Raw genomic sequence first — 72,089 nt, forward strand, 5'->3', positions numbered from 1 at the left:
TTTGTTGGTTTCTTACCAATATAATTTTGAGATCTCCAATGAACCTCTTAGGTTTTGTTTGTTTCTACCTGAAGTGAAAATTTTTCCAGCTACTTCTCACATATTTCCACAGATTCTTCCCATGGAAGTTCCATAAAATTGATTTTCTCCCACTCAAGATTAATCAAGCAGACATGCCCTACTAGGTGCTGAGTAAAATCAAGGCACTTATGTTAGCCTATGTATTTCAATTAGTAGCAACTTTCAAAAATCGTGTTGTGAAATCAGTAATGAAAATATTAAAGATTAATTTTATGTTTGGAGTCCTGTTTAAATTTTTTTTAAGATCATGCAAATGAAATATTGTTCAGGCTTGCACAGTATAGGATGTCTTGCTTCCTCCTGCTCAGGTCCAGAAACTGTGGTCTCTGTCTGACTTTCTCTTTTCCAAACTGTATGGCATACATTACAATAACTTTGCTCTTGTTATGCTCTGTAATATGAAATTTGCATCATCTGCTCCTACAGTTTATACCATGAGAACTCTTTTTCAGTTTAATTTCCACACAAGCCACGTAACCCTGATGTTGATGATTGACTTGGAAAATGGGTTATGTTGCTTTCTCCTTTCTTGAAATTTGGACCCCTGTTTGTCTACTTCTCAAGTAGCTACATTAATTATGTCTGCTAATCCTGACAATTGTAAAATCAACTGTCTACATACTATTAGCATATATTATGCTAATATGTGATATTTGATATCACAAATATCTGACTTCATTTTGAGTGTTCAAGAGAAAAACCCCACAAAGTAAGAAAATGAAGACTTTAAACTGGTCGATCCTTTCATCAAATAGGCTTCAAACTCCAACTGCAGATTCATGCCTAGAACTGCTCTTGCTTCAAAGCTTTTATTAAACTTTGCCTCACTTTGCCTCTGTTTGAAAAGTGGCTCCAGCTATAACCATTACTTCCAAACTAGCCTTCAAATGTCACGAGGCCCTCAGTAGAAAATAATGTAAACTTCTGTGAGCAAAGATAGTCTTTTGTGACCAGCAAACACTCTTGCAGAATGTTACAGCAGGGACTATTAACACTGTGCTTATTCCTTCTTTCAGTGACGATAGATTATTATCATTATTACACAGATTTTTATTGCAGTGCTATGAATGTCACTCCATCATTTAGATGCAGCCCAGAGAGCCAAGTGTGTCCTGGGCTGCACCCAGAGCTCCGTGGGCAGCAGGGGAGGGAGGGGATTCTGCCCCTCTATCCCACTCTGGTGAGACCCCACCTGCAGAGCTGCCTCCAGCCCTGGGCTCCCAGCACAGCAAGGACACCGAGCTGCTGGAGAGAGTCCAGAGGAGGCCACCAAGGTGATCAGAGGGATGGAGCACCTCTGCTATGAGGGAAGGCTGAGAGAATGGGGATTTTTCAGCCTGCAGAAGTCTTTGAAGCTACCTAATTGTGGCCTTCCAGTTCCTGAAGGGAGCTCACAAGGATAGAGAGGGACTATTCACAATGGCACAGAGTGACAGGACAAGGGCGAATGCCTCCAAACTGAAAGAGAATATAATGGATATTAAGAAGACATTTTTTGTGACAGTGGTGAGGCCCTGGCACAGGTTGCCCAGGGAAGATGTGGATGCCCCAGCCCTGGAAGTGTTCAAGGCCAGGCTGGACAGAGCTCTGAGCAACCTAGTCTAGTGGAAGGTCCCTGCCCACAGCAGAGGGGTTGGGAGCAGATGATCTCTAAGGTCCCTTCCAACCTTCTGTGATTTTAGCAAAACAAGTCAATGATTAAGAAGACCAATACATAATAAAGTGAATGATCAGTTCACAGAAATGGAAATAAACCATGCAAGTCTTGGTTTATTTCATCATTTCCTATTGCACAAGTATGGCTATTCTATGGCTACCTGGTCAAAAAAACCCACTATAATCTCAGCCTTGCATTGTGCCTATCCTAGTAAGCATCCCAAAAAGTGACATTGCACTGCTGTTTCTAGAAGGTTGCTAGAAGTGTGCATGGAGTCCCACAGCTTTGCATGAGGTTGGCTTTCTGGTTTTCACTTCCAATAACTTGGAGGCTTGCACATCAAATACCCATGCAAGCAGCAGAGTAAACATAGCTGCTTGGCAATACACAGTCATACCCATTGCAGTGTTGTTCTCCGCATCAGGCACTCATCTCAGAAGTACCCTTTTCAAAAGTACTCATTTCCTTCCTATGTGGTTTAAACAGCAGCAGCTGCCAAGTGTTGAAGCGCTCAAAATTTGAAAAAAAACTAGAGTGTCAAGTAGTTCTTCAGTAGTTTTGGACTTCTGAGCAGAGTGTTATTGAAGCTCAAGAATACTTTATGTTTTAAGAATGTTTTCTCACAGTTAAAAAAAAAAATTAAAAATTGTTTGCCTGCATTATTCTACTTTACACAGTTTTTTCATATTTTTGCTTTTTTTTTTTCATTTTCATCAGCCACATCTCTGCTCTTTCTTAGCATGTTCCTCTCTCTGTTGTAGTTGAGTGGGCAGTACTGCAGTCCTTATGTTAGTCCTCTCCTGTTCAGGCATAGGATTTTAATCCACTGGGATTTGCTATTATCGATATGAAATACCTCTCTCTAGTGTGTTTCTCTAACATGATGGAGAGTAACTTCTCCAAGAATTTGTGCTGTCTACAAGCTCTGAGCAGCCTAAGACCTATCTTAATGATTTCATGATGTTTCATCCACTTCTCACTCAGATTCTCTGAGATCTTTGTAACCTCTTCTAAAACTACACACTGATTCACTGAAAAGATAGCTAAGACATTTCATTGTAGACAAAGACTAAGTCTTTCTCATATTTTTGAGAAAATGCTCTAGCAATGGGATACTCCATTTGTTCCCGTGCCACCTGATGAACAATGAAAATATCACATCAGATTATGATACAGGGACTGAAATTTTAGATACTGTATGATATTACCTCTTGAATGAACTTGTCAGAGAGCTGGCAAGAAGAAAACCAAAGTTAGATTAGCTGTAGAAAATCCAAGCAACCTGCCTCAATCAATAAGCCTCAGACACCTTTAGAACTTGCTGGAAGGTGCTCAGGAGCAGTATTCTTACAAAAGGGGAAGAAAACCACTGATGAATTAATATTTTATTTAAATGGGATGGGTATGGGTGCACTGATCAACATAAAAATAGTGAAACTTGTTAGAGGGAGCTTGGGAAGAATAGGTCAATATATAAATAATTTGCAAGCATTGTGGATATGTTATTTACTAAACCAAGTAAATATTTATTTACAGATCAATGTGGACTGTAAAGACAACACATGCACACACACACAAAAAGTAACTGGGTTCCACAGCAGAATTATGGTTATCCAGTTGTAAGAAAAGGCATTTTTTAATACAGGAGTCAAGCACAAATGAAATGTAGAGACAACAACAAATTTTTAAGAAACTGGACATAAAACCACTATAGGGGACACAAACAGAAGAACTACCTAGAGATATAAAACAAAATAATGAGTGTATTTTCATTTCTTCTGGAAGCTGACACCATGCCAAGGAAGCTGTGGACTTAACAGACAAAAAAAAGTAAAGGAATGCTCTAGGAAAATACTTATAGCTGTAAAGCATTACATTGCTCCATTTTTGGCACATGAAAGTCAAAAGAGTTGGCTGAGAATAAAATTTTGGTTTTCTCAGAAAACTGATTTGAATGAGAGCTTGAACAGTGAAAAACCTTCAGGCTGAGCTTGAAAAGAACAAGGCATGAAATAGCTGAGATGGCAGCAACAGTGTGGAACTTCTGGTCAAAAATGTTCTGGCAGAGAAGGACTGGATGGTGTCAAATGTGGCCCCAGAGTCTCCGTGAGTGTCCAGGAGTGGACCAGATATCTAACTACCACTAAGTCTGTTTGCAGTGCTGGGTAAATGTATGACTACAGCAATATAAGAGAGAATCTGCAGACAGCAGAGACATACTCAGGAAGAAACAGCTCTGGTTTTGTAGGAAACTGTGCATCACCAGCATTACTGGTTTACTCTGAAGCAATTACATGCGTAAGGTGAGTCAGTTGTACATCACAGTTGGAATTATGAAAAGCTTTTTGCGAGATCTCCTGAGAAAGTCTCTTAAAGAAACTAAATTGTCATGGGAGTGTAAATATTACTAACAACTATCTAAATGTTGAGAAATAAATTGTAGGAATAAATTGTGATGTTTCATCATGAAAGGACATTGTCAGCAGGTTTTCTCAAGAATTAATATTGACCCTCTCGTATGTGAGCTAGAAGAGAGTTGGACAGTGAGATGACAACTTTTGCAAACCTTATATAAAATAATAGACATTTTTCAGAGCAACTTCTGGCAGCTAGTCTTATTCTAAAATTTGCACAGTATGAAGTGACAGAGTGCTGAAATGGCATTCAATAGTGACAAAAGAAATATAGAGTGAAACATAGAATATGTGAATGAACATAATGTGGATTTATATGTGAAGAAATTGTCCTACCAGTGTTTTATAAGTTAGGTATAATTGTTCAGATCATAGATGTTAGAGCCACTAATTCCATATGCAGAAGCATCCAAAATAGGCAAATAAAATACCATAACCCATTAAGAGTACAATATTTATGGAAAATGTCTTTCAACAGAACATGTGGTTTTAATCTAAAGCTTTTCTTTGGTGTTGTGGCTGCAATATTATTCCTACAGTTACATGAATTGGAAAAGAGATGAAAACAAAGATGATTCTGCAAATGTGTAGATTCACATATTTAATTATGAAAAATAAGTCCAGTTCTGGTTCTTTTATATGACTAAAAAGACAAATCGGAAAAGGAAAAAGGGTGGAATCTCTGTGACAAGAGACTTAGCAGCTCTTTTACCAGGGAGACATAATTGGCGATGGGGATTTGTAAAATTTCCAATGGACAGGAAAAGGAGTGACTAGGGAATGAATTTGCACTGTTTCTTAGGGCAAAAGGCATGTGAAACTCTTACACATCACATTTAAACCAGACAATGGAAGCATTTTCCTACAGAATTCATCATCAGTCTGTGATGCAAATCACTGTAGGAGCCATGGAAACAAAATATTTGAACGAAATCAGGCAGAGCTTAGACCAGCCCATGCTGGGTACGTCCACTGAGGGCCACTGAATGTCACTGGTGGAAAGCTGCCGCCAGCTGAGAAAATCCTTGAACCACTGACATCAGAAACTGTATTAGTAAGCCTAGTAAGCCATTTCCTACATGACTGGCTTCTAGTACGCTTTTCCAAAGTATTAATTACTTGACATAGGACAATAGAATAATTGCAGCATAATGGGTCTTGATCTTGATTTTCTGTTCTCCTAGGTCTGTTTCAGTCCTGTGCTGGTCAAAAGAAGAGATTAAGTTTAGTCTTGGCCTCCTTTCTGCCACTCATCTAATGTGGGATGCTGGTACTGAGTCTTTTGACAAGACCATAGTTTAGCTCATGATGGATGCAGTGGGGTAATTTCTGGGTGTCTCATTGCTGTCCTTTCACCTCCACAACTTCTCTGAAGCTCATCTTATTACTGGAATTTGCTCTCCCCAGCATCCTCAGTTTTGCACGTATGTGGTTCTGCTGAGTCAAGACCAGGCCACCCACTCCCTCCAAATGTCCAGGAATCCCAGGACTTTTCCACCAGGAAGCACAAAACCTTGAAGGCCCTGTACTCAGAAGGGTGTACAACCCAAGAAGCCCCTTCCTGGAATGGGGATTTCCCTGCTACACCAAATGAGCTCTCAAAGCAGCAACAGGCACAAGGACACACAAAAGGGTCAATCCAAGTGAGAAGCAAGCCACGTGTTGGGAGTAAGAAATTCAGATATGGCCATATAAATTCAATCCATTCCCTGAGCATGCTATATGCAATAATTTAACAGTGTATAATCATAACTTGGAAAAGGAGTGTTGGCATCATAGAGCATCATCTTGACACAGAATTTCTCTTGGACATTCTACTTCACTCCTACTCTTTGGGTCTTGCTATACTAAACATCTTCCTGCTCAGACTGTTTGAGGACATTTATAAACATGTGTTGTCAATTCTTCTTAAACTTCCATTTTAATGATGGAATTGTTTTCAGTTTGAAGATGAACATACCAAATCAATCACCTGTTCTGAAAATCAAAGAACAATTTAATTTGGAAAAGACCTCTAGGATCACTGAGTCCAGCCATTAACCTAACAGTGTCAAGTCCACTACTAAACTGTGTCCCTGAGTATCACATCTACAAGCCTTTCAAACAATTTCATAGTTGGTGATTCCAGCACTTCCTTGGACAGCCTGTTTCAGTGCTTTACAACCCTTTCAGGGAAGAAATTTTTCATGATCTAAACCTCCCCTGGTGCAACTTGAGGCCATTTCCTCTTGTCCTATTTCTTATTCCCTGGGAGAAGAGGCAAATCCCCACCTGGCTATGAGTCCTCTCAGGGAGTTGTCAAGGGAAATAAGGTCCACCCGAGCCTCCTTTCCTCCACGATAGACACCCCCAGCTCCCTCAGCTGTTCCTCATCAGACTTGCTCTCCAGCCCCTTCTCCAGCTCTGCTGCCCTTCTTTGTCATGCTTCAGAGCAAAACACAACAAAACAGAAAACAAACAAAGATTCAGATGGGTAAGATGTGGATCTTTTCTAAAGCAAAGAGAAAAATGTTTATGAAATTTGTGAAATCCCCAATAATTATTTCTTTTTTTTCTAGGGAATTGTAACAACTCTCCTGTAGCATCCTTGACACTGGGGGGAAGGAAAGTGATTAAATACTCCTATTTTTAAAATCCTGTAAATTAAATATCTAGTCACAGTTTAACTTTCTGTTACTAGGATTAAAGCAAAAGATGCTATTAAAATTGAGCATGATTCACCAATTTAAGAAAAGGAAAATTGTAGTATTACAAATACTACAATTTGTAATTTACCATGTCATTTTCAACACGACTCATAATCTTGCAGCTGCAAAGTTGAGTCTAGTTTCTCATGAAAAAGAAACGTTGACTGTGAATTGTGAGAAGTCTGACCTTTAAAAGTAGTTTGAACAAATTTTGGTTGTTCATTTCAAGTACAAGTACTCTGAAGAAAGGTAACATCTCTCAAAAGTAAAGAAAACAAATGCAAAGAGCACAGTGTTGTCTCCTCTTTCCACCAGGTAGGAAAGATATTGATCAACGACCTTAAACTATGGTATGGCACAGACATGAGTAAACATTGTTTGAATAGAAGCACTTCAGAAATTTGTCTAGAACAGTCATATTTTCATAGCTTGGTGTGATCAAGTACATGCTGACAGGTCCTCTGTCAGAAATAGTGTAGATATAGATGATTATGCCTTGAGGAAGGGTGTAAATTATCATCTCTTGACAGCTGTTCTAACTCTATGTATTTTTATGAACAAAAAAGAATTGCCATTGTTTATATTGCCGTTTGAAGTATCAGCTGTTTCCTTCCCTCAATCACTAACTGCTAATATGTTTTAAAAATAGTTCCATTTGCCTGTCATAATCCCTGCCAGTTGTAATTTAATTAGAACCTTACCCACTATGATTTAATTTTTTAAAATAGTTTTATTCCTTTATACTTGCCCTTAGTTATGATAATCACTGGCTTCAGAGAGGCCAAGGCAGAGTTCTCTCTGTTAAGTATCACCATCAAAAGAGGGAAGAAAACCACAGTACTGTCTTTACTCACCATTGGCTTTTCCAAGCCAAACAGCTTCTATCTCAGCTTCTATGTTGAAATCTTCCTTCACAAAAGTATTTTTTCTGGGTAAATATTTTTTGCTCTACCAGAGTTCAGTAATGAATGAAATACTTTCTCAGAACGGGATAGCAGTCCCCCACAGTCTCAAGGAATTTCCCTGAAAATAACTCTTCTAATAGGATAAATATTTGCAGAGGGAGAATATCATGAGCCAACTCTGTAATACCTTTTTGGGTTTTTTGGTTTTTTATTTTGTTTTTTTTTTTTTTTTGATGATGAAGGTCACATTGGTTTAATCAGAGACTTACAAGTAACTCATGTTGATGCTGTGTTAAATACAGTTTTGGCTCCTGCTCTGTCCATGTATTTCCTCTGTTCCCCACAAACATGGTCACGCCCCCACCAAAAAATAGGATTCTCCACTGGTGAACTGGTGTTGTCTTGAGGAGGTACATAAGATGATGTTTATTGGAAGATCTGTGTGATTGAGTTTGTGATTTTCATTTTGTTGCTCATCTTTTCTAACATGTCGTCAATAATGACCTCAGAGGCTTGTGGGGTAAACTGCCTTCTTTCCTTTTGGTCCTCATCCAGTACTACATCAAATATTGGGAGGTTAGAATAGAATAGAATAGAATAGAATTATAGAATAAAAAATTATAGAATTATATAATAAAAAATTATAGAATTATAGAATAAATAAATAATTATAGAATAAAAATTCTATTTTAATAGAATAAAAACCTGAGAATGTGCTTGTATGACATTTCTGTTTCTGGCTAAAACTGAGGTACAGAAGTTTGCCTTTGGTTAAATAACGGAACACTACCTGCCCCAGAACAATGATCTGAAGTGTTACATAGGTATACATTAGACATTACACATACAGGTGTCTTCCAGAAGATGTTATGATGGTTCAAGTCTCCCATGAGAACCAGGACATGCAAATTTGAAGCTTCTTCCAGCTGTTTGTGGAAGGTTGCATCCAACAGTACTTCTAGGAAGGGTAGTCTATAAAGGACACCCATCGTGGTGTCCATCCCTCTGGTTCTGCCTTCCAAGCCACCCTGTAGTAAAGCTGCATCTATTTGAGCCATTTCCTCTTCACAGGGTACATATCCATCCATATATGCTGTGTATAATAATGTAGTGTTCAGATGATTAGTCAAACATGGCTAAAAATTAACATATTTAGCACAGAAAACAATAAATGCATTATGAGGGAGTGGAAACAGCTTGTACAGACTTCTTTATGCTACTACTTCTGTTGATTTCCACCGGAAAATAGCTTTATTCTGTCACTTTCTAAAATGTAATACCTATTATTAGGATTAGAACAGGACATTTGCCAGTCATGTCATTCAATCCTTGCTTAGGAGAGACTGTACTGAGTATCCATAACTTTAGCCCATGTATGGAATATGCTCTTTCAAAATTGGAAAGGCATGGCAAATTCACATAGAATTAAAGATAAAAAGGAAAACAATGAAATGTAGAACCTTTTCAATTATATGTTCCTTATGTTGAAAGCAACTTTTTGAAGAAATTAGTGGGTAGCTTTCTCTTTAGGACAGGCAATATGAACTATTTTGTAACCTCAGTAATTTTAGAAGCCATGTAGTTCCCACTCCTAAAAATAATGGAGTTCAAATGGCTTGCTTTGTAGGGATTTTTCCAATTTCTCTGCAATAAGTTTTGGAATATCTATAATCTGAGTACCAGAACCTAGACTTATTAGGGGCTGGTTTTGTTTCTGTTGCTAAAAAATGACACTTTAGGAATTATATTCTTTCCTTTGCAATACCTTATCTAGACTGACATATCTGCTGTGTGGTGTTAGCAAGTGGAGTTGGACATATTTATTGAGGGATTCAGTGTCTGGGCTGGAAAATACCGTGTGATTTCTTTATGTATGGTACTATGAATTTTTTCTTTCTCCTTCTGTGCAACTACCAAGTAAAAACATCCTGAAAATCTTATCTGAAGTTAACTGTAAAAATGTAATGAAGTTCTCATCACTGAAGTAGATTAACTCTCTACTAGACTTGATCCTTACAAGAGAGAAAATACAAGCCTTCTTCAGAAACTGAAAGAAACTGTTAACACAACACATGGGATACAGAATACAACCATTAGATGCAGGAGGTTTCAACTTCGCATCTCAATTACTTTGAAAAACTGCTTGAAGCAACATTGTGTCATAGACTTCCCAAACTCACGAGTGAGCTGTCTGCTTCAGATGGAAGAGTTGTGATACTCATAATTTCATTTCTCATAAAAGCAACCATATGTGGAAAGTGGTAAAAGGCAATGTCCAGACTTTTTAAACTCATTGTTTATTTCTAGTTTCTGGCATTATATACTTGTATGTCTATCTCAGTGTAAGAATGGGAGAATGAAAGTTTTCTCTGTGTGCTTTCTGCCCCAAATAGCTGCATTCAGGCCAGGACTTTTTCCTTCAAAGTTAAAAGTCATAGGAATGTTCAGAAATTTTAATTTCTGTTAACTGCATTTACTTCTAAAATCTAAGTAAAAAAAATTATCCTGGAAAATAGTTTTTCATCCTATCCAATTTATCTAAAACATTTTTGTGGTCAGTTATACACAAAAAATAGTGTATTTATCTACTTTTTCATATACAGTAGTCAGTGTTTCAATGTCTAAACATAATCTACATACATTTAAAGTGGTTTTGTCAAGTTCTATCAGATTTAACAAAGCATCTGCCAAAACCAAAACAAATACTTGCTCTGTCAGAAAGCTATAACCTCTTAGAGAATCCTTTTAAGAGACCAATGAAGATTTTTAACCATTGTAAACAGGTCCAGCCCTTGGATTATTATCCACTACTGATTTTCTGTGCAGGAAGGAATGAAGTTACAATAAGGAGTCCAAGGGCAATCAAGAGAGGTTTCAGGGCTTTGGGGTGACTGGTTAAGGGATTAGGAGTGCAAGCACTATTCTCTCTATCTTTCCAGTTAGAGGAAATGATGAGGAAAGAAACACAAAGACCGAGCGATCAATACATGGCTCCATGACTGGTAGGGGTTTTGACCATGGGTTGGGCTACAGGACATCAGACCTGCAGGCAGCAGATGGGGCACACCTGTCTCAAAGTGTGAAAAGGATTGTTGCAGTTAGACAGCTTCATTGCAACAGCTTTAAATGAGGTTTTAAGGGGAAAGGGAGAAAAACAGGCTCGACAGAGATAAGCCTGAGGGTGACCCAGATGGGGGTCAGACTCTTTTCCCAGATGACAAGATGAGAGAAAATGATCACAAGTTACACCAGCAGAGGTTTAAATTGGAGACAAGGGAGAACTTCTCCATGGAAAGGGTCATCAGGCATTGGAACAGGCTGCCCAGGGCAGTGGTACAATCACCATCCCTGGAGGTATCTAAAAGATGGGTAGATGCAGCACTTAGGGACATGATGTAGTGGTGGACTAGACATTGTTAGAGTCAGATTCAATGTTCTTGAGGGCCTTTTTCAACCAAAATTATGAAATTCTATGAAATTTCAAATAATATATAGTAATTTTTAGCACGGAGATGGTTTTTAGTGCAAAACCAGGAGATGTGCTTGAACACCTTTCTCTGAGATTTAAGAGAAAAAAGGAAGTTCTGAAACAAATGAAAACTAGGCTTATATTCTGACCCCTAACATGAGACAAGAGCACTGGCATAAGCATTTATTTCCTTCATTCCACACCACGTTTTCACAGCCTCAGGAAAAAGATACTGTATGTACATTCCTTGCAATTAACTAGAACTGCACAAAAGAGTAATTCATTCATGCCGCCTGTGTTTCTTCTCCTAAGAGAAGCAACTCTTACCATTCAGGTAATTGTAATTATACAAATGACAAGAATTGAATTTCAATATGCAAAAATCTGCTTTAAACATTTCTTGGCAATGAGTATCTAGATATTTTCATCTAAAGAGGAATTAAATGGAGTTCTGAGCAACCTGGTCTAGTGAAATGTGCCCTTGCCCACAGCAGTGGGGTAGCTAAATGATCTTTAAGGTCCCTTTTAACCCAGGCCATTCTATGATTCTATGATGATTCTATATACTGTTCAGCTCCAGTACAATGACCAAAGCTCATAAACTGGGAAATTAGAAAATACTCACAGATAATGATGGTTTGTCTTTCAAAGAAATTTTAAGCTTTTAAGAAATGAATTTATCTGAGAAGGTTGTTACATATAAACTGCCTTATATATCCTAGGTTTTTGGGTTTTTTCTCAAAATTATATATATCATTGTGTGCTTATATTTATATCCTGCACTCTATTTTTCCCAGCAAAATATGTTACTTTCCGAACAATATTTGTTAACACTTCTAATTTCTCTTGCTTTTAAGTAATATGATTAAATTTATGTGCTGTACTTCTATTTATGAATTTCAGTTATTTCACCCTATACAACATGATGCTAAACTTTGTATTAATGTTTCCAAAGACCATTGTCACAAATATTTTTGCCAGTTTTTCAATAGCTCTCTATTTTGACCTATACATGTGCATATAAAATATAACAGGATCATAATGAATTTAAGTTTCTATGATCTTTCTTTTACCTTTTTTTAATTTATTTTTCCTTTTTTATTTTTCATTTTTACCAGCTTCTTAAAAAAAAAAAAAAAACAAAAAAAAAAAACCAAAAACAAAAACAAGGAAAATAGTATTTTGAAGTGAAAAAGCAAAAGACCTGTTCTCAGTCAATCTCTGATCAAGGTATTTTTGTGTGAATGCTTGTGTGGCATACACTGAAAACTGGCATACCATATGTGAAGAACTTGCTTAATGTGGAGTCTCAGGCAGCAGGGTCTCTGTTTCACAAATCCTGGCCCTGCTGCTCCTCTGTCTTCTTGCCACAATTAGAAAATCAGTGTGTGTCTCTTCCACTAAAACAATGCTGAAAGCAACAGCTTTTATTTCTTTCACACTGCATAACACTCAGTGAATCAAGACCCAAAAACCAGGAAATGGATTAGCAACCTCACGCAATACATAAGCCACTGTAATGTCTGGTTTTACATAAACACCAGTCCCAGAGGGTTTTTAAATTCTTTATGCAACAGTCCTCAAAAGCATGGGTAAGACATTGGTTTCCAACACACAAACAGTCATAATACCAAAATGCCAAAGTGAGTTACCTCCAGCTGCTCAGAATTTTCATCAAGTGATATTAAAGGGAGATACACTTGTGTAAGTGAGAAGGCATTTCCCGGTCACAGCCTCATTTGAACCTGGTCATCTAGGCTGTGAAATCCCAGTTTAGTTTAACCTACTAGACCTCACTTCCATTTGCAGCGGGGACTGGCTCCCAGTTTCCTCTAAGTCCCCACTGCCTTTGAGTGCATACAGAGCAGCTGCAGCTGAAAAAATATTTGACTTTTAATCCTCTGCAGGTCATGACCTTACTGTCCAAGGACAATTCCCAATAAGGCATCCCTCATCTCCTGTGCCAGGGGAGGAACACATTAAAAACCCCATGAGTTTTATTTTTTTTCTCCCTGTGACCTCCCCCTCTTTTGTTAAATTTTTGACTGTCTTGCTGTGACATCAGAGGATGCAGGTTTACTCACTGGTATGTTTTTGTTACGTGGCCACTTGTCAGGCTGTGTGCAGCCAGCCAGCACCATGCTGGCACGTGGCTCCTGCCTGTACTTCACGTGGGTCGCCAGGGAAAAGGTTTCTGTCTCTCTGTGGTGGAAAACCTCCTCCCTAGCACTGCTTAAGCACAGATCTAAATCTTAAGTCACATTTTCCTCTCCACCCCATTTACTTCACTTTGAAAGTCAGATATGTCCTCCTTGCAGCTATCAGGACTATGCACAAACCTGAGTTCTTCACTGCCTGAGCTCAACCCTCTGCTAAATTAAACTTGTCTTGGGTTCACACTCTGTGTTGTTGCCTCTTCTAAGAACTACATTTCCTGATCACACAGAACTTGTGGAAATTGTTTCATTCCAGTCAAGCTATGACTGCAACTAACCAACACCAGCAGCATGTCTGGACTGGTGGTTCCTGCTGGGAATGGGTGCAAAATACACAGCATTCCCCATCTTTTGTCCTTCACCCAAACTGGCTCTTGCTAGTGGATATGCTAGGCAAGCACATGCAAGAGGAAAGTTGAAGACAGAGCACTGCACAGCATTTGTGTTATCTGGAAGCAGACTTCTGGAGAGAGCAGGCAGGAGTGGCAGCAAGGTTGAGAGAGCAGGCAGGTGCCTGCAGCCAGCCTGGGGCACAGGATGTAACTCAGGACTTGCAGGCAGGGACTATACAGGGATATGGTTTGTGCCCAGGTCTTGGAAGGGACAGGTAACTCCGAAGAGTCATAGTATAATATGTGAATAAGGTGAAATGGATATGCACATTTTACCTGAATTCCAGCTTTCTTAGCCTCACTCATTCTGCAGGTTACCTTATCCAATGGGATACCCCAATAGCTTTTGGGATTGTTTTATCTTGAAGCACACATCAGGTTAGCTAGTGAAAAAATTCCAGCAGGATGGAGGGCAGTTCTGGCAGGATGCAAAACTTCCATTCACAGGCTTAAGTCCCACCAGGAGTGATGCCAAAGGAGCTGACACTTTTGGAGAGGAGGCAGCAGCTCCTTGCATTGCTGGTCAGGGCCCTAGAGTGAGTGGGACAGGCTGCTGTCCTCTCCATGTGCAGGACAGGCAGCCTGCCTGTCTTTGCTGTTGGGCTGGCAAGCAAGGAAGCCACAAACACAGTACCAAAGAGTGAACTCCAGTGCTTTCAGTGCAGATATTCCTACAGCTCTCACAGGCTTTCAACTAGGGTCGATCAAAGCAGTGATGTGTAAGGTTCTGCCATGGGCTGTAGCTTCCCTGACCTGTAGCCTTCCCCTTCCCTTGTCCTCAGACCCTGGATCATTGCAATTACATAAATTGATGAGATGGGCCCTTTAGGGGCCTCTTTTGGGACTGGTGCTATTATCTGCACTAATGACACAGATTAAAAGATTGAGTGCATGCAGCAAATCTGAAGATAACACCAAGGTGAGAGTGCAACAGACCCTCCTGAAGGACAGGATGCCATCAGAAGAAACTTGAGCAGTGGCCTGTGGGAATCTCATGAGGTTTCACAAGGCCAAATGCTGGTGCTACTCCTGGGTCAGGGCAATCCCTGGTGCCAGCCCAGGCTGGGCATGAACAGATTGAGAGCAGCCCTGCCCAGAAGGGCTTGGGGGTGCTGTGGGTGAGAGCTGGACATGAGCCAGCCATGGGCACTCCCAGCCCAGAGAGCCAAGTGTGTCCTGGGCTGCACCCAGAGCCCCGTGGGCAGCAGGGGAGGGAGGGGATTCTGCCCCTCTGTCCCGCTCTGGTGAGACCCCACCTGCAGAGCTGCCTCCAGCCCTGGGCTCCCAGCACAGCAAGGACAAAGAGCTGCTGGAGAGAGTCCAGAGCAGGCACCAGGGTGATCAGAGGGATGGAGCACCTCTGCTATGAGGGAAGGCTGAAAGAATGGCGATTGTTCAGCCTGCAGAAAAGAAGCCTTTGAGGTGACCTTCCAGTTCCTGAAGGGACTGCACAAGAAAGAAGGAGAGGGACTTTTTACAAGAGCTTGGCATGACAGGACAAGGGTGAATGTCTTCAAACTGAAAGGAGATAGGTTTAGATTAGATATTAGAAAGAAATTCTTTACTGTGACAGTGATGAGGCCCTGGCACAGGTTGCTCAGAGGAGTTGTGGATGCCCCATCCCTAGAAGTGCTCAAGGCCAGACTGGATGGGGCTTGGAGCAACCTCACCTGGTGGAAGATGTCCCTGTCCATGGCAGGGAGTTTGAAACCAGATGATCTCTAAGGTCTCTTCCAAACCAAGCCATTCTTTGATACTATAATTATTTGATATGCTATTAAAAAAAGAAATCTGAGTAGAGGGCTTCCTGTAGTGAGTGAATATTGCTGGGATATGCAATAGCTGAGCAGCAGCATTGAGAATTGCAGTTCTGTATATACTGTATATACTTTCAATCATAAGTGCAGTGAGAGTTGGACATCCTCTTTGTTCCAGTTACCAGGAATTTCCATTTGCTTTCCCTGGGGCTGCACTACATCTGTGTCTTACTCTACTTGGCAGACTTTCTTGGCAAAATACAATTTAGCATTATTTACATACAGAATATTTCTGGCATATTGCTCTTTCTGAGAGTAGAGAGAAAAAACACAGCTAGCTTCCCTATTTCTTTAACATATTATAAAGCATATTGTAGTTGGATGAGTGACATAGATATGGTGATTTTGAAGAAGCTTAATTCTGATTGTTTTGCAGCCCTTGAAATACAACAGCTTGATCCCATTTTTATCTAAACTTTCCAGTATATTTCCAGTCTAGACTCACTTCAAATTTTTACTGAAATAGCACAAAGGCACAAGTTTGTCAATGCTGTGCTTCAATTAGAAATGGCAAGATAAGAAACCATTCGGTAGCAAGTTGTTTGTAATATTAAGGTTAGGTTGCTCTCCTTAGTGAGTGTGGTATCTCAGTGTTGTTAACATTTAATTTAGATCTAATTCTTTCATTCAGCCACATGACAATTAAATAATGTACTTATTTTACTAAAATCTGTGAGAAAAAAAATCTATTTTGCTTTTCACTGCCCTTTCATTACATTGATAATGTCAAAGTCATAGCAACATTATTCTTGTATAAATGTTAAAAATTATAATGTTAAAACTTCCTGTTAAAAAGTGTGCAACTGAAATGTTCGGAAGCGTTTTATAAAGTCATCATTACTCAAAGTCAAAGTAAGCAACAAGGTGCATAGAAGAGCAAACAGAAGAGAAGGGACAGACTATTTGTTGATTTTTAAAAGTTATCAGTTACTTATCATAAAAATGAAATGTTATTAAGCAATCAACATTTCTAGTTGTATATATATATATATATACATATATCATACTTCCACTTCTCCAGAAGTTGTGGATCCCGTGGTTGATCAGGGTAAGAATGTCCTTTCAGTTTCACTCCTTTCAAAAACATGGAGATTGACTTTCTCAAGAATTCAGAGTTTTTAATACACCTTGCTGAGTAAGTGCCTCAGGGTATCTACCTTGACAAAACACATCAATAGTTCAACTGGATTTCTACTGAAATATTTCTTGGATGAGACAAAACTCATGTATTTGGTGAAATATTTCAAATGTAGGAAACTGGTTTTTCCTCATCTTTTCTAGCCAGAAAATTCTTGATCTCCCTTGCTAAATGTGGTGACTTCAAAGTGAGGATCTGAAGGAAAAGTTATTGTGTTGAGCTTCCTCACCCTGCTTTAGTGGTTTAAAACATGTTTCTTGTACAGTTAAGAATATCCAGTTGCAATGACAGCCAGTGGATACCCAATTCTAACTCAAAGATCATTTTACTTCAGCAGTGTGTAGAGAGTTGTTTAAAGTTTGAAGTGATCCTTTTGTTCAGATTTTGCACAGTGTACATGGCCAAGTACTTCCATATATTCCTTTCAATTTATCCTTAAATACTACATTTCAAATCATAGAAAAACAAGTTTCAGTGTAAGTATATTAATTTTGAGAGAGAAGAATGCTGGAGTTATATTGGAGTACTAATGAAAAAAAGGATAAAAACAATGGCAGCACTATTGTAATGCTTATTCATTAACTCAGGAAGTGCAAGACACAATTCAAAGAAAGTTAAATGTGTTAGTAAGTTATGGTCACACAAAACTAAACTATCTGAACAGCCTTAACTCAGATGAGCCAAGAATACCCAGAACCATGACACAGTACAATTCTGATACTTTGGGATTTGTGAACCAGAATAGATGAAACTACTATTTTTTCAATTGCTTCTCATGGGATTTCAGAAGAGAAGTGAGAAAAAGCAAGGGAAGAGTTTGAAGGCAGGTAAACTCTCCTCTACCCAAGAAAAATGAAAGTTTAAAATAAGTATTTGATAATGAACTTGGAAAATGATTGGGACTGGATAAGAATAGAAGGGTAAAAGACTCAGAAGTTGACATTAGCAATGTGGTAGCAGAAGATGCTTGGACAGATAAAGATGACAAGGGAACAAGGAACAGCAGAGACAACAGTGTTTAACTCACAGACTACAATTCCTCAAAAGGGCCCTAATGTTAACCACAAGAGTGATGAGTCTTTGAAGCTTTTTCTGGCAATGAATCACTGTGACACCTCTAGGTAATATGTATTTTATACCTTCTAGCAGCTGATATGAGCATAGAATAACAGCTCCCCACTGTCATGATTGGTCAGCCTGGCTGGAAGGGATCTCACCTAAGAGCATGGCCCCCAAAGAGCATGGCCAGAGCAAGGTGGCCATTGGTTTGACTCCTGGTGCTGAAACTTGTCATTTGGATGGGTGCTCAATTTCCTAAAGAGGCAGGAAATTAATGCTAGAAACAAATAGTACAGAGAAAAATGTGGTTACAAAGCTTTTACAAGAGAGTGTGTGTCAGCAGTTATGTTGTGGGACTTAGACAACCAGTTTGTTCAAATTTAGGGGGTTTTTATGTGCCCATGTAGAAGCCATCAGTATGGGGAGGATTGTGAGAAAGGTATTCTGTGCTCACCTCAGGACTCACATGCCCAAGTCCTGCAGATGTGCTGATGGTCTAGACAGCTGCTACCCAAAAAAAATACCATCATGTACCATGACCATATTAGATAAAAATGGTTAGATTTTTGTCCAGTAATGTGGACATGCTCCTTTGCTTTGCCAACATGTCTTTTGATCTCTGGCGGAAGCTGAAGAATACCAAAGGCAAGAGCTGCTAGACCCTCTTAGTGCTGTTTTTTTCATTGCCAGCCACCAGCTACCCTCAGGTTCTCCTGGTGGGGATATATACACCTTTTACAAGTGGCATGTGGAGTTAATCACTGGCATTCACCTGCTGCTTTTGTCCAAGAAGGTAAGCTCCTAAGGGACAGCCAGCCAGCCTTGTGTGTCCATGACCAGGAGCAGGCTCCAAGCATTGTATAGGAATGTGGAAAAAAATTGTGGGCACCATTTAGAATTTCCATTGTGATGGAAATTATTATGCTTCAAAGGAAAAATATTTGCATCATTTTCTCAAATAAAATTATTTTAATGAAAACTCATGAAAAAATATGAGGCCATTGAGCTTTTGTCCCCATGATCTGTGTATGAAAGTTATCTCTAACATCATTTTCATGTTTGCTGAGGTTTCCTGATGGTGGCATTCACACCCCCAAGCTGCAAAAGGCAGGGAATTTTTTGATTAGCTGTTTGGGTGCTGAATTTTAAAAATTTCCAAATCCTATATATCCAAAGTATAAATATGTTAAGCATCCTGGATATAATGGCATTTCTGTAGTGGTGAGAGCTTTTAGGAAAGAATATATTACTCATGTTTACAAAAAAGAAACGAAGCATAAGGTTTGCCTTCCAGCTACATGTACCAAGATGTAAGAGTCAAAATTGGCTCAGCAAATACAAGCCAAAATAATAAATTATAATACCATAAATATAATAATATTGATTAGAAATGTATATTAAAGTCAATGACTTCATATTGTCTTTCTTCTTCTCCTGATGAGTGCTGGAAGCAGTCCCACCCACAGATACCATCTTGACCTGCAGAAAAATTTCAACTGCTATTTCTCAATCGCATTTTCCCATTGCTCAAGCACCACCACAAATATGAGATCTTCAATTCAACCAGGAAACAGGGATTAAGGAGGAAAGTAGTTGTGTTGTAAGTATAAAGATCCTTAAGAAAAATACCTCTTGTCACTTATTTTTTTTTATGGAAACCACTTCCAAATCCCTTGAATTTGGCCAATTGCTCCGGTCAAAAATTGGTGTCACGAGTGAGGCTGCAGCACCCTTGGCTGTAGCAAGTAAAAGTTTTGAATTGCTAGAGCTGCAAAAATGAACAGATTTTTGTAAAGTCCTCTTTTGCCCCCTGCCTCTCTGGCACATATATCAGTAAATGGACTTTTCTCTCTGAACAATTTAAAATAGAAAACAAACTTGAACACATATTCATCATAACTTGACATTTCAGAGGTTACTGCTGCATGCAAATGAAGAGATTAGCAAAGTTTTTGAGAGATACTATTTATTTGCAGAAGTTTTCCATATAAAAAAAAAAAAGAAAAAGTGGTTAAAGAAGAAGCTAATTCCCTTTTTCCTAATAGACTTTCATTTGAACTTACTTACAAGCATGTTTTCAATGTCAAATTGTCTTTTATAGCCACATATATTTCTGCTCTCCTTAAAAATCACATATTTTAAAATTTGCTAATCTGAGTACATTGCCAGTGTCTTTTGCACTTTGTTATATCTTTGGAGACACAACTTCAAAAATAAAAACATGTGCCTACTACCAGCGATGGAAAAGAATTTCAACCTGTTGTTATTGCATTAAAATATACTTGTTCCCTTTATCTACACACAAGTTTACTATGTCCTGTGAGGTAGGGGCAAATAAATACCTTTATTTAGTTATTCACAGGGGTTTGTGTGCTGTTCAGTAAACACAAATGAACAATGAAAAGTAAAAAATAGCACATTCCTGGTCCTTAGATTAGTATTTTACTGAATTCACGGCACAAATAGGCTTTCATCAGTTATGATGCTGGTTCTCTGGTATACAATAAAACTCACCTAAGGTGACCTTTGTGCTATGGTGCACCTCCAATTATGCAGAGAAACACAAAACTAATTTAACAGATTCATCTTTTTATCAACTTAATAACTTCCATGAAGCCCATTAGCAACTTCAAACAAAAATCTTCGGAGAAAGACTGAAGCACCTGACTTTGCAAGTTAAGAAAACCTCTTCTAGAGTATGAGAAGAAGACATTCTTTAGGAAACTGGAATTTGTTTGGCACCACTGTGACAGCACTTCTCAAGGGCTCTTGAGGGCTACCCGAGCTCGGCTACCGCTTTGCAGACACATCTCCATTAGTGCAATAGCTATTAAAGCATGGATTTTGAAATGTCAGTTATGACTAGAATTAGATGTACACACACACGCAAAACCAGACACCTACACACATTCACGTGGCCATAGGACTGCGGCCATGCTTTGGAACACAGACCAGGAGAGCTCAGCGGAGACCAGGGCGCTGCAGCCGCCTCTCGTCTCCCACCCTGGGCTGCGATATGCAAGACGTGAAGAAACAGAGGAAAAGGGGAGATCCAGGAGGAGAGCAGGGCGGGAAACCACTCAAGCGGACAGGCATCCACTGATGACTAAGCTGCTCTGGCTGGTCCCCAGCTCAGCGGGCCAGAGAGGCGCGTTGTCCCGAGGCAGCCTTCCAGGGTTTCCCTCATGACTCACGCCGCAGGGAGTATTCCCCGAAAACGAGCACGCCCCTGGCCTGGGCTTCCGCAGAGACTCCCGGGGCACTTTCCGTGAAACACTTCAGCAGGACCAGGGAACAGCTGGTGCCGAGCGTGGCAGAGGCGTCGGTGCCGGCAGGAGAAAGGCTCCGGGGAGCGAGGGAGGGAGCGGGGCCATGCCTCCTTTTGGCCCGGCACCCCATGCACCCTGGTCGCCAGTGCCCGGGACAGACTGGCCCCCGACGTTCCTCTCATACCGATACCCTGTGCCTGGGGCAGCCTGTCTTTTGTGGTCCTGAGCATCCCGATACCCAGTGCACGGGGCAGCCAGTCCCGCGATTTCCCCCGCGTCCCCTTCCCCAGTGCCCGGTGCAGCCGACTGCTCTGTCAGCTCTGCTGTCCCTACGGCCGAGCAGCTGCTCCTCGCCTGCACTCCCCGCAGCCTAAGCAAGCGAAGGGGCTCCCCCGGGGAGCGGGGTTTGTAAAATAAAAGGTTCACCTTCGAGAGAAAAAAACCCCTCAGTTGTAGACGGGGACGGAGGAACGCCCACTATGCTCTAGTTACTCCCGCACTGGCGTGTTAAAATGATGCACTGGAGATGTCCCTGCAACCTCAATGTGGAGGGTACGCACGCCCATCCCCGGGCAGACCCTCTGCAGGTGCCCCGACGCATTTTTTTCTCGCCTTCAACAGCAAATCAGGTTTTACTGCAACAGTTCCCGCTGAAGTTGCACCCTACGTGTTTATGGGGAGGGCTACTCACACTTGTTTCAAGCAAGATTGTCTGTTGCAAAGCTTTTGTGTTTTCTTTTGTTTTGGTTGGAGTTTGGATGATGCCTTTGATTATTATTCGTTATTCCGGTTTTATTTTCGAATCAGTGACACAACTTCAAGACTGAGTAATAATTATTTACAGTTCTGGAAAGAGGTGCAAGAGACGTCCAAATGATCCCCGGTTATGGAATTGGAAACCTTTATTTCCGTAGGCGTACAGGTACATATATGAAGCCAGCAACGATCTGAAGCCCGGGAGGAGAAAAACAACGTGTAAAGACACCATGGATAATCACAACGGTAACCAACCAGTTTCTCTAGTGCTTCTGAAGCACGGGCATCCCTCTCTTCAGTTGTCTTTCGTGCCTTATCGGGTCACGTAGTGGTGCAGGATAATTAACCTTTGGCTTTTTCTTACACAGTCCTTTGTAGCTTGATCATCTTTCTTCAGATCGCCTTCTTACCGCGGGGGTCCACCTACAATTTCAGCCTTTGTAACCACGGCAAGATACAAGAGGATCTACTAAACGTTTTGGATGCAGACAAAACCTTTACACAAGAGGTTGGTGCTTTCTCTGGTGGCATCAGAGGGAAACTGTCGGGACGGCACTGCCTCCACGTTTTTACCCTTGACCACCGGCAGCTACTTTCTGAAAATCTCGATTAGCAAACCGGGAGTTGGCTAGTTTAGTAAACCGGTACCTGTGAAACAGGACCTTGAAGTTATGTCCAGCTCTCCTCCGGCGACCTTCCTAAAACGTGCTTCGCTGAAGCTGGGACTGGCAGGGAGGGAGAGCAGGAGCCCGGGCGGCCGCTGCCAGAGCTCTACCCGACCCTTCCCAGCGCCTTGCAGACCCGTAGGACTGAAAGTCGCTTGTATAATTCTTCACCGACCCTGAAGATGGTGTCACGGTTGCAAAGGTGATAAGTGCTTTAGAAGCTACGCGGAGGGTTCACACGCGCCGCCGGCCCTTAACTCAAAGACCAGGCAGTGTTTTTCGGGGAAAGCAGCCCTGCCGCTGGCTCGGGCATCACAGCCCGGAGCTGCCCAGCGCAGCCCAGCAGCGGCTGCCCCGCACGGCCGCCGCCCGACTCCCGCAGCCGCCCACACCGTGCGGGGCCCCGACGGGGCAGGGTGTCGAGACAGGAGGGATGTCAATAACGGTGTGCCGGAGGCAGGCTGGCAGCCGGCGAAGGCGACCCCGTGGGACGTGGCTTTAACAAGCATCCTCTGTTGTTGTTTCCTTCCAGGAGCTACGACTCGATTTTCACACCTGCGAGGACGCGCCCTCCGAGCCAGCGGGCAAGCAGCTGTCCGAGGTTCGCCCCGGAGTGCTCCCTTCCCAGCGGCTAGGCGGCATTCCCTTTCCCGAAAAAAAAAAAAAAAAAAAAAAAAAAAAAAAAAAAAAAAAAAAAAAAAAGGAAGAGGGGGTCACGAAAGGAAGAAAGGGGTTTGAGAGAATGGGGGAAAGGTAAGGGGGGAAAGGAGAAGGAGGGGAGGACGGGAAAAGAGAGGAGGGGAGGAAAGTGAGGTAGAGGAAAAGAAGGGAAAGCGGGCGCTAGGGGGCAAGGATGAGGAGCTTTATTATATCTTTGGAGTGGTGGATGGGCAGCCCCTTTTCAGGGATGCGTGGGGAGGCGTTGAAGGGACAAGGAGTTTAGAGTCCTGACCGTCGTCTGCTCGCAGGACTCCAGGCGGGCGGAGCGAGCGGGTCGGCTGCTGGAATGCCTCCTGGAGCGGGCGCGGGGATGCGGGGAGCGGCCGGAGCTGTGGCGCGTCACCCGGTCCGTCCTGAAGCACCACTGTCCCGGTTTCTGCGCGTCACAGGAGGGTACAGGGACAGCGCAGCGGGGCAGCCCCGGAGACAGCGCTGGGAGCATCGCCGGGACGTCAAGCCCGGTCCCGTGCGACAAGAGCAAAGCCAGGGAGCTGATGGCTGTGTGGAGAAGCTACAACAACTTAGGATAGGTGGCCTGGGGGCGGCACGGCTTTGCATTTTGTGTCCTCCGCCGGACTTCACTTGCATTGTCCGCCGTGCAGTCATAGCAACAGGGTCATCCTGCGGGTTGGTTTTTTTTTTTAATATCCATAATTTATTGAAAAAAAAAAAAAAAACTAAACAAAAACCTGCCCACATACAAAACCAACACTACCACCACCACAAAACCTCAAAACAGACACCTCGGGAAGTTCAGAGGCTTCCGATGCTGGTGTCTCGCGGCATGTGCCATCGGAGGTGGGCTCACTTCGCACCCCGCTGCAGCCTCTGCGGCGGGGCCACCCGCAAACAGACCTGGTGCTTTGCGAGGGCAAAGGGGATAACGAAATGAAGAATAAAAGGGGATACAAAAATGAAGAATAAAAGGGGAAAAAAAACCCAAACGCGCAGTCGCTACTGCGTGAGGTGTTTGTGGCAGTTCGCGGCTGAGGCTCCCCTGCGCGCCCTGGCGGTATCGCGCCCGTGCGCGGCGTGCGGAGCGGGGCCGCGGTCAGCAGCGCGGGGGCGGCGGGCGCGGGGGCCGCTTTCGGCGGCGCACGGCGGGGCGGGGCGGGGCGGCGGAAGCGGGCGGGCGCTTCCTGCGGGCGGATTCGGACGCGGACACGGACGGGGACACGTGCGGAGCGATGGCGCGGGAGGGCGTGGGGCTCTTCGCCGCGTTCCGGGTGCTCGGCCGCTTCAGCGGGCACGTCCCGCACGTCCTGCGCTATCACGGCCGCCACCGCGAATTCTACGTGGCCGCCGCCGTCGGGCGCAGCGTCCACACCTACAATGTGAGTACGCGGCGTCCCGGTCCCCGCTCCTTTTTCCTGGCCTCCTTCCCGCTCTCACCTGCCGTGGGGAGGCCGGGGCCGTGCAGGGAGATCCGTCTCTTCCTCCCCTCCTCCATTGCCCTCGCCGTCATGATGCTGGAGCGTGTGCGGGGCTGCGGCGCCCCGGTGCCGCTCCTCTGCAGCCGGCGGTGACCGGGAGGGAGGGAGGGAGGGAGGGAGGAAGGGAGGAAAGAGGGAGGCTGCCCGTTGAACAGGCCGGGAATGAGCTTGTTCAGCCACGTGGGCAGCGCTCGCCGATGCGGCGCAACCCATCTGTCCGGAGCGCCCAGGTACTGGAGCTTTTCCTTCATTACAAGATAAATCAAAGCTCACCCGCTCTGGTTTAGCGTTTGAGGGTTACGTTTTGTGGGCGGGGGGCAGTCACATCCTATTAAAACGCCTGTATGAAAATGGCTAAGCATAGTTGAGTTCAGCAAGATGAAAGCCTGTTATACGGACTTGGTTTTTTGCCGTGTAGAATCATAAACCCCTTAAGGCTGGAAGGGATCTCTGGAGATCACCCAGACCAACCCCCCTGCCAAGGATGGTTACTTAGAGCAGGTTACAGAGGAATGTGTCTGGGTGGGTTTGGAATGCCTCAAAAGAGGGTGGCTTCCCTGGGCTCAATCAAAGCATTTTCACTGTATAGGAAACAGTACGCAGAACTGAGCACTGTGAGCACCAGAGTGCAGACATCAGGGATGTCTTCCTGTGCTTCTGTGGTGCCTTTTAGCGTTCACTCCTATCAGTGTCCTTCACAGCCTTTGAAGTAGAGTAGTGATCATCACTGGGCAGAGATGGCTAGGTGTTTGCAACTAAAGCAAAACCTCTGTGAACAGAGATAAAATTAGAATACAGGGTGGTCGTAGTGAAAATAAGGTAGAAGCAGATATGATGTGGAAACAAAGGTACCCAAGCTCCTCAGGGTGTCTTAACATGTCCTTAAGTTTTCTGTGCATTAGCGTAAAATACATCAGGAAGCACAACTTAATGTTGGTGAATAGTTGTCTTTTGGCAAATGCATTGTCCCATTCCTTTTGACCTGCTGTCTGTGTGTTTTTCAGTAGACGGTGTTCTAAACCGGGATGAATAATCTTCCTGGTTTGTGAAGTATCAAATTCATTGTCTGATCTAGGTTAATTCCTAGAATTTTTAATTTGTTTATACCAAATTCATTGCAACCAATCACTAAAAATGCCTTTTTAACATTTTCATTGCAGGTGAAGAAGCTTGGTATTGTTGCTGTGAGTAAGTACTCATAAATAGTTAATTCCTTTTATTTTGTTGGGATTTTTTTAAAAACATGTCTGACATCTGCACTTAATTTTCAACTAAAAAAAAAAAATTGTACTTACTAATATTTACACCGAAATATATTAAAAGGAGTCTCAGAAATCTAAAATACCAATTTGGAAATAAGACTGCTGTTAGTTTTCTTAGAGGCATACCTTTTGACCATTCTGTTCTTACCATCTTGTTCTTCCAAAAACACCTCTAAGCCATAGGGATTGCACAGTGAATAAAGCTCAGTTATTAATTTCAGACCCTTTTTTGCTGTTTTTATGATTATTAGAAGACTGTTAGAGGAGGAAAATAATTACATGAAGAAAATAGGTGTGGATGCCTTCAGGGAGTGTTAGGAGTTGGTTGTACTGGTGGATACAAAGGATATGAATTGATGGCTTGACGTTCACTTGGCTTTTGGTGGCAGAGCACTCTGGGTGTCAGCAGCAGGGCCCACGTTCTTCAACACCATCCCCAGCAGCCTGGGTGCTGAGGCAGCACGCACCCCTAGGATAGGCTTGCATAGGGTGCCGTTTTAGGAGGAGTAGCTGACACCCAGAATAGCAAAGTTTTGGTCCAGGAAGCAGTTGCAAAACATGAATCCTGAGCCAACAGGAGCCTTGCCAAGTCCAGCAAGGATGAGTGCAGAATCCTGCTGCACCTGGGATGGAGGAAGCTGGGAACTGACTGGCTCATGGCATTCTGCTGGGGAGAAGCTGAGGCTGTGCTGGTGCCAGGTTGAATGTGGACCAAAACATTGGAGCTGTGAGTAAGGCAGGCTGTGTATCGAGCCTCATTAGGAATGCATCCAGCAGATCAGGCAAAGCTATTCTCCCCCTACACCTCACGCTGGTGGGACCGTGCCTGGACTGCAGCACCCTGTTAGTGTGGTTCTGTCCCTTCCACAGCTCCCCTTTCTCCTGCAGGAGATAACGCTGAGTAGCAGGAGAGTGTGTCAGGGCCTACAGCAAGCAGTTTGAAAAGAGACATTGGAGTAACTGGATCTGCCTAGTGCTAAGAAGGGCAAAATTCAGGGTGACCCAGAGTGTGCCTGAAGGGCAGTAGGACGGTGGGCCTGGATTTGTGCTGATGGTGGTAGTGGTAGACAGAGCAGCAAGGGGCAACACCCACAGATTGCAGCTTGAGAGGTTCACAGTGGAGGGTAGGAAAAATGTCTGGAAGAGGTAACTGTGGTACAGTGTAGACCTTGAGCAGAACTTCCACAGTGTTCAAGTGTTCAAGACTCAGCTGAGCACAGCTGCAGCTAACCCAATCAAGTGCTGGTGATAAATTTTGTGATGAGCTGGTGGCACGTTGAACCAGTTGATTTCCAAAGCTCCCTTTCACATGACACTTACACAGTTCAGAGGGATGCACTGTGTCTTGAAAAGTAAGGGCTTTACCTCTATGTACCACAAAGATTTTTACAGAGATATCGCATATAAAATGTTTTCTATTAATAGAGCATCTGTAAATTTGAGAATAAATGTCACATGACCAGGACTAGATTTAGAATATCAGCTATACATTTTTAAAGCTGTAAACACATTAACTTTGTTTTCACCTTGCAAAATCTTTAAAACATTGCATATTCTGTTCTACAGTGGGCTGCATCTTCTTACATATGTAATCATCTAAGCTTTTTGAGAAATTGAGATGTTTGCATACAAAACTGTGATTGAAAAAAGTGAATGCAGTGCCTCTCTTTTTATGGTGCTGTTGGTTTGTTGATGTTGTGTGGTTGATGCTCTGAACTTTTTAATTTGGGTCTGCCTAAAACTGTCTTAGCCTAAGCAGCCTTGCATCCAGCTCTTGTGGAGTACCAGGTGTCTGTAACCTGATTGTAAGCTCGAGTCACTTGAGAGGTGCTGAAGAGATGTTCAAACAAATGGAACCTCATGCAACCTTCTTTTATGTTCTTATTTTAGTTCCTCCTTTTGAAGCTCTGCTGCAGTACAGCAGAGGGTGCAGTTTTCTTTGTGCCTACTTACAATTCACAGTACAAAGCACCTTTGTGGGAAAGGCTGCTGTGTGACCATGGTAGTTTGTATCATAGGTGCACTTGCACAGTGATTTTTGACCTGATGTTTCTCTGCAGAAGTGTAAAGTGCTTTAGTAATTTACATTTTTTTATATTTCCTTGGATTGAGAGTGTTATTGAGAGTCTTATTGAGAGGTTTTTTTTCGGGTTGTTTTTTTTGTTTTTTTTTCATTTTTCTACTATTTGGGACAACACCAGAAGTTTCTCAGTGTGATCTGGAACTTTATTCTTTTACCTTTTAGGCTAGTTAAGTAAATATCCCAATATTAGATACTTTTTTTGAACCAGTCATGAGATAGGGAATGAGATGTATTCTTAGAGCATTAAATTCTCAGTGTGATCCGGAGATAGGTGCAGGAGTGGGTCACTAACTCCCAGGCCTGCAGATTAACTTAACCTAATAAGCATTGCTAATGCTGAGACTTTGATTTATCATCTGTGTTTCCAGCCCTTACAAAACTAACATGTACCTTTACTTATAGAGATAGTTCACTAATTTATTATTGTGTTTTTCAAAATAACTACCTTATGTTCTACCAGTGTTATCTTACTTATGATATTGCTACTGATGTAATGTTTTGTAGTAATATTTGCATTCTTCTGAAATGTGTGTATTTCTCTAAAATTCAACATGATGTTTGAACAAAGGGCTTTCTTTGTGGGTCACCATGCCAAAGAAATACACTGTCAAGCTTTCTCTCTTGCTAGGAACCTGAAACTTGTTTAACTTTTCTTTTGTTTGATCAACAGGTAACACTTTGCCACAGGACATCGCATGTTTGGCAGCAGATCGCATGCTGATATTTGCTTCATACGACAATATTCTCCATGCTTTTGCCAGGAACAAAGAGGTTTCTATTAACTTACTTATTACTCACTAGTACAAAACAGTTGTGTAGTGTCTGTGGTATCAAGGCAGTTAATTTTCTATGAATGCCTATTTCTGTAGCTGTTTGGTACCTTCAGTTTTAGGGAAATGAGCTGTAGAATATGGAGTTAAAAGCTTAAACTGGAAGAATGTAAGAGCTAATTCCATAATGCTGAACTGTGTTTTGCATATTAATTAGAATAACAGAGTAGCTATTTAAAGATTTAAAAAGTCATCAATTCATGTAAGCTAAATTAATTGGAAATAAATAATTAAAAATACTTAGGTAGCATATTTTTTGCAAACAGTTTTAAATATCAGATATAACTCTCTCTTGCATTTCGAGTTGTGTGGCCTTTCCATGAATTTTATTTGAACTTGTTGCTGACACCTTTTAGCTGTCCTCAAGTATTATGTTAACATGATAGTCTACCTTAACAGCTTATTAGAAGCATTTCTATTTTGAAATTATAGGTGGTTCATACCTATGAAGGCCACAAGGCAAGGATACACCTTCTACAGCCTTTTGGTGATCATGTCATCTCTCTGGATGTTGATAATGTCCTTATTGTTTGGAATATACAGTCAGAAGGTGAGAGATTTTATTTTTGTTGCTGCTTTATAGGATAGCACTGTAAGAAATTCAGTAATTAAGAAGAAAGGTTTTTTTAAATGCACACATTCAGAAGCAATTTATTCTTAAAAAAGAAAATTCTTAAATGATCGTGCTACTTAGTTGTTGATCTGAAGTCCTAATCCTGCAGTAATGTTTCATGAGTGGATACTCTGCCATGTGCAAAGGCTCAGTAAAATTCTGTGTAGATGTAAAAGAGAATGATTATATGAAAATTACATTTTAGTGTTCCATTTTCTCGTAAAGGCTGTGATAGAGCAGCTATGGCATTATTTCTAATTCTTGTAATTCCTTGATATCTAGCAGACTGGATATGACCAAATTCTAGTGAATAATCTTTTTGTCAGCATCTTTTCATGCCGTTGTCAAGTGCTTTGTGAAATTGTGCTTCAGTGCCCCAAACATGTTTCTTTAGAAAGCATTCACTGGTGTGACCAGTGTTATTCTCTGCTTGCTGGCTGTCAAAAGTGTCTGTAGCCAGGCTTTAGTGATTTGGAGTTGCTATAACAAACAAAAGACATGCTAATCAGATGAGGTGTTGTGCTCAGGCAGGGGCAGGAATCCCTCAGAAAGATACAAATCAGATAAAGATATGGTATTGCCAGTATTGTTGTACTGTGTAGACTTACAGAGAAAAAATACACCTTCAAGCCAACAGATGTTGACATTATAAAGAAGTTCAGCCTCTTCTGTTACACATTAGCTAATCCTTTAATGTAAGAAAAACCAGTTGCAGGATTTGAAGAGTTAAACGTCTATCCTGCTTTTACGTTTGCAGAGGGATGACAAGCCTGCAGATTTGTAGGGGTAGCCACACTAACACTGTTTCTTGCTGTTTTTGCAGAAGAATATCTTCAGATAGATTTTGATAAAGCCACTTTTGCAGTTTCTGCACTTCTGCATCCCAGCACCTATCTGAATAAAATTCTCCTTGGGAGTGAACAAGGAACCTTGCAGCTATGGAATATAAGATCCAAGTAAGATCCTTGATACTTTGGCTATGCTTCATGCTCCAAGTAGTTTGGTAGGCAACAAATTGTACTGTTAAGTGTGGAATCTTTTACTGACTCTTGGCACAGGTTTTCGGTTGGTATATTTCCAGGAACTAGGAATGCTGCTGCTCCCTGAATGCTGATGCCTTTCAGGTTGCATGTTGTGAGAGTAATCTTGCAAAATATCAGGGGTTGTTCAGGATTTTTTTTTTTTTTTAATTTCTTGGAATCACATAGCTTTCACATGAAAGCTTTTGAAATAATAGTAAAAGCATGTTCAGGCCTCCTGCCTTCCATCCTTCCATCTTCTGACTTTTTTGGTTGTTGTGGGTCCAAGGAAGTGCTGGCAGGTAGAGTAGAGGTAATTACTGGCATTTGAGTCTTAGATTCAGGTAAGAGATGCATAGGCATGCAGTTGTCTCTGAGCATGTCCCAGTAGATCATCATCCATAATGATTTCCATTATTTCATTCCTACCATGAGCAGCTGCTTTTCTAAATCATGAAAGTTACAGGTACAGTGAGCTTCACTGCATATTAATGTTCATTCTGCAAATACATGTTAAGTCAGCTTGCATAAATCAGTGTTTCATTCTCCTAACTCAGCTTGCCATGATATCACTGATATTCCTTTTGTTTCATATGTTTGTGGCATGTAGTTATGTCACTGTCGTGATATTAATGCACAATACCACTTTTTCAATAAAATTCATAACTTTATTTTTAATCTTACTTCTTAGTATCACAGTCTTTTTTTTTTTTTTTGCCTTTTATCTGACTTATAAGAACAGAAAGTTGATGTTCTTTTCTGTATAAGTACATATAAAGCAACCATTGTGTCATGGAAAATCCTCAAGGGTTAATTGATTTATGGGTTTTTAATGTTTGTTTTACAGCAAACTCTTGTACTCGTTTCCAGGATGGGGCTTAGCAGTCACAACTCTTGAACAAGTTAGTATTTTTTGTTATCTTTTAGTTTCATATGTAACTGATTGAGAACAGCAGGTGAAATACTGTTGTTTAAAAAGACATCAGTAAAGACGGGTATAATTGTCCCAGGTAATTGTAGTAACCCTCTCTTGACTGAAGGTCTGTTATCTGCTCTTCCTCTGTTCCTAGTTCTGTTGCATTTGGCATCTTATCTGTTTTGTGTACATCGTATCTATAGTCTTCACTGAATGATGTCATGAAGTCACAGAATTTTCAAGATGCACATGTATCATGGAGCTTCATGACACTGGTAGTTTTTTGCCAAATTTGTTTTGGTTTGGAGTTTGATAAAATGTAGATTTTTTTGATTTAGTAAAAAATTTTGTAATGTATTTGCTATAATTTTTTTTTAGATGTAAAAGTAAGTTAAAACTTATCAGTAGCATTGATGACAGCTGGTGGAAATGGTCAGAGTTGTCTAGGATAAAACTTGCAAAAGCTCTGTTTTTCAAAGTAGTCCCAGCTTCTTGAAACAGAATTTTTTCATTTCTTGCAGGCTCCAGCAGTGGATGTTGTTGCTGTTGGCCTTGTATCTGGTCATATCGTTGTACATAATATTAAGTTTGATGAAACTCTGATGAAATTTCAACAGGACTGGGGTCCCATCACAGCAATATCTTTTCGTACAGGTAAATCCTAGTGGTTTTAGTGAAAATATGTACGAAAACACTTACACTAATGAAACAGAGGAAAACAGCTTGTGATAAAACATTTCAGAATCAAATTTGTGCTGAGACTTTCAGCTTTCAAAGGCTGAAGGTCATGTAGAAAAGGAAGCAATAAGTGAGATCATGCATTTTCATCATGCTAGCTGTTTTATAGCATTTTCTTGTGTTCTTATTGCATAGAAAGTGACATACAGTATGCTTGAAAAGAAAAGTTTGTTTGCAGTGTGCCAAGAGCTAACACAGTACACAATTGTGAGAGGTATTGTGATCAGTACGTCCTACTCTGTCCATACCTGCTGCTCAGAAGTGTCTGTCCTCCCAGTGTTAGAATGTTAACAGTTGGGTGAATACTAAACGGCTGTTACGGGGGAATCTTAACTTGTATTCACAGCTTTTTCTTGTCTAACAAACATCTCCTAATTATTAAAGCTAGTTACTTTAATGTTGATCCTACCTACAGAGCTGTTGATACTGAATCTAATCTCTCATTTGAATAATCTTGCGAATCTTAATAGAATATAGATTGAGTGCAGACCCTGTTGAGGAGGAATGCTACTGGAGAAAATTGTGGAAAGACTTGTGAGAAGTAGAAAGAGAGCCTTTTTGTGTCAATACTTGTTGTGTTTTCAAGAAGAATCTCTAGCTCTGATTGCTGAATTTAGAGATTTTATTGTTCTCTGATATGAAAAAGTTGTATTTTTTAATCACAGTGTTCAGTTTCTTTTCTGATAGACATACTACAATATTTCTGTTAAAACCTATATTATTTCTAGCATCAACTTGAGATTTCTTTTTCCTTATAGACTTTTCTAGCATCAGTCTTAAGATGTGACAAGACAGTTGGGATCAGCTGATTGTCAATAAGCAAACATTTTGAACTTTTTTTTTTGAGCAGATGGACACCCAGTAATGGCAGCTGGTAGCCCAGTTGGACACATTGCTTTGTGGGACCTGGAAGAGAAGAAACTGATGTGTCAGATGCAAGATGCCCATTCCACAACAATAGCTGGCATGTCATTTGTCCCTGGAGAGCCACTTCTTATTACTAATGGTGCTGATAATGCTCTACGGGTGAGTTACAATCTCTGCTGCTCTCTGAAACCATTACAACAAAACTCAAGTTGCTGGTCTCAGTTGGACTGTAGTTTAAAGATTTGCTGCTGTGTCGTCATTGCTTCATTTACTCCTTTGTAATACCCTTGAAGAACAAAACTTTGGATCCACATTTCCAGAACCACACTTTGTATCCCAGTATTCTCTTAAATCTTGATCCATTTTGATAATGTTTTGCATCATAAGCAGTTGCTGCTGATAGAAGTCCCTTATGCTGCATGTCCTCTGATGCCACTAGGTTTTGGTGGAAGGGCAGAATGAACAGCAGGAAACAAATAAGGTGATGTGATGGAAGCTCACAGAGTTTTAGGGTTAAGGCTGAAAGCCAGTGTGTAAAGTTGGCTGCACCAGCTCCCAGATAAACATGTTCTGCTGACAAGAGGTGCAATTATTGGCAAGGCAGTGTTTATCAACCTGTTTTTTTTCTGTTTATTTTGGGATGCAGGTTTGGATTTTTGATGGGCCTGGTGGTACAGGTCGCATATTGAGAAGCCGAATGGGACACAGCGCACCACCAACAAAAATCAGATATCATGGGCAAAATGGAGAGCAAATTCTTAGTGCAGGTATCAGTCTCCATTCTTCTTCAGTCTGGTTTCCTGTTGTGATAAAGAAAATGTGCAGAGATAAGTGTCTTTATTTTATTAATATACTAGGTTATATTTCAGGTGTTGTGTAATGTGTTTATGAAACATGGTGAGTAGCTAACATAAACAGTGTAATTTATTGCTGTTACAAAGTGTTTCACTAGAGTTTTCCTGCTCTAGTAGGAAATTAGTGTTTCCCTAGAGTAACATATCAGCAAGCTGAAGAGTACTTGAAAACAGAATAGCAAAGGAGCTGCTCTTATCATCCATATTTATATATTTGATAAATAAAAATGTTTTTGTTATCTTCTGAGCAAGTATTAGCTGGTCAGAATGAAACCTGTAACAACTCGAAAAATGTGGTTGTGGCAGGGGAAAAATAAGCAGCATAATGCATTTAGTAACTAATTTTTAGTAAGTACTTTTTCCACTAGTTTGAGCAAGCTTTGTGGCTTGCACTGTCGTTGTAATATATTACAGCTTACTTGTGTCTGTGATAATATATTTTAAAGGTTGCTTTTTACTGAGATATTAATCTAAAAGTATAAAAATGCTTAAGTCACTACTCTTCCTTAGAAAACTAGCATATTTAAAAAGACCCCTTAGGAGAGGGAAGTGCTAGAACAGACCATGTTTTACCCCAGACCACTTAGGTGATGGGATGATAGAGACTCACCACCTGGTCTCTAATTACTCTTAAGAAATTAGTTGTCTGTATGGCCTACTTTTGAAAACATTACACTGCCTGTACTAAAATCTCTTGCTGGCCATCCAGCTAGTGACCTGCATTCTTGTAATGAGTTATTCTTGTTATGAGTATTTCAGCTCACACTAGACAAACCACAATCTCAATCAAGTATTGCTTAACAAATCTTGACATTTCCTTTTTCAGTGGTGAGGGCACAAACACAGCCTTTACAATGAAAAGGGTCTTAACCTTTGAGATCTGATGTATCTACAGTGCAGAGAGACTAGTGCTCTGCCCTCCTTTCTGAAACAGTGGTCAAACTTTGTGCAGCAGAAGTGAATTGGTGTTGCCTTTCATGGGCTACTGGTTTCCCTAGAAGAGGCATCTCCTCAAATTAACTTAATAAAATTTCATTAATGTCATGGACATTACAGAGTCAGAGGAATTGAACATAGAAAAGATGACTGTGGAGAGGGTCATTCTGATAATGTGTGGGGCAGAGTTGCAGGAATGGGGTGTAGGCCATAGAAAATTAGGCTCCATTAGTTCTGCCACTTAGAGTGTATCTATATTTATTCTTGGACTAGAACTTTTAGTAAATATCTTATTATAGTGTTTGAAGTTGCTTATTGCTTACCTTTTACTCTTCTTGCTCAAACAGCTTATGAGTAAAGTTGATTTTTGCCCTTCACTGGTCTGTGCTAATGCTTTCTTAGGTCAAGATGGAACATTGCAATCTTTTTCAACAGTACATGAGAAGTTCAATAAAAGTTTAGGACGTGGTAAGTATCTCAGTCAAAGTACAAACATGGGTGAAAGGCCAGAAAAGCATTTATGTAAACATCAGTCAGGCCTTATTTTCACTTCAAGTGTTCTATAAAAGCTAATAACCTCAGTTATTCTGCAAACTCAGTCCTTTCTGCGGTAAGTGTATGCTCATACTTGATTATACATTAAAAAAGAGATTTCTGATCCTGGCAGTATATTTACTTCACTGTGGGAAATACTGTGCATGATTTCTGTATTAAAAATATGTAAAACAGTAGCTGACATTTCAGCATATGTAACTGCAGCTGTTTACCTTGTTTCCATTCTGTTCAGTTGACTAAATTGTTGGCCAATTCTTACTTCTTGGCTTGAGTTCCTTTGATTCAGTGTAGAGTTTGACTTAAACACATCTTGCACATCATGCCATGGTTAAGGAACACTTTCATTTGGGCGAGCAAGCATCAGAAAGATTAAAATAATCTTAGTTTTACCTGTCTGTCCATGTTATGTATGTATTTGGACCTGTTTAAAAAGATGCATAAAAATGAATTTGGGCATAAATTTGAAATTCAGGATTCTTTGGTTACTGAAAGGTCTGGGTGCTGTTTATTGCTTTATATAGTTATGTCTATAGGACCGTGTTTTTAGTTGTGATGGGAGAACCTTTGCCTAGGATTTCAGCACAAGATCGTGGAACAAGTGGATTGAGCTGTTAATGTAAAAGGCTGGTGATTTGCTCAGCATTACATGAATTTTAACAGAAACTTAGTGTTCTTAGCTCTACAAATGTAGGGAACAGGGATGTGTTTATTTAAGCCAAATGTTTCTAAATTTAAAAGGAGATTTGCATTTTGTTAATAGTCCCTTTTAAATCATTCTCAGTTCTGACAATGAGACTGACACCCTTAATGTCTATTTTTAAGGTTCAATTAATAAAAAGAAATCAAAAAAGAAAGGCCTTAAGCTGGATACGATGGCACTTCCACCAATTACAGCCTTTGCTTCAGGTGAGTGGTCTTTGACACAGGTTACAAACTAAATGTGAATATATTATCTTCATGTATTAATTTCAATTTTTAACCCTCAAAACACTATTGTTTTGGAAGCACATGCTATATCTAGATTATTCTGGTGGCCTTTCATGAGCTACTGAGTGACAGTTAAAAATTGTGTTTGACTTGGTAAATTGTTCCAATATCTCAAAAAGAATATTATGTTAAAACATCCTTATCTGGCTCTTGGCTTGAAAAGAGCATGGGAGCCAAAATCTACTGTATTATTCCAGGCTGCAGAGCCAGCAGCTAGGTGGAGGATGATCTTCGTCAGCTGAGGAAGTCTTAGTTACACTTACAGTTGATTTTGAGTCCTCAGTACATTTATTTGAGTCATTTTTTAAGGCTGAATTTCAAGTAATCCATTCGTTTGTAATTCAGTATGCAAATAATGAATCTTAACTTCTTTAGGCAGAGTTACATTATCTTTGCTTCATCAAAATGTGCTTCTTTGAATTAATGACCACCTCTTCAGAACTGAAATCTCTTTTGTCAAAAGTGTAGGTATTTTCTTTTCTGAGGATGTTTTATTGTTTCCTATGTTGAAAGATCTGGATTTACAATTTTGTGGAGCCATTTGACTTCTGTGGTATATAGACTGTCTGTACACTCTTGTTGCAAGTATGTGTGTATATTTTTAAGTTTTATATTTAAAACTAATTAATTTTGAAATTAATATTAGAGCTGCCTGTGTTTGAAGACTTAAAACCTCCACTTATTTACTTAAGTAAATATGTACTTAAATACTTACTTATTTACATACATTTTAGAGTTGTTTCTTTGTTCTCTTTGTTCATTTAAGTGAACCAATTTGTATCTTGTTTTAATCTTTGAAGTTCTAAAAATAACTAGTTTCAAGCTCTCAATTTTTTAAAATTTCCAGAAAAAAAAGTCAAACTTGCTCATTATTTAGATCTCTATATATCATATTTGACCACAAAGTGTGGATACTGAGCTTTTGATAAACAGTTTTCCTGGAAATGCAAAAAAAGTATTTTGCTATGTGGAGCAGATGTAGCTCTTAAACCTGACATTATCTGGTGGCTTCTGCTGCTTCAACAGCTGAAGAAAAAGTTAAAGACACTCAGCTGGAAATGTGTACAGACTGAGCAGGGTAAACCATTTAAACCTGTTTAAAACATTTACATTGAAATATGTGTTTCAAACTGCAGAGGTTAAAATAGGCTAAGACACAAAGCGTAACATACAAAACAATGCTTGAGGTTTTAACATTTTAGTTATACTACACATGTACAACTGTTTGCCCAGTGGTACTTCAGAGTGGTAGCCTTTTGAGTGTGCAACAAGAACACTAAATATGAAATGTTCTGTCTAAAGGTACTTTAAAATATCAGGAGAGCTGAAGTTTGACTTTAGAATTACTGTTTCTAAATGGACTCTGTGTTACCTTGCAGAGGTGGCACATCAGAGTGACTGGGATGGTATTGTTGCCTGCCATCAGGGGTATATAACCTGTACAACCTGGAACTATCAGAAAACCTCCATGGGAGCTCACAAACTGAGGCCAGAAGAATTTAGCAAACACAAACCTATTGACATATATGCAACAGTAAGTTTATTTAGGATAAGATTTCTTCACATTCACGCTGTATGCTATTTTGTTTCCTGTTGGTACAGAAATAATGCTTAGAATGAAAAAGCGCGGTCTAGATGTGTTTTAGTTGCTTGCAGAGTCCTTTCTGCCAGCTCACCGTGTCCAGTGAGGTGGTTTGTAATGCTTATGGTCTTACGAAAAGCTGTTCTTTTTCACTAAACATTCGGGTTAAATTTACTTACTTTCTGGCTCAGAGAGGTGATTGGTGTTTACCTGTCTGTCACAGCGATGTAGAGGTGTTTGTATGCCTGTGCTGATTAACTTACTCTGAGAATGCAGATTGCTGAAGATTCTGGGCTTTTTTTGGCAGTATGGGGAAATGTATTTCCAAATTGCAACAAGGATATCACCTCAAAAATACTTTAAAACTTGAGCTGGTCACAATGACATTGTGTCAAACACACAGTGAAGGGGATGAAACAAATGTTTGCTGAGGTTTACCAGCTTTTTAAAGGAGGAATTGCTGTGGCACACCTGATTTACTAGGGGTTCATGCAACTCCTGTGTCTTGTGATACATCTTTTTTTTACATTTTGCTGAGTGGTTAGGTGTTAGATAAATTAAATTGTAAATACCGAGTTTTCTTTTGACTACTAGATTCTTTGGACTGTATCTTTCCAAAGACATCTAGACCATTGTTTCTTTGTTTCTTCCTATTTAAACTTTCTGTGACCTCTCCCTAATTTGGGTGGTTATTGATAACATGGGCATTGAACGAGGCATGCAGTTGCCATGCTTACAGTTGGGCTTAAGGACTGAATTTGTGGCAATCTTTATTATTTGACAGTGCTGATAATATTACCTATGGCTTCTAATGGATGTTACTAAGCTAGGATTTTATTATCTTTCACAACCAGGCATTGCCATATTTATTACATGTTGACTATTTGCTCATTTTAAGAGCTTCTCCCTCTGCTTTCTTGAGATGTAATTTGTTTGTTTTGTGCAGGTTTCCTCAAAAAACATGTTAGTGTTTTGTATTCACAATATGCTGTGTACTTCTAACAACTTCACTAACTGACAGACACCTAAAGAATTGTTTTCTTATGTGCTTTGTGTTATTGATTGGTATTTTTTTTTTTAATTCCCTTGAAAGGCAGTTGACATAACCTCGTGTGGTAACTTCGCTGTAATCGGGATGTCAACTGGACGGGTAGATGTGTATAACATGCAGTCTGGCATTCACAGAGGGCATTATGGCAAAGAAACAGGTAAGAGCTCCTAAACTTCCAACATACTGGCACTTAACAGAACAGTAGTCACCTCGTGTTCTGCCATTATGAAAATTCAGTGTAGGTTCTGAGTTGAATTTAGGATGCTTTTCAGTTTTTCTAATTGTACTGCCCTGTCCTATCTTGCAGTCAGAAACCTGACTTGAAGGACAGGATCTTTCATAATTTTAACAGCTCTGATGTTAGCATATCCTTGGTTTTTTAAAACAAAATTGTTAGTTACCATGATGATTAGCACTTAAATGAGGTGCTCTGGCCTCCAGTCTTTTTGAGATAGTCATATTTCCAGTATTTGGCTTCTTGTTTTATAGGGTTCTGTCTCCTAGATAAATTTTCCCATCTGTTTTGTGCCCCCTGCTTAGAAATGAAAGGAAAATTGAAGTCCTGAGCAAGTTCAGCTCTTTGCATATGGTGTTATTTTTTATTAACCAGCTGCAAATTTAGGACGTAATGTGACTGTGCCCTGACATTCCCTTTTAGAGTTGCACACATATATATTTCATACATATATATTTTATGTATATTTCATATACTCTCATATATGTTTTTTTTGGCACTCATGGTGCCAAAACATGATTTTTTTTGTTTTAGAAACAAGGAAAGAGTCCTGCCTGAGCCCTTAAGACTTACTGGATTTCTAAAAGCCATCTAGCTTAGCAAACATGAAGTGGTCTCTTTATAAAATCATTGATTGATAGTGGGATGAAAGTTCTAATTTTGCTTACTGGCCATTAGCCCTAAGTATAGATTAAGAAATAAAATTGATACAAAACTAGAGGAGCTATGTGTAGTCTTTACATTGCTGTGTGAAGTAGCTTTGGAAAACTCCCAGACTTTGTGCCTGGACTGAAGTTGTACATTTTGTCTGGAGTGGTAGTTCTTCTTGGAGGCATCCCTTAAGTGATTCAAAAAGTCCCTCAGATCTCACAATCACAAAAAGCTCCCCAAACTGAAAACAAAAATAAGAGCTAACACTCAGCTTCAATTGCACTTCTTACTTGTATTCTAGGTGTTTACTTGAAATCAATTTGGTTTCTGTAGAGATAAAAAAAACCTAATGCTGGAGCCATCTTTGAGCTGGCTTTCAAATTGTCATATACTTGCTGATCATTCATTGTAGTCAGGCAAAGATAAACAAAATAGTGTTTGGCATTCAGCCAAATTTCTGTACTGTTTAAATTCTGAAATAATACTCTTTTGTCTTGATTTGCAGCACATGAAGGGGCCATTAGAGGGGTAGCTGTGGATGGATTGAACCAGCTGATAATCACAGCTGGTAGTGAAGGATTAATTAAATTTTGGAAATTCAAAATGAAAGATCTGGTTTATTCCACTGAACTTTCTTCTTCTCCAAGTGGAATTCTGCTTCACAGAGACAGGTAAGAAATTGAAGTAATTTCATGTGTACAGTGTTTGGTGAACATACTTATCTAGAATGGCAGCCAGTACTCTTAATTAGAATATATTAGAATTTGTACTTCTAATGCTTTGAAATACAACTGACTAGTAGACAGAGGATGACAGGACATTTTATTAGACTGAAGGACTTGTAAGACTTGTTATCTTTAGGATAAAAGATACCTGGAGCAATGTTAGGATGTTTTTATTTTTTTGTCCCTTGAGTATTCCCTTATGTGTGTTGGTGTTTCTTGGCAGTGGTATTCTGGGAATTGCCTTTGATGACTTCACTATTAGTGTTTTGGATATAGAAACCAGGAAGATTGTCAGGACATTCTCAGGACATCATGGACGGATTAATGACATGGTAATTGTTAACTTCTTGCCTGTAACAGGTGCCATACACGGATACCTAACAGATTTTACAGATGGTGGATTTCTCTGCATGTATTAAATCATTGGGAATTATGTTCACTCTGTGAACAGTAAAGCTGTAGTTCAGCTCCACAGCACTTTTAGCCATGTTAGTTTGGAAATGTAAGGTGGTCAAATTACCATCTATTTTTTAATGTGCTTTGTGATTTAACTATAACTTTTAACTATAACAACAAGCTGATTTGGGGGTCAAACAAAACAAAGTACTGGGAATAATGAAAACTGCGTTGAGGAGCAAAATTATGCAGAAATTTCAGCTGTGTATATAAAAAAGATGAGCAAACTGAAAACAGATCTGAGATTATGCAGCACATTGATAATTCCTTAATTACATCTTATGTAAGTTCATTGTAGTGTTCATTGAAATAGTTTTTAGCTTCAAATTTAATTATAAATGCTACTAAAATAGTATTTACTTGACTTACTCAACTTTATGGTTAGAAATAGGTTTCCACCATGAACATAAAAGTGGGGACTGAAGCACTTTGACTGACAGTGAGATACATCTTGTGTTTTATGTTTGAGCCTGTTCTTAAAAAGCTTCTGGTTTTGTTCTTTCTTCACTTCCAGTAGTGTTATTGTCAGTTTTGGCTTATGGCCATACCATTTCACCTGGGTTTTAGGGCCTCCTGTGGGGACTGGCTTATTTCTTGTGCCATTAAATTGACTACTTTATTTTAGACTTTCAGTCCTGATGGTCGTTGGCTGATAACTTCATCAATGGACTGTTCCATTAAGACTTGGGACCTTCCCTCTGGATGGTGAGTCAGTTTAAAAACACAGCAGAAGAAATAATCCCCTTTCTGATAAATGGCAGAAAGCTTTCTGGCTTGATTATCTGTCACCAGATGTGACATTCGAAGTTGCACATAACAAAACAATTCTGCCCACTATTTTAATTGTGATCAGTGCGTGTCTTTTTCTGGGTCTACAGTGTAATGCTGTCCTGAGGATCTGTTGATGACTCCTGGAGTTTCCATGTACTGTGAATGAGTGTGAATTTGTTCTTTGTCTGGAAGCAGCACTGTAATCTAAAGGGCAAGAGATTGTTTAAGGTGAATTGCACTGTGATATGCTGAAGTCTTCATAGGATCAAAGAGTGGTTGGAGTTGGAAGCAAAGATCTAGTCCAACTGTCTTGATGTGGAAAGGAACTTTTCTCACTAGATCAGGTTACTCAGAGCCCCAGCTTCACCTTGAACACCTCCAGGGCTGGGCCATGCACTACTTGTTTATGCAACCTGTTCCAGTGCCTCAACCACCCTTATCATAAGAAAATTCTGCCCTACATCCAATCTAAACTCACGGCCTTTCAGTTCAAAGCTGCTGCCCCTTGTTCAGTCACCACAGTCACCCTGTTAAAAAGTCTCTCTGAGTCTTCATTGTAAGCTCCTTTTAAGTATTGGGAGGCCACAAGGTTGTCTCCTCCAGAGCCTTCTGTTCTCCAGGGTGAAGAACACCACCGCTCTCTCATTTTCCTCATAGGAAATGTGTTCCAGACCTTGAGTCATTTTCCTGGAGCTGCTCTAACTTCATGTGTCTTGTGCTGGGGGCCCCTGAGTTGGATCAGTACGCCAGTTGATTTTGTAAAACGAAGCCTGTTTTCACTTACATTCATTTTAACAACACAACATGGCTTTACATCAGTTATATTTTTCATTTGTTTGTACTTGCAACTGCCAGAAATACTCTCTTGTGATCCACCATGAATAGTCTTCTCCCAGAATAAAGTTTGGCTGAGAAGTAGGCAAGTACACACAAGAAGTTCAGGAGCCCAGGAAAAAAGCCAAGCTGAGAAATAACTTTGCGTTCTGCCAGTGCATTCTTTCAGCAGCGCATCAGATTTTTATTTTTTTTAATTTAAGGTAGTGCTGTGCAGTGTGCAGCTCTGGTTGTTGTGCCTGGAACGGAAAGGTTTCAGTTTGGTTGATTATTTTTGTTGACAGAAGTGCATTGCATCTCAACAAACAATTGGCCTGTTCTTGCATGATGAGAGCCACTAGTCTAAAATAGCACAGGATGGATATTAAGTGTCTTCTTTCCAGTATAGATGGGAAGGAAATTAGCGCTCTGGTCTTCATCTTTCTAACACTCTTTCCCTTGCAAAGTAATATGCCTACAAAAAAATTGCAGCATTAACTAATATGTTTCTTCTGTTTTTCATTTCTTCAATAACATAATACTTTACAATAAGAATCTATTTTTAATATTTTTTAAAGCAGTCTGACAGTAGTTCTCTTTTACATGTAAAAAAACTTAAATATTTTGTCTCTTGTCTCTCAAATTCAGGTCAAGATTAAATCTAGGAAGGTAAATGACAAACCCTGGTTTTAAATGTAATTAGGTTAAATTATTCTTCCAGTGTGTAAAGGCAAGGTTTTTCCATAACTATAGGCAGAGGAGTGTATTGAAAAGGAGGAACAGCTTTTAATAAAATGCTTGATGCTTGCTTTTCCTCTGTGGCTCCATAAATAGAAAAAACATCTCATGAACTGTGTATTCTAAAGCCTCAGCTTTGATATTGTTCTTATAAAAATATGGAGAACATGTTTCTAGAATCTAACATTACAAAAATTGCCAACTGACTTTAATAAATGGTCTGACATCTATTAATTGGACATCTGTTTTTACTTGGGAGTGGTGCTTAACTGTCCATATGTAATGCAGTGCAGGTCTTTCTAATGCGTGTTTTTTACATAAGGCTTTTTTAAAAGTGGGAAAAAATGATGACTTTGTGTACAGAAAGTTACAAGCAGCAGCCCAGGAATTATGCATGTATTTCTTTCTGCTGGGCAGCTTGCATAGACAAATTGAGGAATCAGGGGTATGAGCTGACTGTTCCTGGATGAAGCACGTGAGAAAAAACAGCATAGGAGACCTGTTAAATGTCTATCAACATTTTACTTTCCATTGTCACAGTTTTACAGTTAGGCAGGAAGCATAAAGGTAGATGCCTTCAGCCCCAAGGCAAGATTGATTTAGTCTTTTGTGTAAAAAATACAAGTGTGTCTTATATCCTATAGTAGATTGATCCCTACTTCCCCCAAGCCAGTAATTTTAATCATGATTTAAGTTCAGTAAGTAGAAAAACTTAATTTCTTGTTAAATTTGTTTTGGAGCTCTTTGTGGTTGATTTATTGAACAGAATTTCTCAGTTACAGGTAAGGATTGTCATAAAAAGATGGATTTGAAAGTGAGAGAAAGTATCTAGGGTAAATTTTTCTCACCATTATGCACCGTGTACAAAACGTATCTGATAGAAATTTGGGATTTATGAGTTTAGTGTTTATATATTGAAAGTGATGAATGATTTTTCTCTTACCTGAGATTTGCAGCATCTGTCTAAGAACATGCATAGGGAATAAAATACTGCAGGGGAAAAAGGCTTTTATTTTTGAGATACTCTCTCAAACCATCACAGGAGTGCTCAGTAGCTAAGAAAATACACGCCCACAGGATTTTACGTTTTAAACTTCTGTGTTACATCAATATTTTTCCTATGGTTAGTGAACAGAACAGGGCTGTAGACCTGTAAACAAGAACAAAGTATTCAAACTCTTTGTTGGTTCTTTTTTTTTTCTCTTGGTGAGCTAGTTGTCAAATTAAACTTTAATTTAAAATTTAAAGTAACTGAAATTTGTATTTCAGCAACAGACAAGCAATTCTGTCAACCTGGGCTTGAATGGAAGTCTGCTAGAGAGTGCATCATCCAGAACTTAAATGTCTCATTGTTAAAATTGTTACATGACAACATTGTACTATAATGTTATTATAGTTGTATTTTAACTTTGTTTTTACATGTTAAAATTTTTTCCGTTTTCTACAATCATGAAAAAAAATGATCAAGGAATGGTTTATCAGGCTGAAGATATGGTAATGCCAAAACTGTTGCAGATAATCAAACTTCACATTGTACAGTTCATATTTTATTTTAGAAACATTATGTGCTAGTGTTAACCAGGTGTACATGAAGTATGCAGAGTGGTAATTGTCAGTGAGCAGATGGGGCTAAATGAAAATACAGAATTCATGGCCAGTGCAAGTTTTGTGTTAGGCATAAGGAATTGATTGTTTCGTCTCATATTCTCCAGGTGTAGATGTCTAAGGAGGTGCCAGCTTTATCTGATTTTAGAGCGTTTTGTAGAGACAAGGGGTTTGTTGCACAGTGCTGTTCACTTGCTTTGTTTATATAATGTATTTGGATTTTTCTGCTACCCTGGTTTGTGTCCATACTTTTTGTGGCCTGTTTGCATTCAGCTGTAATTCAGGTGTGTGCAGATAAACAAGTTTTTCTTGATGATAATTTCTCTGGGTTTTTTTTTTTTTTTCCCTCCACAGTCTCATAGATTGTTTTTTGGTAGACTCTGCAGCTGTGAGCCTTACTATGTCCCCTACGGGAGATTTTCTGGCTTCAGCACATGTGGATGATCTTGGAATTTATTTGTGGTGAGTATGTAATCTGTTTCTACTTAAAATTTAGGATGGGACAGAGTTCTTTTAATCACCTTTATTGCAAATAGAGAATTGCCCTGTGAAGTATCATCTCCAGTGTTTTGTGTTCTCTGGTTCTAATTAGGACAGGTGTTCTGTATTGCTCTGATTCCTAAGTGGTGAAATTTCCACAGTTAAATTACTTATTCAGATAGTCTAAATTATCTCTTTTTTCTAAATGTTTCTTGCTTCTAAGAGTTCCTGTTATGCCATTCATAAAGTTTTTCCTAGACTCCATTTCCCCCACTGCTTTGAAATGTCTTTGTTCAAACAGCGCTTCTTTCTGAAGTGCTTTTCTTGTCCTGCTGTACAGTGTTGTCTGAGACTTGTGAGCAGATGCGAAAGTTATGATTATTTCTCTTTATTTGTGGTAAATGAACACAGAAGTAAAATGTGATTTCATTCAGTTTCCTCCTGATACACCTTTAAAGCAAATGACTCTTCAGGTACATTTTAACAGTGTGCTACTGAAGTAGCATACTGTTAAAATGGCTGAGGTCTTTTTCCTATTTAGTTGACAGATTATTTCAGGTTAGATATGTTGGCTGTAGTTTTGTCTGAGGAGTGTTCAGTTGTCAGGCCTGCCTGTGGTTAAGTGAAAGTGCTTCCTTGTGAATAACAACAGATGTCTTTACCTAGACGTAGTTTATATTGACAAAAGAAGCAATTTGCCAGAATTATTTGTGTGTGTGTTTCAAACCTGAAGAAAATTTGCCTAGAGTATTACCCTAAAATCCTGTGAAAGCGGATGAGTCATTTATATTTGCATAATGTGTTGTGCATAATGTGTTCTGCCTGGAGAAGGCTCTGGAGAGACCTTAGAGCCCCTTCCAGTGCCTAAGGGGGGTCCAGGAGATCTGGGGAGGGGCTTTCAACAAAGGCCTGGAGTGACAGGAAAAGGGGGAATGGCTTCAAACTGAAGAAGACAGATTTAGATTACATATTGGAAAGAAAATGCTTGATTGTGAAGGTGGTGGAAATATTTTTTTTTTTGGCCATCAGGACCAGGGCAGTTATTTCCCCTCTCCTGGGCACTGGTTAGGTCACACTTCAAATTCTGTGTTTAGTTCTGGGCCCCTCACTTCAAGAAGAACATTGAGGTCCTGCGGCTTATGATTATGTTCTTGGCAATAATACTTCAACATAACATTTATATTTCAGATGTTCAGGTGAGTCTATTGCCACACTTAATTTTCTGCTTATCTGGTAGATGAGGAGAGCTAATCTTGAACAGAGCATGGTGAATAGAGCGTTGCCATGCTGCAGCAGTATTAGACTGCAGTATAAATTATGTCTAAGTACTTGTTCCCCTTCATCTGGAGATGGCTTTTAAAATGCCTGTCTTATTTTTTCAGGTCAAATCGTTCTTTATATTCACTTGTGTCATTACGGCCCCTTCCTGCGGATTATGAACCATCTTTGGTGACACTCCCCAGCACCTGCCCCATGCAAGGTAACCCTCAGATGAAAGTGTATTTTGTTTTTCCCTTGCAGTTTGCTCCCCTGCTTGCATGCCACAGATTCATTGTGAATATCTTGTTGGCAAGAGAATTGGGTTCAGCTGGCCTGGCATGTGCCTGTGCCCAGTGAAAGAAAGGCCTAAGTGGAATTTTTTGCTAAATTAATAGAAGCGATTGTGCGTCAGAAGTCCTCTAGATGGAGATCTTGTCTGCCCAAATTTGGAGTGCCTGCATTTGCATCGCCATCTGGAGGAGAAGCACACCTAGCTGTTGGCCACTAGAATATGACTCATGGTGATGGCTGCTTTAACAGGCACATATTTGCTCTACATACTTAAATTTGGGAGACAGGAATTCATCCCAGAACTTTGAATGTTTTTGTCCTGATTCCATCTGAAAGCTTTAATCCACTTTATGTCTTCATCAAATGTAAAGTTCCTGTTTAGATGCTAAGGGCTCGTAATGGGTTACAATCCTTTGTTGTTTCAGGCTTGTCTATTAGATTAATTGTTTTAGACAAGTAATATTTTACAAAAAGAAAGGAAAGCAGACATGTTTGGTCAAGATCACACAGGAAACAAAGAGAAAATTGAGTGACTGATATAACTTTTCTTGTGGGACGTTGTGCTTTAATGTTGAGATTTTCTTCATTTTTATGTGCCACTTCAGTCACACCTATGAAGAGGTTGTGATGAGGTAGTGAATATGGTGGAAGGATCTAAATGCAAGGATTTCACAGCTTTATAATGTAGAACTAAAATGACTGTATATATATTTATTCAGAAAGAGCAACAGATTACTGTCAAAATTTTGTTTTCTTTAATAAATCTGTAAACTGCTTTTATATAACTTCAGTCAAAGTGGAGAAATCTTACCAGTCATTAAAATTTTGTTTATTAAATTCTACATCTTAGCTATAATATTTAAAGTTATTTAATATTTCATAAGGCTAATACACATTGTTTCTGTAGCTTTTTAGCTCAATGTTATGTTAGCACCTATGTCTATAACTATTATGCATTTGTTATTCAAAAATTGCAAAAAAAGTGTTTGGCTTGGTTTTTAAAAAAAAATGAATGTGGAGTATGAATGTTCGTAAAGGATATCTATTTCTTCAAGATGTGGATGTGTCAGGAGATGAAGAGCCATGTGATGAAATGATAGAATATGTCTCACCTGAGCAATTGGGAGAGCAGCTGGTGACCCTTTCCTTGTTACCGGAATCAAGGTGGAAAAATCTCCTCAACCTTGATATTATTAAGGTACTGCAACTGTGCAAAAAATAGCATACATCCATATATTTGCCCTATTTCTATAAAGTGCATTACCTATTAATGAGACTTGATCCTGCTTTTCAGGTGTTTTTCAAGATTTTGCATTAGAAGTCTATGTGCTGCCTTTCACAGTTCCTGGGATTTGGGAGAGGGGCTGTTTTTCTGCTGAATAGTAGCTTCATAATTAGTGGTTAAAGGATTTTACTTGTTTATTTACTTTCCAGTTAGTCTTTAGGGTTTTCACAGTATTTTAAGAAGGAAACTCTTGACAAACAAAATATTCCCACATGCTCTTACTATGATGATAATTATTTTAATTCAAATATCTAATTAACAGAAAAAAAATAAACCAAGAGAGCCACCAAAAGTTCCAAAGTCAGCACCTTTCTTCATCCCAACACTTCCTGGTCTTATACCCCGATACATTCTACCAGAGGAGGAAAATGATACACAGGTAAAAACAAGAATCAATGTAATTGTATTTATATAGTGTATTTTAAAATAAATCTCAAGTGCTTTTTAATGTTGGGTTAAATCACTAGACTTTAAAGAACTAGTTTTAACTCACTGTATTATTGCTTTATTTCTCAAAGTCTTCTTCTCTCAGTAGAAAAATAATGTAATTGAGTTGTAAAAATGTGTTTGCATATTCACGGATGCATGCTATGCTTTTGTGGTCTAGTCAAAGGTGGTAAACCTTGGGATACTGGCACAGAAATCTGATTTCTACATTCATCTTGAAGAAGCCCTGAGCACCAATGAATGTAAGTTTATGAAATATTTCACTAAAAATGTTGATGCTGCTTTTATTTTGATACATATGTGATTTCTAATGTCAGAATTGTAACAGATGTGAGGAAAAAATTACTCATACTACAGTATAAAAGGCAAAGGAAATTACCTAATACACAGATAGCCAGACTAGATCAAAGATCCATTGGTACTGCAGCTTGTCTGCAGCATGGAAGCCAATTCTGGCTAAAACCTTTATGGAGAAAGAAGGTTGTGTTCCTAAGATCGTTAATCTTTTCGAAAACTGTGATGATATCACCCAGAAAAGGTGCTATGCATTATTTCTGGGGAAAGGAAGGAAAGAAGAAGGGGGTTGATTTGGAATAGTCCTAATGGAATAGTCTGGTGATTCACTGAAATATGAAGAGCATAATGTGTCTAGCAAGTTCTCCTTTCAAGGGTTTCTTCACGAGGCAGTGAACTTACAGTGTTAATTCATTGCCCTATAATTTAAACCTTAACAATAAATAAATTGTACAAAAATAAGGTGTTGGATTTCTTTGAACATTCGGTTTATTTTAAAATTTAATATCTTATTAAACAACCTGTGGAATGCACCAGCTGTTTTTCATGTTTATATTGTGATGCTACAGAATCATTGAAACTCGGATTTTTTGAAATTATGCTAATATAGCTGACTTGGAAATGTAAATGGACAGTAGCTTGTCCACAAAGCAGTTCTGTTGGGAATTCTCGTACCCCTGCTTAAACTCTCTTGAGATGACCAGCTTACTCAAGCATGCTTAAAACATTTTGTGTACAGAACTTCATTATCTGTCATAAATGAGGTGTGTTCTTATGCCTCACTTTTAGTATTGCGATTGACAGTGTTCTATTGCAGTGCTTCAGAGCCTCTCAGAAGAGGTGAATGTTTAAAAACCTTGTGGAGCTGGCTCTACCAGGGAGCAAGTGCACTCTGATGTACTTGGACATGTGCCTCAGGCCACCTCTGCTGTAAGGCAGGTGTGCCCCAGGGTCTGTGCCACAGCCACGATCCAGGGAGCCTCATGATCCTGGCTGCTGATGGGGAGTGTGGCTCTTTGCTGTCTAGATTACAGCCATCTCTTCTAAAAGTGACTGGACCATGCAAATGAAAAGAATCCTGCTGGAAACCATCCTTGTTTACTTTCGGGGTGGAAACAGGGCTTCACACCTCAGGTCAGGACTGTGGAGCATGGATTGAGCTGCAACCTTTTCCATGTCGTACATGTATCAACCTCACAACATGTTCCACGCTTCGTTTGTTTAATGTCATAAAAAAAAGATATTTAATGCATCTGTTTAGTACTGTTTAAATCACTTATATTCAAAACTAGCTAATGATTTTTTTAGGAATCAAATATCAGTTTATACCACCTGAGGAATATTAACCAGCATCTAATATCATTAGTTACCATGAAGTTTGTCTTCTTAGCAACTTCTTAGCAAAAGAAATATTAATCATATGCGTATTAAAAATGTTATAACTATCAGTTGCATTTTGCAGCCAAACATATTTTTGCTTCTGCCTTTTTAAAGCAAATAGGTTGAATCCTCATAGGTCATCAGGTAGGATAGTAGAAGTCCTGAGAAGGAACAATTATGAAGAGGAAGAAAGTTTGTAAATTGCATGTATTTCTACTGTGACAAAGATTTTCCCCTAGCACCCTCCTATTACAAAAGTAACAATTTTGTTAGATGCACCAGAAGGTGTCTAGTTTTGCTTAATGTCAACTAGAGTAAAGATGCCTAGTGAAAGTAGTGCTCTCTGTCCTCCAGAGTATATTCTTAGTTAACTGCTCAAAATCTCAAGTATGTACATTCTTTCTGCCAAGAGATGTGAAATGACAATGTTTCGTGGTTAATTAGAAATTTTGTTTAACTTAGAAGACAGAAGAGGAGGGAAAATTGAAACAAATGCAAAGATGTTACTTGTATTTTTCAATTACAAATCAAGTGCATCTGTACTTTTAGTATGTGGTGGGACAGTAAATTAAAGACAGGGAGACATTTTGTTGAAAACTAAAAAGTAAGGAAAGAGTAAAAACTTGAAATTCATAGTCACTGCTTAAGAATTTTAGAATAAGCCTGTCTTGTGAAGGATCTGTTAGATTCTGTTTTGCAGATGTTACTGATAATGTGTTCCCCAATGTTCTAATACAGATAAAGCTCCACTTGACTTACTGAAAAGCTTGGGACCATCTAATATTGAGGTAGAACTACGGGGTTTGGCCCCTGAAGGTGGGGGCTCAATGGAGGTGATGCTGAGCTTTCTGAGAATGGTTGGGGTGATGCTGAACAAGAAGTACAACTTTGAACTCGCTCAGGCGTACCTGGCACTATTTTTAAAGGTAAAAATTTTCTTATGAAATTTATGTTAGTCCTATTTAAAATAACAGTTATACAGTAAAAAGGTATAAATTGTCTGCTCGAATTATCTGAATTTATTTTGGTTGAGAATAGTTTTAAAATGTCTAACTGAACATATTGGATGATTTGGCAACACATTTGGTGACAGTCAAGAAAAACTTGCAAAACAAAAGATGCTGTGAAGAGGCCCCGGCCAGACAAATTTTGTTCTTGTATTCCTTACTTAGAATTGGGTTTGTTTTTTTTTTTTTTTTGGTAACATTCCTAACTTCTTAGTCGTTGTTAATTGTTAAACTAAGGTATGCTATGTCTTAAGTAAGCAAAGAATTTAATACACCATGGTTGGGAAATAAATTAGACATTTTGTTGGATTTATCACAAGACTTTGCAAGCCTGACCTACTTTCCATGTCAGTGTACTGCCTTTCTGGTGTTACCTGTTGAGTATCACAACGTTACACTAGAGAGTTAACGAGAGTTAATGAAATTGTCCCAGCATGTGTGTAAGTTAAAATTACACTACTGAAGCATGATAACAGTTACTCTTAGAGACAAAGTGGTTCTGCAGAAGATTGAAACCCTTCTGGTGCAGAAGTGTTTTAGATACTCTGATTTATGAAATAATGTGAAAGCAATTAATAACAGTTTACTTGGAAAACATTGTTATAAACATTCAGACATGTAATACCAGGGCATCCACAGCTTCTCTGGGTAACGTGTTCCAGTGTCTCACCACATTCATAGTAAAGAATTTTGTCTAGTATCCAGATAAACTACTATCTTTTAGACTAAAGCTCAGTATCAAGGTTCCTAGGTACTTAAACTGTAGCCTGGAAAATAAATATTCCATCCATTAAGTGGTAATAATTGTTGCAAGTTCAGAAGGTTTCTCTTCTTTCTGTGTTTTAACAAGGTTGCTGTTTGTCACATGAGGAGACCTCATCCATCTTGATCATTATAGTATGTGCTGGCATCATTCTTCTTGATGTGTGCAAAATGGATAATTAATATAATAATCCTGATTGACCTTAGCACATCTGTCTAGCCTTTCTAGACTAAAGAGGAATTTGTGATGCAGGTCAGAAAGTTACCCTCTAGGGAAGTGTGGAATGAGAATAGATTCAGCAGCCTTGCCAGAAGATGAGCCAGTGAAAATATAGCATATTTAAGACACTTTGCTGCCTTATTCTATCTAAAACATGAAAAATGGCTTGTAAAGACTAACAAAAGGGGAGCAGTATTAAATAGAGGAAATTATTTGAAAGAAAAGAGTATTTTTCCTATTTGGGACATTTCCTGAAAGCCAAGTATTGGAATTGGATGGGAAAAACAGTCTTTTAATTTTTTAATCTGCATTTGTTTCACTAACTGCTTGTTTTCATTTTCAGTTACATCTTAAGATTCTCTCATCAGAGCCAAAACTCTTGGAAGAATTATCCAAATTGTCAGTGCAACTTGAGGATACTTGGATTCACTTGCGGGCTCTCTTCCATCAGAGTCTGTGTGTTTTAACATACATGAAAAGTGCTTTGCTGTAAAATACTTCAGGGTTTTGTCTGCATAAGATTTCCCTCAGAGGAACAGTACAATTTATTACCAATAATACGGGATTCCAAAAATCATACTGGGTCTTGGAATTGTAGAATCATTAAGGTTGGAAAAGACCTCCAAGACCATCAAGTCCAACATTCTGCTGAATACCGCCTTGTCCACTAAGCCATATCACTTAAGTGCCAGACTACTCATTTTTTTGAATACTTCCAGGGATGGTGATTCCACCATCCTTTTCTAGTGCTTCTTCTGGTGCTGTATTTTATACATCTGCATATGGCAGAGCATTTTAGAACATGCATAACTGCCTATTTTTGTTCACTTCAACTGGAGAAAAAATTACTACGTGCAGCTAAAGTATTTGTTGTGTTGGTCTGTTCTGTCAGTGGACAGACATTTGGATTCAAGGCCCTGAGCAACGTGGTCTTGTGAAAGGTTCCCCTGCCCGTGGCATGGGATTGAAAGTAGATGATTTTTGAAGTTCCTTGCAACCCAAGCCATTTAATAATTCTCTTGATTCTATGGCTACATAAAACATAGTTCACCATGAAGAAATGGCTTGTGGGGAAAAAAAAAGAAGTGGGAATGTAACTTCTGTGCAGGAGGCCACAAACTATATTGTTCTCAATAAAGTCAGCGTTGATGCAAAAATAAAACAAAAAGTCAGAATTATTAACACTTTATAAACAATAGTTTAAAGCAAGCTAATCTAAAGATTGTGTTCCTCTGCAATTAGAGCACTTCTCTTGTGATGGTTGTAAAAATCAGTTGTCTTCTCACTTTTGCAGACATCTATTTCTGAAAGCAAAGATTTCCAGCTGTACTAACAGTGACTGAACTTCAAAAAAACTCTAAATACCCAAGCACCAAACTAAACAAAACCAGATTTTTGTGAGGCCCAGTTTCATATGAAAATTGTTTCTTAAGGAAAAGGAGGAAAGATTACTAGAAACAAAGCTTTGTTTTGAGGAATTTTTAATTAAATCAGGTGGGTTTTTTTACAAATTGATATTTAGGTTTCAAACTATAACATTTGGGCATTGTTTGGGACCTCGTGAGTGAAATTATCTTGAACTTTTCTGCTTGAGAGTACTTCCTCCCAGCATAAGAATCTCCTGAAGAAGGCCTTTGCTGTATTTCACATGCTCAAGCTACATACACAGACCAACAGAGTAACTAATACAAATGCATTCAATTTCAATGAGTAAGTTTGATAGGTGATTCATTGCATTTGATAGAAGACTGAAGCAATAGTGTCGGTCAGTTGTACTGTATAGCTGGGGTTTTTTTATTGCCCCTTTAGTCATGTGTACTGGAACAAATTATCTGCAAACGTAGAATCATACAACAATAGAAGGGCTTGGGTTGAAAGGGACCTTGAAGATCATCCACTTCTAACCCCCTGCCATGGGCAGGAACACCTTTCACTAGACCAGGTTGCTCTGGATCCCTTCCAGCCTGACTGAACACTTCCAGGGATGGGATATCCACAGCTTCTCTTGGTCACGGTTTTTCACCATTGTCACAGGGAAAAACGTCCTGTTCATGTCCAATCTGAACATACTGTCCTTGAGTCTGAAGCCATCATGCACACGAGGTTTCTTATAAAGTTTGCTACTGAGATTTAAGAAAATCCTCTGTACCACAGAATTACTAGTTTCTGGTAATATGGTTCTTGGCAACCCATTGCTCCCAATTTATTGGATTGATCTGAAGTTGTCCAAAATACCTTAAATATCAGTGTAATATATAATGAACCTCTGAGCTTGTAGGTGTTACTGTAACTCCTTTAGAAGATCTTACAAAATCATTTTCTGAATAAAGACAAAATGTTCAAAGGTTAATGAGGCAGTATTTGCGGACCTGCCTCTGTGGAAGAAGGAAGAGTAGATAAAGAACTTTCATGCTGGATCAGAAGAAGGGTCTGTCAAGCCCATGGTTCTGTCTCCAGCTGGAGGAAGGAAGATTTGTGGTATAGCAGCCTGGCTGTGTATAAAGTGATTGTTTCTCAAGCATATCGCAGCACCTTTCAGCAGGCAGCAATTAGATACTCTGTGACCCAGCTGTAGCCTGACAGTTGTGTTTAATGTTCTGTGACAGACCTTTTGTTCTCTGTGAGTTCATCTAATCTCTTTTAGAACCCATTTATCCTTCACAACATCCTGTAGTAATGGGGCCTACAATTTAATTAACGGGAATAATGTATTTCTGTTTATATACTCCAGACCTGCTATTTTCTAACATTGTATGTGAGAAATATCAGTTGTGCTCTAGTCTTCATGCTTCACAGACTGCCTCAGAGCAGTGGTGAAAGGGTTTATCCTCATGAAGGACATACTTTCTTTTGCTGAGTGCACATCTGCTTTTTCACTGACATCCAAGAACCCTTTCTGGGCACAGATGTTTAAATCTGTATGTACAAGATTTGTCTACAGAACCTGTCAGGATTGTAGAGTAGGGTTTCTTTTTCCCCTTCCTTTCATGGTCTGCTTGATGTAGTCATAACCAAAAACTCTGCCAAACAGGCTATATTCTTAAAGCAGAAACATCAGGGTAATTTTTGTGAGCAATGTATGTATAACGCAGTTGATATGATGTTTGCAGTCCTGTATGACCTCATTAAATGTGTTTAATGCAGTTTCTCATATCATACACATATGTGTTTGAAGTCCACCTGGAGCACATCAGTAACTTCCTTCAGAATATAGTATTTAGATGTGAGTGATATCTCACCTTCTTTATTCTTGTCTTTTTCTCAACATTACTACTCATCACTGCTATTTCAGGGGTGTTTTACTATTGTTAGAACTATAGAGTCTTCCACCAGTAGTTCTGATTGCTTCATGTTCTTGGTCTTTTATTTTGTCCTTTTTACTACACATCAAAATGATGAACAATTTATTGTTAATAAAAAAACTTCTTCAGAAATTTCTTCCTGTTAGTGGATGAAAGTAGATATTTCACCTGCTATTTCCTGTATTATTCCTTCACCTGAGACATCAAAGGACAGTATTTTGTGATATTAGCCAAAATTTTTGATTACAAGTGATTAACACGTGAAAACTGAATTTGATAATTTGGGCTTTGTTGCCCATAAGAACTCACATTAGCATGGTGCTTTTTTAATGGCATATGCAATAGGATGTGGAGAAATACTAGATGGGTGAAGGGATAATCATGTTAACTCTAGATTTTCTTCCAAGCAGGGCAGCAACTGGGGATTTTACCATTCTTACACAATGCCAAGCCCATCTTAAGCTAGCTCTGAGTAGCAGCTTGGTGTTAAAATTCTCCCTGTTACTGTGTGTGACACAGCACTCCTTCCAGCTTCCTCTCAGGCCTGTGCCCACCTCTGTTCCTGTGCTTCCTCTTCACCATGATTTTCTCAGCTCTTTTGGCTCCTGAGTGCAGCTGCTGCTCTTGGCAACTCCTGCACATAGCAGTCCTATCAAGTTAGGTTCTGTGTACTTCCACTATTTTCTTTTGACTGTTATTTTTTCCAGACACATTTGGTACTCTTGTTTGTTTTGAGACTGGTAGTTGGACCTTGCTACCTGAATTTGCTACTGATGATTGGATTCAGATGCTGCACAGTGAATGTTGCTCTTTTCTGAACCATAAGAAGCCTCAACCTTACTAGTCTTTGCTTTCCTCATTCAAGTAAAAATAGAGGTATTATGAGCCATGCAAACATGAAGAGAGAGTAGGATACCAGTGTTTACACTGGCTGCATTGTTCAGTGGCCAACCTATATCTCTGACTTGAAGCACTCCAACATTTTGTACATTTCAGATTTAACTCTTACTTCAAGGAAAAGTATAAGAAAGACCTCATATTTGTGCAAGTTGTCATACTGCAAGTGTTGTAGTCCTAGAGTAAGGACGCTGGAAGATACTCATTTGCATTCTGTGAACTAGAAAAGGCAGGGTGTTTGTTGGCATATTTGAACTCTGTTAATGAGCCGTGTTGAAGGAGTTTAGCATTGTTCAAGGATCACTATTATATAAGTAGTTTACGGTGTTGTCTGCTGGCATCAGCTTATGTTTCCTGAGTATCATATGTTAATCTTCTCAGCACATCACCATTTGTATCTTCAGAACTATTTGTTTTATGAAAAATTATCTTTTAATAAAAGTAATTTACCTTTTTAAAGATGAGGAATCCAATCAGTGTCTTATTTGCTTCCAGTGCAAGGACTGGCATCCTTTACTTTTTGATGTGTTTGCAGTGTGTGTTAGAGGAGACCAAAATGCTGTCATTAAATGTCGTTAACCCCTGTGCTTTTCTTTTTGTAAAGCAGTGGTGAATTGAGGAAAGCAAAATGAAAGATAACCAAGATTTTTCTACCCTGGCTGTTATGTGTTTTACTCTATGATTCTGTGTTCCCCAGAAGGATTAAATGAACTCTCTGATGCTTGTTGCACATCACAGAGCTTTGCTGTTTAGTAGCAGTCTCTGAAAAATTACTTTCCTCCACTGATGTGTGTGTTACTGGTTTGTGAAACAGCTTATGTGGCTAAATGGAATTACATACTACTTCTCTGACTATCCAGTGTGTTAAAAGATGTGCTGGCTCTATGACTGTTAGATTATGAGTGTTTTAAGGGTCCTCACCCTGAAGGATCAGATCACCTTGGTGTTTTGCAGTGACCTGAAATCACCCATAGAATAAGTCAGAATAAGGTAGAACAAAATACTTGAAGAATCCTCACTCAGTTACTATTTTTGTAGACTGAAAATAAAAAGAAAACTCATCTACTTAAGTCCAGAGGGTTCCTTCAGCCTTTTTTGTTAGCCTGTAGCCAAGCTGACAGTTGCCTTACAGCTACACAGCTGAAGATCTATCACTTACTGTCTCTGAAGTTGCCCAATATTGGTCTCAGAATGAGACATGAATTTCGCAACTCATCCATTAGCACTCCAAACATTTTTTGAGGGTTGTTCAGATTCACATGCCTCAAAAGGATTTTGTAAGTGTTGCTCACTGAAAAACATAGCCATGGCATTCTTTTCTTGCAGCCAGTGATGTTCCTGCTGCTCTGGAACTGTTCCATTTGGCACAGCTGGAACTGAAAAGTCAGCAGCCTGTTGTAATGCAACATGTCCCTTTCCTGTCCTGTGGAGGAAAGGTTAAAGCCCAGGTAAATGTGTTTTCAGAGTGTGTCAGGTTACATATTTTGTTGAACATCAGGTTTGTTCACACAGGGTTGTGCTGCTGGTTGTTCTTCACATTCGCGATTAACCTTTGTGTTTGCCTGTTGGTTTGGGTTGATGAAAGGGTGAGGGATGACTGCCCAGTTCTCTTTGAAGAATTACATTTCAACAGAATCAAGACAAATGTAAGCTATTTCAGCAGTGCTTACATCAGTGCTTAATTGAGATGGTTTATTCATGGTGCTAGAGTAAACAGCACCATCTGTACAGAAATCCCTGCAGCTCCCTTTGTGTTGGTGGGTGAGGATGACAACCCACTGGTGCATATGGAAAGGGCGGAAATACTTGATACTTTTTTTTCTTTCTTTTTCTTCAGTCTCCACAGGCAAAGACTGTTTCCATTTTCCCTGTGTACCAGCATCCTCTCCGAGGGAGTTGCCAGCAATGGGGGAGAAATGGGTTTGAAACTTTAGAGTGCAGAGCTCTGAAGTCACCTCATAACCAAGGGACTGCACAGCACTTGTGCACACGTGCTGTCCAGTGTGACAGCATTGGCATCAAGGAGGTCCCTGACAGCGGGTTGAGGCTGTTGTGCCCATTTTTAACAGAGGTAAAGAGGAGAATTGGGGGAACTGTTGGTTCATCAAACTTGCCTCATTCTCCAGAAGAATCATGGAGCACATGCTGCATATGCCTTTGGAATCCATCTCTAGTGCACAAAGGAAAAGATTAAGAAAGTCACGAGGGCAATTCATGCTCGCCCATGCTTCACCTTCTAGGATGAAATGGCTGGTTGGGTGCACAAAGGAAGAGCCATAAACTTAATGATCAAATTTAGCACAATTACAGCAGTCTGTGATTACATTATCATAGTCTATTATGAAACACTGTAAATTTCTACTCTGAAAGTCAGCAGGCATGCTTTCAGTTAATATTTTGCAAATTATGGTGCTTGTTCATGGCAGTCTATGCACCATATACCTTTTATACTGTGAGCTGACTTAAGCATCATATTGGTTCTGCAGCACCGAGGTGTGAATTACTTTTGCAGTTATCCGTTATAATCAGCATTAAAGAAATTAATTTAGTCATGTTCTATTTATGCCTAATGCATGATTATTTTGTTTAATATCCCATAGCAAAGAAGCTCAATAAATTAGATGCAGAATGTTGAATAATGCCAATGGTATTCAAGAGATTTGCACTGAGGCGTAGAAGAATTAAACTGCTAAACTAGTTGAAAGTATTTCAAGTGAATGGCTGATAAAAAATTATTCTAAAGTTGGTGTGTGCCACAACACACTTGACTGTTTTATAAGTTCTTGCTTTTTATCCACGGAGGTTTCAATTTTGTGCATCACCACTGTGTCACGTCTCCTGCTGCAGCTATAGATCTTTCTTCTTTTTACAATGGCTTCTTCAGCTTGACTCTTTCATAACCATTTGATAACACAATTTGTGTTTGAGCAAAGACTCTTCCTGCGGTACAAGACACTTACTCTGGGAATGGTGAGGGGTCCAAGAAACACTGTTAAAAGAGACTGCAAAACTACATAGCCAGCTGAGAAAGAGATGCAAAGTGCAGTTTTCTTAGTGTGAAGGTGGTACCTAGAAATGTATTTCTGGAACAAGACTCTGCTGCTTAGGCTTGGAGACAGCAAATTGTACAAGAAACAGACTGTGATGTATCCTCAGGAGCTGAGTGCCTACTGCAATTAAATCTCATTTCTCAGTCAGGAAAATGCATGAAGCGATTTAAAGACCCTGTGCAATCAGAAGTAGGAAAGATTGTCTGTCCTCAGGAAGAGAATGGGCCCCAGTACAGTGGTACTTGACCCAGGAGAGAACATCCTCTCTAGAGGTGCTGTCCTCATTGCAGCATCTCTCTCAAAAATTAATGAAAAATTGCCTGAATATCACAGGAGTTACAACAACAGCAACAAAAAAACTGATTGGGCAAGAAAAACACAGAGCATCATTTTACACAAGAGGACTTGTAGTTAATGAAGTAATACCAGTGTTCCTGCCGGGAAGCAGGATTGCTGAAAGCCCATAATGGGTAAAGACAAACATTCCCATTTCTCCTCTTCCCTGCTTAGCTGAGGGAGCATGGAGGCTATGCTGTAGAATTGATTGCTAGTGAATTGACTGCAAGATCTTACTTTTATGCCTCAGATTAGTCCTAAGGCCCTTCTGCTTAGACAGGGTCACAGGGTCCAAAAGTGCCACAACAAGCTAATGTTAAATACTGAGGATATTACATGCAAGTTGCAATCCTGGCCTTCTTTGCAGGACCAAACAGAATGATTTCCTCATAAGTAGAAGGCCCAAACCTGGAATTCTGCCTTTCTGAAAACTGACTTGGTTTTCTATGATTCGAGTCTGTCTATTGTGATTGACAGTGTTGAGATCTTAAAGGGCAAGAGAAAGAAATGTAGTGGAAAAATACAGAAATATTGCCAAAGTACTAACTTTATAAAACTATGTGAAAAATGTACAGATTTTTTCTCAAAGGAATCCAATTAATGATATATACTGAATGTTTCTAGTGGTTGTCAAAACCTGAACAGATTTGTCTTTCTAAACAGAAGGTTTAAGGTACAAATTATTTTTTTCATTAAAATATCAGTTCCTGTGAACTTGGACAATTTTTAGACCCAATTTATAACTATTTAATAATCTACTTTGTAAAGAAAGAAAGTACTGAAATTGTCAAAATTAAAGGAAAAAAAATCAGTGAAATATTAGGAGAGAAATAATGATGTAAATACTAATTCTAAGGGATAATGATACTGAAAACATTATGTGCTAATGAAGATTTACCATATTAGATTCTCTGCTTCATGCACATGAGAATGTTTCTTAACTAAGCCTAGTACCTGGTGTTTAAAGAATAACTCCTGATTATATCATACCTATGTAAATGGACTGTTTTGACATAAGTGAGGAGGTGCTGTTCTTCATTGAATGCCTTTTCCTTTCATGCTCTAAGGAAAGGCTTTGAAAATATGGTAAATTTTTTTTCAAGCAGAACCACAGCACAGCTTAGATACTCATTCCTCAGCTTATTTATCATTTTGTTATGTTGGAGAAGGAAATCTTGGATCCACAGATCACTACAGACAATACCTTTAATCTTGACATAACTCACCCTTATGACCCCAACTCCACTAAAGTCTCTGGATTCAGAAAGAGAGATGGAGCTCTGGGATTACCAGGAGTTGGTCCTGTGAGTTATTACTCGACTTCAACATGGACCATGAGCTCCTTGATAGGTCTGGACAGCCTAAAGAGAGACATAATGTATTGAGTGAGGCATCAGATGAAGACGTTCCAATAATAAGATGAATTTAAACCCATTTTAATTGATTTATCAAGTGCTGTGGCTTGTGCTCAGGAGTGGAGTGTCAGTGTTAAGATGAAAGATGAAGCTGGAGAAGCAACCCAACCCGAACCATGACGGTAGAATATTCTTGCCATTTCAGTGTGTTCCATCAGTAAAAGAATGGTTACAGCAGCCTCTCTGAAGTTCAGCTCTAAAGGCTACTCCAGATTTGTTTCTTACTCTGATTTAAATACTTTTTAAAATACCGGTTACAGTTCTAAAAGAGATGCTGTGGTCTAGGTAACTATTAAGCTGTTTTAGCTGTCTGCTTTTAATAACTGTCAGTCCTAAGTGAACTGTCAATTAAAATGACAGATTCCTGTTGATTAGAGATATCTACAGTGAATCTCTAGTCAGTGACAAGAAACAGGCTTCTATGCTACAAGACAGCCTGCTGTAATAACAGGAAAACTATTTTTATAATAGGCCATAAATGAATTTTCTACTGTCTTTCCACAATAAAATAGTATGTTGTTTTGAAAGGAGATTGAGGTAAAAGCTTTAAACAAAACTTTTGTAAAACTTACAAAGACAAGATTGCTAAATAAGTTCTTGCATTTCACTTAATCACGATTGAGAACTATATTCAGAAAAGCTAAGTAACTGTTTTTATGTGCATTGGAGAACACTAAATGAAATAGTTCACTGTCTTTAAATAGAAAAGGACAACTGTCAGTTTCAAATTATGTTCCAGCCTCTGTTGTTCTGTTGTAATTAGTCTACATTACCACAGACTTCACCTCCCACAAATACTAACCTCACTAGATATTGGAAACATGTATTTGGAAAAGCGACAGACAAATGAAAACTATTTAAAATTATTTTAAATCAAATAAAATAAAAAATTTCATGATCAAGAGAATGATGTATTTTTCCTCCTTTTTCAATCAGTCAAAAGACACTCATAACATTTCTTCTTAGCCATGACTATTATCCCCCCAAGACCAGAAAAGCAGTTTACTTGCATTAATTGATTAAGTTTCCAACCATGTTTGTCAATCCTCTCTCAGTTTATCTGAAATTGTTCTTGCAGTATTCACCCCACTGCTTCCATATATCATCTACAGAAATTTGAAGAGCTGAATCAAATACTGCAGACACATCTGGTCAATTCAGCATTTTCTTGTCTGTATTCCACAGTTCTAAACAAGATTCTTTCTTTGCATTGTTAGTTATGCTTTTCTTCTTTGAGTAAAAGGGAGGGTGTCTTACTAAAATGACAGGATTGTTACTCAGATTGTACTAAAATAAAGGAAAAATCTTATTTATTCCATTAATCTTTGTAATTTCCACTCTAGGATTCAAACTGTAACAATTATCCTTTGTTACAGACTGCTTCTATTCCTATCAGAGACTGACTTGAAAGGCAGGTGCTTCTTTTTCCATTGTTATTTTGTTAGCTATTACTTTCTGAGGAGCTAATTCTCAGTCTAAGCAGCACCCACTCATTTTATGATGTCGGTAATAATTTCCACTTCCTCAATGGGAGGTTCAAAGACTAAAAGTGCTTGACTTGGATAAATTTATCTTGACAGCAAACCATGAATAGGTAAGTGTTGTTAGAACTATGTGACTTGTATGAAAATGGACCATCTAGCATACTGCCATGTAGAAATATTTGTATATTGTCATTTAGGAGTGTTACCCAGGGATTCAGTTCCCAGCTGTGGTTTCCAGGCCTAAAAAGCTTGGTGCTAGCTCATTTTCTCTTTCTTTTCTCATCACGCAGTCTTGATACACCTGTTGTTGCTAAATGTCCTTTAAGTCAGCAGAATGACCAGAAATAGTACAGAGGATTTCCAACTCTTAGCTCCAGCTCTTGTCCTACCACTCAGAGTGTAAGAAGAAGAGTATGTACTCTTCTTCTTACACTCCAGTTTTCTCAAGACAGGAGAAAACTGGAGTGTAAGAAGAAGAGTAATGAAAGTCATGATTTCTGCATTCATGGTAAGCTGGATTAGAGATAAAATCATCTTTTAGTTTCCACAGTGTGACCAACTGTATTTTTGTGGAGATTGCTGCTCAAGCATTTTACCCAAGAATTGCTAATGGCTCAACTTATCTTCTCCATCTCCAGCAAAATCCTTCAGTGCTCGTCTGCATTATCTCCAAACAGCACTTCTAGATTTATAGGGAAAATAGAGTGATTTATTATCATTACACAGAGTAAGTTATCCACACAACCAAATGCTTAAACATTATCTAACTCAACCCAAAACAATTTCTTCCTAGCGAAATAAAAGAACACTAAATGGTCAATCTGGCTCCTAATAAGACTGGATCATGTAATGGTGTTCATATTCTTAAATTAAGAGATAGAAATCACTGGGTTTTATTCTATCCAGAAATCCAATAAGAAATTGTTCTGTGAACTCAAAATGCTTCACTCATGTGAGTCATTGTGTTGTCATGTGAGTACTTATTGAAAACTTTATCTTGCTCCTTTCTCTCTATAAAGATGAGTACCTGGATAGTCAAAGAGACAGTGAAGAATGTGTTGTTGACCTTAGCCGTCTCAATTCTTTCTACACTTGAACATTTCCAGAGATGGTGACTCCACTGACTCCCTGGGCAACATATTTCAATGCCTGACCACTTGGCCAGTGAAATTTTTTTTCTGATATGAAGTCTGAACTTCCCCATGCACAACTTATAGCCATTTCCTCCAAGAAAATCTCCTGCTGTGTATGTACTGCTGAAGGCTGGTGGGTTTGACTCACAGCAAGGCATTTGCATCATTTATTAGTTAATTACTGAATTGTTTGTGTATATATCTTGTAGCCCAAAAGTTTGGAACTCCATGTGGTGACTCACTATGGCCTAAGAATTGCAAAGGTTCTGAGGTTTGACATGGGATTTGGATGCCATCCAGTACATGTAGGATTGAAGTTAAATGCAGGTAAACCCAGAAACTCAGGTGAAATCTTAGGTCTTTCTAATACTGCCTTACACTACTGGATCCACAGATAATGAATGTCTTGAAAACCAAGTACACCAAAAAGCCAGGCAGATGACAATGGCCTACCTTCTTGCCTTTTTGTTGCTCTGTCCTGTACATCTGCAACCCTTTATTACATCAGGGGCATGATTCATGGGCTCTAAAGCAAACCAGGGTCCCACAGCACAGTAAGGGAAGTCACTCTCTTACAACTATAAAAATACCTGAAAGGAGGTTGGTCTCTTCTGCCAGCAGTCCCCACATAGCAGGAGATTTTCTTAAAGGAAGTTTTTCTGTGTTGTGATGAACTGAAAATCATTTAGAAAATAACCTATAGGAAAAATCCCTTCAGTAAGATCACATTTGTATCTGACCTGCTGTTTTAAGTTTTGCTTTAAGCTGAGGTAAACAATGTGAAACTTCTTTGTAATGACAAATGCAGCTCTGTTAGATCTGACTGAAGTGGCCAAAAAAGACAAGGAAAAGTGAAACACAGTAAGAATATCTACTTTCTCTGAAACCCTTTCTCAGGCTTTACCAAGTTGAAGTTAATGGACTATTGGAGGCAAAGGTGGTTTCTAGGTGTTTTGGGATTCAAACAATGGATTTGTCTTTCCAATGAATGAATCTGCCTGGCTTCTTTTGAATCCATCTACATTTTTGGCATCTGCAGTATCCCACAGCAAGTAGTTTCAAAACTTAGAGCTGCTTCCTCTTGCTTATTTGAGGGACGCTTCTTATTAACTCTACTGTATTTCCCTTAGTTCTGTCACTGAAAAATAGCACCACACAATTAATCCTTATCCAACATGGGTTCCCTCCTCCCTTGCCCCTTCCTTTTGATTTTCTAGTTCTTCAGTATGTGTAAAATTAAAACAGAAGCAGTTGAAAATATGACCTCATATAGGGAAGGAAAAATTTATACCTATTCAGAGTAGATATGGGCATGTATAAACAGTGTAGGTACTCTTTTTCATTAAATTAAAAATATTTACAATTACTTTATGTTTTGAGTGCTTTCATGAAAAACCATGATTATTTCTTGAGTTGTAGGCAGCTTGGGATAACTGCCAACATCAGAGAGTAAGTTCCTATCTGCATCATCCTCTTAGTTGGCAAGCTAATTATTAACCTGCAGGCAAACCTCCTGGAACCCTATCCTAGCTTTTAAGAATATCTTTAAAAAATCCAAAGAAAACAAAGCAAAACAAAACCCACAAACAAACATAAAAAAATTCACAAAGTAGGAAAGTGAAGGTAACTAACTTAAATTGTTGTTTTCAGGTACTTAATGAACTAACCATTACCACTTCTGGATTAAAAAACAACAGCATATTCAGAGTGTATCAGCCTTTTGTCAATAATATGCCCTTGCTTGTCAAACTCCAAAATCTCAATTCCATTTCATTGTAGGGAAACCACATCAAAACAAAACATTGTTTTCCTTTAGAAATGTTATATTCAACAGAGCTTTGGATGAGATCTGGGCACAGGTGGACAGGTCTTCAAGTTGTTCTGACCCTCTCAAACGCAGAGACTGTGCTTTTGCAGGTTCTTTTTAATATATGGAGCCATTAGCAGTAAATGAACAACCTCATTTGTGATGTCAGGACCAAAGCACTCTTTCTCTCCCTCATCAGATAGGGAGAGCTGGCAGCTTGTGAAGTGTGTTTGGTTTTGGATTGCCATTGTGGAGTGTCTCTGTTGCAAAAGCATGACGTGCTGTTTAACACTTAAACAGGCAGGAAAAATGCTGAGAATATGAGTTGTTTATTGTGTTCTCTGTTTTGCACACACGTTTAAATGTCCATATAATTTAATGGGATCTCTTACATTGTTTGCAGACTCTGTAGCTTCTCTGAGGCTCTGTACAAACTTTTAAAAGCATATTCAATGTTACTGTTCAAGTACTGTAAAGCGAATGCAGGGGACTGATAAATTATATGTGACATTTATTATGCTACATTCTGTGCTGGCCCAGAGCTAATGGAAATTACAGAGTATTTTTTGCCTGTATTTGTTCCCATTAAGAGTACTTGTTCTCAGCGGCTCTTTGGGCTGCTCATCTTATCTATTTATCTGTTTAGTTGCTTGAGCTGCCTGAAGTCTTTCTAACTCTCATGATGAGTTCCACTTCTGCAAGGACAAATACACAAGGGGGATCACAATCAGAGGAAAGATGTGTGCTCATGTCTTCACAAATAATTGGATGGGTGAAGGTATGGGTGTTTAATGACTTGCAATTGGGTTTTAATGTCCCTGCTGACTTTGGGCAGCAGGTTTGTTGCAGAGCTCAGACAGTTTGACTCCTGAGATGGATAAGTGGGTCTGCACAAGCCTGAACTTCAGAGTAGAACAGGAGGTTCAAGAGGGGATATGGGGTAGGCGGTTCGGGAAGGCTGGATCTCAGCCAAAGGGGAAAGGCAGAGGGCAACATGCAGCCAGGAGTTTAGGATGAAAGGAGGCTGCGCCCTCCGAAACCCTGAGAGAGAAAACCTGCGGGCGTGTGCCCCGGTGGACGCTCTCTCTTTATTCGAATAAAGGTGAAGGACTCCTCTGTCTCCTTTTTGGACATAAATGCCTGGCATTTTTGGATTTTCCTGACAAAAAGAAGGAAAAAAGTTGAAAAAAGGTAAAAGCTTGCAGTTAAGACAGGGGTTGCAGAAAAGCTGAATTTTCTTTTGTTCCATGCAAAACTACAACAAAAAGATGTCAGCTCTTTTCTCAGATCTGTCACCATCTCTCAGTGCCTTAAATAAAACTGTAATGTATTCCTGAGTTCCTTCATCAATGAACCAGTGCTCAGTGTGTCACTGTCACCAGGAATTCAAGGATTCTTTTTTTAAATGAGTGAAACAAAGTGGCAGACTAGAAGGTAATGTCTTTATGCAAGTAATACTTAGGCACATAAAGGTTGTGGCCTGTTCTGTGCCAGAGTGTCATACTGTGCTTATACACGCCTTGTTAGAGCAGTTACATTTAGCTCTTGCAAAACCTTTCCAGCAGCTGGACTTCCATAACTGTCAGAATGACTGAGTAGTTTGGATGCCTTCCAAGGCTCATCCTTATCCCAGTAACCTAGATTGTTTAAGATCAAGTGTGTCAGAGTCAAAAATATTCCCTAGCAATGCCTGTTACAGGAACTGGTGGAAACATCACTGGACGTGACTCAAACCAGAGAAGAATATGTCTTTTTGCAATTTATATTGGCAGCTCTTCATCATGAGTGTCAAGTTTAGTCATATTAAGCCTGAACAATTTTCATATCTGGCCTTCTGAATTATGGACAGGGAAATAATCTTCTGATTATTTCTGGTGGTTAAAAGCCTGCCACCTATCCCATGCATGTGGGAAGAACGTAAAAGAATGCTGAAATTCTATGAAGATTCTTCAACAAGGGAGTGTTGGTGGTGAGCCTCTCGTATTGAATGGGGCACTTTTCATCCTTGTGGTGAGTGAGGTGTGTGAGGAGTGTGGTCCTGGACTCTGAATGGATTCAAGGCAGAAACAAGTATTTTTGATGTTTGGTGATGACTTAAAAAAACAAGATCTTGAATATTTGCTCACAGCACTCTGTCCCTGTGCAGTGTCCTTACCTTTAGTACCTCCAGGCCAGAAGAGCCTCAGGGGAAAAATTCTTATATTGTGGTGGAGTCTGTTTAGGAGCAATTAGTCTTGAAAGTGTCCAGACATTCTTCCTCTGTGGTAAGCATCATCATGTTTTAATAATGATATTTTTATTACACTTTCCAGCTATATTGAAGAATTGGATTTCTTTGTAAAAGCAAATGACTTCACCATTGCTGAGATACTGTCTGAGAAAGGAAAGGGAAATCTGGCATAGGCTTTAGTGGATCTGGACACCAGGCTTCATCTGTGATACTGAATGCATTCATTACAATAGGAGATAGCAGAGGGAGGAGAGGTACACACACTTCAGCAAGTGAAGGCTCTTCAGGTTTTAAAAAAACAAGAAGTTAATTTTTTTTTCCTCATTTTTGCAATCAAGATATTAATTTTTCCTTTTTTTTTAGACACAAATTATGTATATGCTGTCTGCATTAGATTAGCTGATTCTTGTTATGTGTTCACGGATTAAAACCTGTCCAGTATATTTTTAAACTGTAAGATTTTACTTTGTATCTCCAAATGACGAGACCTCACCAGCTGCAAGGCAGCAAAGATATGCAGCCATGTCTGCAGCCACACTGTCCTCTGCCTTTATCTTTTTTAGGCTAGACATTTTCTAGGAGACATTTTCAGCAACTCTGCTACCTCATGGTCTTAAATTTTTTTTTTTTTTTTTTTGGGTAATAGTGGAAGGAGTATAGTGGTAAATTATTTGATGCCTGCTGGGAATAAAATTCCATGCTAGCTAATGCTGTTACAGAAGGAGCATGTGCTATATTGGTAATAGCAATGATGAGAGCACTAACTGTGAGCACAACAGCTTTTCAGGAAGTTTAGAAGGTTTGAGATGCAAAAATGTAAATTCACTGAAGATTTACATACTTTAATGATAAAACATATGTGATAATATAATCAGGAGATTCTGGGTGGAGGAATGGGGGGCAGGGGAAGCACATGTTGATAGCATCTCACTGGTGATATTCTCCTTATGCTGCCAGAAGGCAACAGATAGTTTTGACCTACCATGTAATGAGAAAATGAGATGTCACCAGAGAATAATTTTGTAACTCACATATATTCCTTAGTATCCTTCTGCTTTCATCTGCTAGTTTGCATTCTGGTTATGAAATTTTTTAATATATTGTAAGAACTTTGAGAGCCAGTGGGGAATATTGGCATGTGGAACCTACTCTCAGCACTGGAAGTTGTCTGGAACCACCGATTGAAGAAGGGTGTTTCCTGGGCTGTTGGGGTCCACTCCGGCTAGCTATAGACCCTTGCCCACACGGTACTTCATAGATGAAGGTAAAAGATTGAGAAGTGCTCTCCTCCACGTGGGAAACGTTGTCCTTTTTTCCAAGACACACATCAGGCGGACAAACCCATGGGAGAAAAGAGCGTTCCTCGGCAGCATGGAGTTTTATACCCCCCGGGATGGGGACAGAGGGAGAGGTCCACAGCCAATGGATACCAGTGAGGAGTGGCCAGGGGAGGGGCAACCCAGGGGAGAGACCACCAGGTGGTACTGGGATAGGTGAGGGAAAGACCATGTGACAGAGAAAAGGGGTAACAAACCACGTAATGTAACATAAGCTATACAGTGCAATATAAAACTATTCTGTGCAAATTCCCAATCATCCAGTGCAAGAGAACAACTAAACTGGTGCACCACAACACCTCCCCTTTTTCTGTTAAAAAAAATTAAAGGAAAAGCATCTCTGTTTCAGGTTCAGGGGTCTGCCAGAATGCAGCTGATGCTTTTAGGAAGATTCTTCCTCTTTCCGGCGACCATAACAACCGATGTCCAACAAGTTTAAATTTGGTCTGTCATAGTGTTTGTTTGGTTTCACAAATTAGGCCCCTGGTTAATATTTCCCTCCTATCCAATGGGTCATCACAGCAATCTGAGCACCTGTGTCCATACACAACCTCTCCATCCTCCACCAAAAAAGTTCTTCCCTCTGCCAGCATTAGTTGTTTTCTGTAACTTGCAATGATCTGTTTCTCATGCCTCCTCAGCCAATTTCCAATTTGTACCTATTAATTCTGCAGAACAGTAGCCTCCTAAATTAAAATGTGGTCCGCATATTCTGGATGCACCACACTAAATTAGGCATTGTTGCACAGGATCCTTATTTTCAATAGTAAGATGATTCAGCCTTAGATGCATCTCTTCTTTTGCCACCTGGTTATTCTTTTCATGGAAAAATCAAACCTCCTTGTACTTCCAAATGTGAAGCACAGTGTGAACTATGCTGATAGTTCATAGATGCATTTTAACACATTAGATGACTATGAAATAATTAATTCTTGTCATGGGGAACATCTCTCTAGCAAACATACCACAAAGATGCAGACCCAGTCCCTGGAGTCTTTCTTCTTTGAAATTTATATGAGCTCTTGCTCCTGCAATCCTTTTTAAGGCTTGATAGTGCTTTCAGTTCAAAAATCACAATTTTTAAAGAATTCAGTATGCAAACATGATTGTGGCAAAAAATTGTAGTATCTACAGATGACTTAGGCAGAGGACCTTCTTTGCTCTGGGGCTTTTTAAAAAAATACATTCACACATATGTGAACCTTTGCTGGTTTTTTCAGCTTAAGAAAACATGATAGAGACTGCTGGTTGAGAATGATGCTTTCTGTGGCCTACGAGAGAAGTTTTCAGTTTGTGTAGCTGCGATTTTAAAAAATCTGCATTTTTTAGGAAATTGGCAGGGAAGTTTAGATGGTTCAATGGAATGGAACTAATGCTGTTTCTTCAAAATTTAAATTTTTTTGCTAATGGGGGCCACAACCTAAGCTTGTATTCACCAATCCACTTAGACTTTTACGTGGTTCAGCAAGATGTACATGTGGGCTTAATTTCCAGTAAAATCCATGACATGAATTGAAGCCGATTTTTTACGCCTTGCTCAACAAAGATGCTAGATGTAGAATAAGAGCCTCTTCCAGGATGAGAATGAAGTGTGAGCTGGAGCTGAAAAGAGGGGAACCTGCCTTATTCTTGGTGTGGTACCTGCTGATTAGACAGGTGTAATCAGCCAGGAGGAACTGAAGCACCTGATTGCTTGCTCCTGCACTAAAGACTTTAAAGACACATTTCTGGGATGAACAGTTCATGACAAAATTACCTGTGACCACAAGGGAGAGGATCTGAGAGCCCACACTGCACTCCTAGGGTCCAGAGTCCTGTATATTGGGTCATGGTCCAAATTCACCAGAAACCAAGTCTTGTTGTTTGGGCAGATCAGCACAGCCTCCTGTGCTGCCCTGGCCAGGCTGAAAGCAGATAAACTTGTTTACAAGAGCTGGTCACATGTATTTATGAGTCTGAGCATGACTTATGTGTACACCATCTACACATGTCACTTCGGCGTAAGACCATGGCAACCAATCCCACTGATGTGAGTGGGACCAGGCATTCAGCCTCCAGTTTGCCTGCCTGCAATTTGTCACAGGAATATATTGAATATACGATGTTTTAAAAATTTAAAGCTGTTTAAAGCTCTTTGTCTCTGTTCTGTGTTGCTAGTCTGGCTGTCATACCTTCATTCTGCTTTTCTCTTCTCATTTGTAGCCTTTGGCAGAGTCTATTTCCAATGCATCATTTTAGTAGAAAATTTATGCTGTTGCTGTGGGAGTGGTTCTCTGGTTCAGTGGGAGAAAAAGAGAAGGGTTTTTCTCTGAAAACCTGTCACTAGTTCAGTATCAATGGTATAACCTGTATCCTTGAAAATAAATATGTTGTGGTAAGTTGATTTCTAGAGGAAAAGAAAGACCACCTTTAGATGGTCTTCAATCAAGAACTGGCCATGGTGTTTGGTTTTTTTTTTTAAATTTTTTTTTTTTAATTGAGAGCAAAGCTTGGGCTGAAATTATTTGGGTTTATCAAGATCTAATAACAATATTAAAATTCTGCAGAAGTCATTGTAGGAGTGTAAACCAGCAAGTTCTACAGAAATGCTGTGTTCTTGACCAAGTCACTGAGGATTCACTAAACAAGATTAGATTCTTTAAAAGAAGCTGATATTAAATGCAACATGCATTTAAAAACTTAATCTGAAAATTTCTTACTGACATGA

The 72,089-nt window shown here is 39.4% G+C and overlaps 1 protein-coding gene across 1 annotated transcript; it reads left to right on the forward strand.

Annotated features, from left to right (window-relative positions):
• The first annotated feature begins 24,396 nt into the window (after positions 1-24,396).
• Positions 24,397-57,052, forward strand: WDR36 (WD repeat domain 36). The gene is made up of 23 exons (XM_041467197.1): positions 24,397-24,579; positions 25,839-25,866; positions 28,694-28,794; positions 29,286-29,403; positions 30,290-30,422; positions 31,333-31,387; positions 31,923-32,055; positions 32,990-33,165; positions 33,653-33,773; positions 35,199-35,264; positions 36,174-36,257; positions 37,718-37,872; positions 39,014-39,128; positions 40,363-40,528; positions 40,806-40,914; positions 41,664-41,743; positions 45,320-45,427; positions 46,828-46,925; positions 48,052-48,194; positions 48,544-48,660; positions 48,889-48,970; positions 51,141-51,328; positions 52,735-57,052. The coding sequence occupies exons 1-23, from the start codon at positions 24,433-24,435 to the stop codon at positions 52,882-52,884; spliced, it is 2,673 nt and encodes an 890-aa protein (XP_041323131.1). The 5' UTR covers positions 24,397-24,432; the 3' UTR covers positions 52,885-57,052.
• Positions 57,053-72,089: the final 15,037 nt, after the last annotated feature.

The sequence above is a fragment of the Pyrgilauda ruficollis genome, unplaced genomic scaffold (genome assembly GCF_017590135.1).
Source record: "Pyrgilauda ruficollis isolate IOZ18807 unplaced genomic scaffold, ASM1759013v1 scaffold202, whole genome shotgun sequence".
NCBI lineage: Eukaryota > Metazoa > Chordata > Aves > Passeriformes > Passeridae > Pyrgilauda > Pyrgilauda ruficollis.

Bases quoted from the DNA above. Each gene is read 5' to 3' on its own strand.
- WDR36 (XM_041467197.1), top strand. From the start codon at position 24,433: ATGGCGCGGGAGGGCGTGGGGCTCTTCGCCGCGTTCCGGGTGCTCGGC. The intron at 33,166-33,652 runs GTGAGTTACAAT...TTTGGGATGCAG, and splicing joins GTGCTGATAATGCTCTACGG to GTTTGGATTTTTGATGGGCC. The intron at 41,744-45,319 runs GTGAGTCAGTTT...TTCCCTCCACAG, and splicing joins TGGGACCTTCCCTCTGGATG to TCTCATAGATTGTTTTTTGG.